At 35.3% G+C, this 72,089-nt stretch overlaps 2 protein-coding genes and 1 long non-coding RNA gene across 5 annotated transcripts; 1 reads left to right on the forward strand and 2 right to left on the reverse strand.

Moving 5' to 3' along the window:
* Positions 1-223: 223 nt before the first annotated feature.
* On the reverse strand, positions 224-5,027 carry LOC122038459. Its single transcript, XR_006127873.1, has 2 exons — positions 1,322-5,027; positions 224-959 (listed from the first exon to the last, which is right to left on the reverse strand). It is a non-coding gene; the product is annotated as an uncharacterized LOC122038459 (long non-coding RNA).
* Positions 5,028-16,577: 11,550 nt separating this feature from the next.
* LOC122038460 (F-box protein At4g35930-like) lies at positions 16,578-20,342 on the forward strand. Of its 3 annotated transcripts, none has more exons than XM_042598219.1 (6): positions 16,578-16,833; positions 16,970-17,063; positions 18,133-18,540; positions 18,649-18,723; positions 19,648-19,757; positions 19,834-20,342. In XM_042598219.1, the coding sequence occupies exons 3-6, from the start codon at positions 18,193-18,195 to the stop codon at positions 20,090-20,092; spliced, it is 792 nt and encodes a 263-aa protein (XP_042454153.1). In that variant the 5' UTR covers positions 16,578-16,833; positions 16,970-17,063; positions 18,133-18,192; the 3' UTR covers positions 20,093-20,342. The 3 variants fall into 3 exon arrangements, with proteins under 3 accessions (XP_042454153.1, XP_042454154.1, XP_042454155.1); XM_042598220.1 differs by having other exon boundaries at positions 16,970-17,008; XM_042598221.1 differs by having other exon boundaries at positions 16,578-16,828.
* An 8,302-nt stretch (positions 20,343-28,644) lies between these two features.
* LOC122038462 (la-related protein 1B-like) lies at positions 28,645-43,979 on the reverse strand. The gene is made up of 6 exons (XM_042598222.1): positions 43,430-43,979; positions 42,738-43,296; positions 42,495-42,645; positions 42,314-42,404; positions 29,743-29,814; positions 28,645-29,380 (listed from the first exon to the last, which is right to left on the reverse strand). The coding sequence occupies exons 1-6, from the start codon at positions 43,733-43,735 to the stop codon at positions 29,069-29,071; spliced, it is 1,491 nt and encodes a 496-aa protein (XP_042454156.1). The 5' UTR covers positions 43,736-43,979; the 3' UTR covers positions 28,645-29,068.
* Positions 43,980-72,089: the final 28,110 nt, after the last annotated feature.

The raw sequence follows: 72,089 nt of genomic DNA on the forward strand, positions 1-72,089 counted from the left end.
TCTATTTTATTTTGTTGATTCCATAAACTAAATGTAACAGGTGCAAGTTTGGTCCGGTGGTTCAAAAACGAAAACTATACTAACGAGAATGATTGAAGCACGGTAAACATGCACCTGATATCTGAGTGCACGAACTCAGGTCAATGCATCTAAAATTTGATTGAGTCGAGATATTTATTAAAACAGATCCATCACATACAACTGTTGTATACCACAATCGACAGCCATAAATAAAATAATAATAATAAAAGAAGAAGAAACATAATATGCAGCATGTTTCTACGTGATGAAAGAGTATAGACAGATACGAAATATTAAACTGAAAGTCTAGTTTGGAGCGACCGGTTCCATCCCCTCGGAACACAACTGAAACCAATTCAGGCCCTTAAAAAGTAAAAGATGAAAAGGTTTGAACCCAAAAAAAAAAAAAAATAGAACGAGGAAACTTAAGAATGTGCTAATGACCAAAGACCGCCAGCAGTGGCAACACCTGTTCACCAAAGAACCTCATAATTATAGCTTGTATTGCTCGTATCTTGTTTACTTTTGCTATTCAAATTCCTCGTTCTATGGAATTTTTCTTATTTTTCAGTCATAAAAGTCCTGGCATGGCAAACCATACTCATTGTTTGAACGAAGAGTGTACTTCAAAATGTGTCGTTCCTCAGTAGGCTTCGTCCAGATGCGATCTGATCTGAATCTGTGAGAGGAAGGACTTGTCCATTCTCATCCCAGTTATGATTTGCTGTCACTAGTATCTGATTATTCAAATTCCCCGATGCAGATCTGCTAAATAAAATCTCACTACGATTTGAGATCCTCATGCTGTTCTGGTAACGGGCTGCAAGATTATCAATGTTTGGCAATGCTGAAGATTGACTATCAGCATTACCAAACTGGGACTCACTTGGTGGCAAAATCCAATTCATCCAATCATGACGCTTCCTTATTTTGTCACCCTAAGATAAGCATGTATTAGAACAGATGAAAAATAGTAACTACGTAAGGTAATATGCTTGCAAACAAAAAACACCTCTAGGAGAATAATCTTCAGTTTCTTATCAAGTAGGATTTCTTTTTTTAAAGTAATCTAGGTATACATCTCTTACAATCAGACAAATACTTAAGGTGGCCAGCCCGGCTAAACGAAAGTTTTCCACCGGCAACCAAGTAGAAAATATATTGTTTGAGAAGGTAATGGCGTCATGATCAAAATTGAATATTTCATCATAAGCATCAAAAATGATTGAAAAGTATTCAGAGGTTTATATTGTTAACTTCTAGAAAGCATCATATAAGCTGAGGTTTCAGTAGAAGATACCTGCATTTCTACTACAGTCGACAATTGCAGTGTATCCAAAATGAATTCTACGCTGTTAGTTAATTTCTTGACCTGCAAGACGTGAGTTTTTTTCAGTGTAAGAAAATAATCAAGCAACAGAATGACAGGAGAGATATGCAACATAAGATCAAATTCCATGAGACTAAAACTTGGTGATCAATGACAGATTAATCCCATCATTGCGCATCAGTGTAAGAAAATAATCAAGCAACAGAATGACAGGAGAGATATGCAACATAAGATCAAATTCCATGAGACTAAAACTTGGTGATCAATGACAGATTAATCCCATCATTGCGCATCTTGGTACAAAAGCACAAGTAGTTTCAGACATAAAAGGTTGTTAGATAAAGCAACACAATAAACACAAACAAGAGAATAAGAGACAGTATTGGCTTAATTTCAGACAGTATATAATCTCATTTGTAACCTTAAGAAATTGTATATGCAACTTCTCACAAAGTGGCTACATGGCATATTTCAGTCTGTCAGAATAAAAATGTTAAAATATATCATTATTCTAAAAATATATATAGAAAAAGTAATGTATTTCTACCCCATGTAATTTTATTTAGTTTAATATAATTAACAAAATACAATAAATTTAAGTAAATTTTAAAATATATTTAAGTAAATGATATTAACAAAATATAATAAATTTAGGTTAAGCCTACTAAATGCAAAATTAGTATTAGAGAAGCAACCTTATCATGCCACAAATGTCATTTGTATCTGCATGCAATTGTTATTTGAAGGCATCAATAATTGTACGAAACCAGATACTCCATTAAATCATTTCTGTAATAATGTCATCTTATTTTTCACAAAATATTATATCTACTGATATGAGCTTTGTATCAGCAAAGGACCTGACCAATCAGTAACAAGGACTCAACAGGATGAACTAATCTGAAGAACTCGACCATGAAAGAGAATCAGAGTAACTATAATTTCAATGAGACACAATTGTAAGTTTTCCCTATAAAATGCCATGATGTACCACTACAAAGAGCCCAAAAGAACATTTACTTCTTTTCATTTAAAAAAGGGATGCCCTTGCATATCCATTCAAATAGTACTTGTATTTGCATGCAATTAAATAATTCACAAATGTCATTTGTATCTACATGCAATTGTTATTTGAAGGCATCAATAATTGTACGAAACCAGATACTCCATTAAATCATTTCTGTAATAATGTCATCTTATTTTTCACAAAATATTATATCTACTGATATGAGCTTTGTATCAGCAAAGGACCTGACCAATCAGTAACAAGGACTCAACAGGATGAACTAATCTGAAGAACTCAACCATGAAAGAGAATCAGAGTAACTATAATTTCAATGAGACACAATTGTAAGTTTTCCCTATAAAATGCCATGATGTACCACTACAAAGAGCCCAAAAGAACATTTACTTCTCTTCTTGCTATGCCCCTTCTCTATCTTCCCGTTGCTATTCCTAAATAAGTGGGTATGTGAGAGTGTTCTGTGGGTCACTGCACTGTCATCACCCATCTCAACTCATCGCCTGCAACTCTATTTCTCTCAGTGCTTGTCTATTGCCCATTGCCGTTAGATGCAATAAATCTGTCTATGACTTCCCCTTCCACTAGACCAACCAGACAACAGGAAATCCAGACGAAGATAAACTACCAGTTCTGTTTCCACATCATCTCTGGACCTGATTCAACATTCATGAATAAACATTGGTGGAATCAAAGAATAAACATTGGTGGAATCAAAGCTGACAACAACAACCAAGTCTTATCCCACTTGGTGGGGTTGGCTAATCAAAGCCGTCGAAAATTAAAAATTGTATTCACTCAAAACTTATCGAATAGAAAGGATTCTAACCTTCTATAGATTAGGATGACTTATTCTTCATAAAATAAACAACTTTCCTAATAAAAACTAATTATACTAATAAAGCTTGAAAAGTAGCTATGTTGTTATATCCCATAATTTACGAAATCATAATCATAATCCTATAATTTATGAAATAATTTCGGCCTAATTTTTAGAAACATATATGGTTATAAAATTATATTTCCCACAAAAGCCAACCATGAATGATGAAGTTCATGAAGAATGTCAAGGAAAAATATACCATAAAAGGGGTGAAATGCATCAGAATTGGAAGAATGTATCACCATGTGTACCACACAGATTAAGCATAGGACAACTAGAATGACCCCATGTGGATCAAAAGTCCTGGAAGGACAATGGTAAACTAAGATTGAGTGAGCAACCCAAGGTCAGGAAAACTTATCCTAGGGATTTCTCCCCTTATGAGCATTCCAATGGTAGGTGCACAATTCTGAGCTAGAAGGTTCGACTTTAATTATGGAGTAGAAGGCCCAGGCCATCAAGGTGTGACCACTTATTTAAACATCAAAGGATCCAAAAGGTTGAAAAGATAAATATTGCCTCCAACCACCTAGAAGCAGATGCACATGTATAATTTTTGAAATTTGAAAAAGATTTATTTGAACTATCACAGGCACAAGTTAAGAACCATTGCCACTGGCAACTATTTCAAACCAATGGATAGGGATAGGAATTCCAAAAATTGAACAAGCTCCAACAAGAGCTCACACTCAACAAATACCTATGCAAGTTTTAAAGCCTTATTGCTTACATTGAACCATTGATGGCAAACCAGGAGGTAGGCTTCTTTATCATTAGACTTTTACGTCACCAACAAGAGTAAATGAAGGCAAAACATTGCTAACGTGATCTGAGGAATTTGGCTGTCTAGTGTGCCTCTGAAATTAGAAATCATAGGCGCCCAGGGATCCACAACTATAATCACAGTCCAATCCACAACCTCACCACCTACACTTACCAACACTTACCAAATAGATAGAAGACATGTTAAGGGTCTGTGCTTCAGTTTCAGAAACTATTCTCAAATAGCTAGAAGAGCAAGTGCTTGTTAATTCTAGACGGAGTTGATGAAACCAAAAAAGTATAAGAACCTCTTGAACACTGGCTGATTGTCTGTCATCCATAAAGTCACACAAATTCCAACAATAGAAGTTCTGACCACCATCAAATTACACACTATCATTCATGGGGAGCAACTAAGGCTCAAGGCTCTATTGAAGTACCTACTAGTAAAAACCAAGGTCTAAGGCCTACTATTCCATTAACAAAATTTGATTATATACTAGGAACTGAATAGTTTAGCAGGTAGAATCTCATCCTATTAGATGTCAATACCATAAGACTGGAATTCACTAAACAAGACAAGTCAAATTGCAAGTAAGACGAAGTTAACAACCTTTAAAGAAATACAACATGAATAATCAAAGGAATGCAGCAACAAAAGAGCTTGAACACCTACTTGAGAGCTAGGAGGATTAACACTAAACAAAAGACTCATGGAAGGAATAGGCCAAGTGCTAGATGAGAAGCTAAACCACATGGTTGAGAATGAGCATAATTTTTATGAGGTGGCATATGAGCTTTGAATCAGTTGAGGACCCAACAAATTGGGAATTGGTAAGATGAGCAAATCCAAAAATAAAAACTCAATAATGGAACAAATCAGCAATCAGAATTTTGTTAAGATCGAATGGCAAAATTTCTCTATAAAATGTCACAATGATAGGAAAGAAATTAGACACTAATAAATGCACTCAATTCTCTCTTGTCTCTGTTATAGTCTTCCCCTACCTTATCTCGTCGCTTTGTACACACATACTACATTGCTCATCATTCATCACCCATAACTATCTCTTTAAATGTGTATCTATATGACTCCACTTCCCTCCAACCGGCCCAACGACATGGGAAATCTAATCCCACTAGTTGTCTGCCCACATCATATATAGTGATGTACCATACTGAATGCACAATGAACAAACCTTAGAATACTGTTGTCACACAGGAAAAAAAGGCTTCCGAACTTGATCTATCACCCTCATAAAAGAAATCGACTGAATTTGTTTCTCCAATATTTTTTTTTAGTTTATGATTGACTTCAATGAGAGTATATGCAGGTTTAGTAAGTCGAGGATATATTTTCTTTCGGAAATAAATGTTTTTTTCCTAGTTGAGCAACTTTTATCCAAAGAAAATGTCTTATTTGACCCAAATCTCTAATCTTAAATTCAATAGCCAAATGTTTTTTCAGTCTAGTCATTTCTTCTTGAATGTCACTTGTCGTCACTATATCGTCAGCATATACATCTTACCATTGAGATATTTGATATACATAGTATGATCTGCATTAATTTTCTTGTAGCCAAAAGTGATCATTGCTTTACTGAATCAGTCTAACCAACCCCTGAGGTCAAGGTGACAGTTTCAAACCATATACAGCCTTTTTTAAGTGACAGACCTTGCCTTTACTTTATTGACAAAAAAAACAAGTGGGATTTCCATATAAAGTTCCTCCTCTAACACACCATGTAGGAAGACATTTTTTACATCAAAGTGGTATAGGTCTCCTCTAAGATTAGCAGTACAAGATAAGAGAAATCTTATTCAATTCATCTTGACAACGAGTGCAAAAGTTCTTTGATAATTGATTCCATAGGTCTGAGCGAAATCCTTTGCTACCAACCTAGCCTTAAGCCTCTCAATAGAATCATTTGCCTTATGCTTGACTCTTTACCATATGCTTCACTCTGAATAACCACATCCTACTACTAGCTTTTTGCCCAAAGGTAGGTCAACAAGCTCCCAAAGTTCCATTTTTGACTGACTTTCATTTCATCTCTTTCACTATGGCATCTTTCCATCTAGGATCATTTATAGCTCCTTCACCTATGTGGATTAGAGATAGAATGCAAGGAAGATAAAAAAACACTCTACAAGGAGACAGTGAGTCATAAGAAACAAAGTTAGAGATAAAGAGAGAGATAAGATTCTTAACAAGTATCGGAAGATGAAGGTCAAGAATTATGGGAAGGTGTTTTAGCAGATAAATCATGAGTAAAAGGAAGGTGGCTTAGTTCCACTGGGGGATTGAGCCCGAGTTTAATGTTTGGCCACATGGATTCATGACATTATCATATCGTAGCAAATGAGGCCTATCCAATCTCCCAATTGCCACATTAGTTTGACCTTGATCTCTGTCTGAAATTTTATCATCACTTTCATACTCCGGTTGACCACCATATATAGGGAACTCAAGAATAGCTTGAGTCGCCTCTTCTCTTCCATGTGTTTATTCTTCCCAAAAAAATACAAGGAAAATATGCTTCAACCTCTCAAGAAATTCCATCCATACTCACATAAACATTCTAATGGGTGGGCGATAACATTTATATATATTTATAGTATTAGAATACCCAACAAAATCACATTTCAAAGCTCTAGGATCAAGTATTCCGCTAATATGTTTATGCACAAAACAAACACGCCCAAATATTTTTAGAGGGATAATTTAAAAGTTTGTGCCCTTCAATGGCTGACACAAGACGACTACGGTATGGATGATAACTAGGGTTTGGAAAGATGACTAGAGGCTACTTTGATATCGTATAAAAGTAGACATAAGTTTTTAAGGAAAAAAGGCACAATTCCCTATTCCAATTATCTCTTATTTATAATTAAGTTGAGATATAAGACAATTACAAAAATATCCTTACTAGACAACTAAATAGAAAATAATAGTTAAAACATATGTCCCTGTGTCAACACCATCCATCTCTAATCGTAATCTTAATTTGGTGGTATTCTATGAGAGTTGACCTTGAAGAACCGAATTTCTACCATCAAGTCAAGCATTTCGTTAAGCCTAGGTATGGGAAACTTATATTCATCTTGTTGATAATACAATTATCAACACATGTTTTTCAAAAGTTATCCTTTTTGAGGTTAGTAAAGCAAGGGCAACACAAGAAACCATGTTTTCCTTAATAAAATGTTTTTGTAAGTCCCTCAACTTGCTTATTCAATTTCACACACTTCAAGGCTTTATATGATAGTGTAGAAGGTTAAACAATATAAACCCTAGGATAAGATCTATGGCATGCTAGATCGTATGCATAGACGAGAGTTCATTGAGTAATTCTTCACAAGTTGTGTCCTACAACTCGTCTAAACTTCCATTGACCTAAAGGGAAGGCCCCTTGGTAAGAAAGGTCACCTCTGAGATCTTGGGTCACTAATGCTACTATCACTCCTGACTCCTTTCTTTCTTTAAATTGAGATTATGTGAGGTGTTTGAGGGTTGAACTTGTTTAGTCAGTGCTTTACACTGACTCAAGCTTGCTAGGCTTCGTCAGTGCAATATACTATTCTAGCCATTGTGCATAAGAAGTAGGCTTTCCTTTTTTGTAGTAGCATTGAGATCGCCATGGGCTAACCAATGATGACATGGGATATGCTCATGGGAAGGACATGACACCATATTTTGTCCTTCTATAGATATCTCGATAGAAACCAAATATCTTTGACTAACTAAAAGGAAAATCTAATCACATATACACATTATACAAGCATGAGTGTAGTGCAGGTGTGGCCTAAATTCTAAAAAAGCTCTATATGGAAACTACATTCATCTAACTCTTACTATCAATGACAATTTTTCATGCCTTCCTTCGGCACTTCGCATATGCATCGAAGATGCTAGTGTCTTTCCATTTATCATTTGATGCAAGCGTGGAAAGAATACAACGCACTACATTAAGTGTTATAATTTTTTATTCAGCTCTCTCAAGCTCGTGGTTCTTATAAAGGGGCGGGGTTTGACTTATGCATCACTACTCAAAGTTGGAAAGTATGTTACTTCATCCTCAGAGTTGTTATATCACGCGGCCTTTGGCATGATAATTGTAGCATCAAATATGTTACTTCATCCTCAGAGTTGTTATATCACGCGGCCCTTGGCATGATAATTGTAGCATCAAATGTTAGAGTTGAGGTTTTCTATTTTCCTAAGAGATTGCCATTCTCTTTATTGAAGACAATAATGATCTTGATGTGAATGATACCTAGGTAATTATTGAGCTACATGTGAGGTATAGTCCGCTCGAGACTCTTATCCTTTACCAATTTGTCGATTACGCTAGCAATATAATCCCTAACCTATTCTACGTTTTTCACGCTAGATCATAGTTTGTCTTTCAAAGCTCACACCTAGTGTCTATTTCTCTGATGGTGAGATTTCTCAGTGTAAAAGTTTGACAAGCAAATAGAATTATACAACTGAGATACATAATAAATTACAAAAAGAGGTGAGGAACTAGATAAAGGTGATGACAAGGCAGAGATCAATGTAATGTAAGGAAAACAAACAATGGGCAAAAATTATGTAATAATTAAATTAGAATACTAACTTTTAGAGATATATTAATATTGTTAGGTCAATGTGAGCTTTTCTGAAACAAAATGTGTTATGAAATCTATGCACAAGTTAAATCTCCATTACATGTCAAATGGATCCCTAGATGCAATCCAATAAAGGATCTTTTGCTACTATTGCAGCAAAATGACGACTTTTTTTATCTCTGCTATTTTTGTTTTGTTGTTGTAAGGAACCCCTATTTTTCAAAGGGCTATCATGAAACTTTAAATTTAAATATTTTCTAGACTAAAATGAAAATGTTTAACAAAGTGATGACCGACTTGCTTAACCAAATGGAAGCATATGGAATGATGCGGCAACATGTGGGACACGTTGAAGGTAAGTGGGCACAACAACTAATTGAATGGGGCAAGAGTAGCATCAAGAAGCCCAACAATATAAGACCTTTTGACTCAAAAGAGATGAGAAGGTGACATTGGTGGTTGTGGCCATACTAGAAGCAACAAAAAAGGCATTAGTTTGGAGCAGTATTAACTCAAGGGCGTTGATGACAGGGCAAATCTAGTGGTGGTGGGCTGGCAGGAGAGTTTGCAGCAGTAGATTGCATTTATCATAGGAACATAAGAGGTTGTCCTTTGTTGGCAAGAGAGGGGGTCATGGCATCCAAAGAAAGAATGGTGGTTGTAGTTGCTGACATGCTGAGAGCAATGGTGGTAATGGAACAAGCTGTAGGTAGCAGTAGTTAGGGTTCTGCCAATTATAAACGCACCAGTAGTGTGGGAAGCAGGAGGTATCGGGCTGACTAATCTGAGAAACAATGGGAAGCATCTTCACAATGAGTAAGAGGGAATGGACAGTAGAAGGAAAAGGGGAAAATTAGCAATCAACTTCTCTTCTTAGTCAGGAGAAAGATAAGGAGGTAGCAAATGGAGATGTTGGGGAAGGCGGAGGAGGGAAGCGAGTGGCAATGATGAGAAGGGAAGGAATAAATTGAAGCAAGTATACAATCGAGCCAAGCTAGATTTTGGCTTTGATATCACTTGATGTAGCATACACACAAAGCACTTCTTACATAGACAAAATGAACTGGAAAAATTATAATTGATTTAAAGATAATGACTACAAGGACTCTAGACCACTTTTATATGTCAACTCAACAAATGAGAAAGTAAAAAAAACACTAAATTCTACACTAAAAGAGAAAATGTGTTAATTTTTAAATTATCAAAGGATAACATCAAATTTAAAATTTATTTGCAAATGCACTAACTCGAATTTCCATTATTTGTAGATGTGTCAATCTTGGATTATTCTCAATTTATTTATCTAACTTTATGTCCTGTTCTACATTATTCATTTCCTTCTACACTACCAGACTCAATCTTACACTTACCATCATAGCATCCACATAACAAAACTAATGAGTTAATAAAAAAACAATAGGCAATTTTAATTATAAACACCATACACCAAGTTTATGATTCTACAAAGCATGAACACAGAAGGAAGCATTTGATATTTATGTATTTATTTATGAACACCATGGAACTGCAATCCATGTAAACAATTCTCTTCCCACCTTCTCATTCCTTTTTTCCTTCAATATATAATACCTTACGTAGCATACATGTTATATAATGTACACGGATCACCTAGTCTTGATCCACAAAATACCAACATGAGTTAGAAGTTACAGCAAAGGTAGGCTGCAACTGTTAAACTAATAAGCTATAAGATCTCGTGCAAATATTAAGCATCCACCCTCACAAAAAAGGTCACTTAGTCAAAGCACTGTCATACTGTTAGGGTTATAGAACGACTAGTACATGTTGAGTGTTGAACTGCAAGTAGCATAAAACTAAATTAATAAGCATCGGATGACATAAAGCATGATACTGATCAGACAAATTCATCGGACAAGATAGCTATCAAAAGTAAAAACAAACAAAAAGTAACACGTTCCCAATAATGCGGATGCACTTATAAATCCACAAGTGAGCAAACTGAAAGATGGCCTATCGCAGTTATTATAAAAAATACTAAAAATAATTTATTTAATACTTATAAATATTATAGTTTATAATATAGATTAGAAGCTAATATATCCAAAATATATTAGTAGCGGTAATTCAAATTTATAAAAGTACAACTTTTATTAAGAAAGCAGACGAAACATCCATGAGGATCCTCAAAATTATTTTATAACTTATTTTGATTTTAGTGAAACAAATAACAAGTTAGATTTTGATATTTTACGGTATTGGACATAGAAGATTCAAAATTTTCTCATCCTCTCCATCATAGCTAAAGAAATTCTAGCTTGTCTATTGTCAATCGTTGTTGTAGAATAGACGTTTAGTTTTAGAGGTAATATATTAGATAAAAGGCAATCTACTTTGCCGCCTTACTCTTTGAAAGCACAAGAATTATTTGATGATTGAATGAAAGTCGCAAAAAAAAGACAAAAAATGCAACTTTCAGATGAGAGATTGCAATATGGGGAGATTGGAGCTAGTAATTTTATAGCTTTGACAAGAATTGTAAGAGATGGACTTTATAAGTGAAATTAACAAATGACATGTGGAGCAAAGTACAATTGGTGCAATTTTTAAGGAATTGAGGACCTAGATGATGGAAAGTTGCAACACCGAAGATAGTGTGACAGTGACTTATAATTGTTGGGTTCATGATTTCAAGTTAGATATGCTTGATCGAAAGAGCTTTCAACAAGAGAACATGAGTTTTGGTATATTAGTCTAAGCATGAGCTTGATTTTGGATGGTGGTGAGGGATTAGAAGGTGTAAATAAAAAAAAAAATCAAAGATTGAACTAGAATGCGTAGTCAATTTCATGGTTAACTAGAATCCTTTGCTCAAGCTTAGACTTGATCTCTATCTAATTTGATTGTAATGTCAATTGAGTCAACTCATGTAACCTTTGGGCAAGATAAGCTTATTGTATCAGCTAGTTGAGTTAACTATTATAGGTACCGAACGAGTAAACATGGTTGAGTCAACTAAAGCTAAAAGTCATTGATGGATAAGCTTACGATTGTTGCCGTAATTGTGCCTCAAACAATTTGGTGCAACCTTTGGTTTTAATGCTTAGGTAAATGGTTTAAATTAGTTCTTTATCTTATGAGTTGATATATGTGTTTGATTGTGTAGGGATTTGCAAGAACACACATAGAGCTTGGAGAACTCATGACTTAGAGTGTCTTAGAGGTCCATAAAGATTAAAGGATGGTGTAGAACATTCGAAGGATCACATAATGAAAGGCACTAAGGTGGTGATTGAATCAACTCTAGAGCAATAACTTGGCACAACCAAATTGGAGCTCAGTGGTTCAAGGTTCAAAGATATCAAAGAAAAGTCATGAAGACAACCAATGAAGGCGGATTATATAGGAAAAGACATGAAGAATGACATGTGGAGGAACTAAGGCTCATGTACATCCAAGGGACCAATTAGCTCAAAGGTAGCTAAGGGGAAAAAAGTCATGAATGGTAAGATTTCATGAGCGAGATTGGTAATGGCCAACAGTAGTTGAACTGAAAATCCAAATTCCAAAGGTTCAAGGTTTAGGACCTGTCAACTAGTGTAACAATCAATTTCACAATCAACTATGGATAAGGAGGCCATAAACAAAATATTCTATTCGGGTGACTAGTTGAGTTAACAATTGATTAGCGGCACATTAGCCAACTGATGGCAAGGTTCCAATCAACCGATGCCAAGGATGGAAAATAGAAAAGAGTCGTTCGAGCTCAACAATAGTAGGATCAAGCAAAGTAATCAAGTAATGGTATAAACTAGCTGATTGATCGACAACAAAGGCTTCAGGGATGCTTCAAGGTTGGTGATATATAGTTGAAAAAACCATATTACAAGCCTTTGTGCTTTCTCATCTTGTAATCTTGTTCTTGTAAGAGGGTTTTCCACCTTTGGTAATTGACTAAGAAGGAGACAATTAGCAGCACTTTTTGAGAGTGATTTACGGACAAACCATGGACCGTGAAGTAGGAGTTTGGAGAACTATCTATATTAAGAAATATTTTAGTAATTGTTTAAGTTTGCTTTTGTTATGGTAATGTTTGTAACATTATGCTAGATCAATAGCAAGAGTTGTTGCAAATCGCAATTATAGGTTCCATGCTATTCACCGCCCCCACATCTAGCATATTCATCACCACAATCCTTACACCTATATTAAAGTGGGTTCACTCTTCTACAACTAACCACCACGAGAGCATCAAGGTGATGGATAGAGCGGTGTGCAAAGCTCCATCATATGATGAAGACTTCACTTCATGGAGAAGATGTTAGATTCATGATTTTGTTAGGAGGGATTGAATAGATGCTCACTTTCATTCATGTAAGACGCAGCAGAACAACAACTACAAAACCAACTCAAACACAAATACAACACAAACTATTATAATGTGCTTTGGTCATCTTCCCTTGGACCCCTACTCCATGACTATGATCCTTAGGATGGATTACTCCCACAAACCCTCCATACTTTCTCCTTTTCACATATCTTTTAGAGACAGAGAAACCAAATACAACCTCTATTGCTCCAATACAAGAGGAATACAAAAATATAAGTAACAACAAAATAATACAAGAAATGGAAGTTACAACAATGAAATATTTGCTTTGCTTACTTTCTTTTGCTTTGAATTACTCAAGGAGGCTCAAGAATGCAGTAGTACTCCAAAACACAAACATTAGCCAAAATCCCAAGCCTTCCTCCATTTATAAGTTTCCTATTAATGTTGTATTTCACTAAGTAGTCAACTATTGTGCACCATTGGTATCCTAAACCCTAAACCCTAAACCATTGGTCGATTGGACCACTATAACAATTGAGAATTAGAGTCTTGACAATAATAACGACTCTTTCTAGACTTCCACTTGTACCATTAGTTAACTTCTTACCATTACTGGTTAACTGCCAATGCACTAGTCAACTAATTCTAAATGGAAATATTCTATTTGTTGACATTTCAACCTAAGCCGATTGCTATCCTCGTTAGTTGACTTCTCCAATCCTTAAATATGACCAAATCATAATTTCTTAGTTTCAAGTTTATGAGTCAATTACTCTACTTTTCACTTGAGTAGAACTTTGATTTCATCACTCTAAGGTTGAATCTATGTGGTGCCAAGAGACCTCATGTCTATGGAACTTCCTAATCTATCTAGTACAAGTTAACCTCAACTTATCAAGACTTTTCTTTACCTAACATCTAATTAACCTCAACATATAGGACTTCTCTTGTCTAGAAACCTCCTTTCCTTTGAGGCTTCATCCATTACCTAGTGTTTAATTGACTTTGACCTATCAAGAGTTTCACTTGTCCATTCTCATGTCAATTTGACTTGTTAAGATTTTCAATGCTTGAAGTTCACTCCTACGGGACTTCATCACTATTAAGCATCTAATTGAGTTAGACTTATATGAACTTCTACTTAGAATTCACTCATCTGAAACTTTGTTACTTGTCAAGTATTTAGTCTACCTTGATCTACCTTGGACTACCATATTCCTAGAGTTCACTCTTCTAAGATTCAACCTTGCTTGACATCTAGTCCCTTGACCTACTGAGAATTCATTCACTGCTAGGCATTTAATCCTCTTTGACTTGTCTAAACTTCAACTTGCCAATACCTTATTAGACTTCTCTAATGGCAACTCCCTATTAGACTTTTTTATATCAAATATTTTATTGACCTCTACCCATTTGGATTTCATCTGTTGTCAAGTATCGGTTAAGAAACCTAACATAAATCTTGGTTTGTCAACGCTAGTTTAAGCTTGATTACAAAACTCTCATTTTGAGAGAACTTTTGAGCTATCAAGCCAAAATTCTCTTGATTGCGCTAAGTCAAGTTCGGCAAACTTCATATGTATTCTTTTGAGTCCTTGTAAAATTTATGCATACAATCGTAATATATTCAAACCTAATTTTCACTTTATGTCAATCACATTAGTCAAACATAAACACTTAAAGCACAATTATACTAACAATATTATCTCTAGTTTTAATGACACTTATTCTCGAAATAGTGGACAATAATCAAATATAAAAGAAAAGACAAAGCATTTGTTTTAAGAAGATAGTGGACAATTATTAAACATACAAAATGTAAAAAAAAAATGACACAAAAGGTATGAGGGAGAGTTTGAAATAGAACGATTTTTAAAGAAGAACCTTTAATACACAATTGGCAGAAGATCTATAGTTCTCTCAACGATAACTAAAGATGTTTATTTTGTCTACTTTCACTTTTACATTAACTCAATGTTGAATATCATATACTTGATTCATTTTGTAGTTCCCTCACCCCAGAGCGGTGGTGGCAAGCTTAAATTTGTACAAGAAAATGGATTGGAGCAAAGGTGATACTTAATTGAAGTTTGTGATTAATGTGGGCTATTTTAATATCCAAATTTTTCAATGTTTAAGTTTGCTAGAAAGTTAAATCCGCTATCTTAGCGGCCTCCTAGTGTCGGTCCTACGAATATGGAAGGAAGTACATGCAGGTACACATGTCATAGGTGCATGGTGGGGTAAACCCGAGATTGTCAGTTCCTGAGAATCGACCCCTAACCATTATGTCAGAAATGTTATGCGCCCACCGTCTGCACTACACCCTGAGGACAATGTTTAACTTTGCTAGAAGCTTGGGAACCAAGTGAACTATTAAAAAATCCTATCTGATGTTCTTAAATCTATCAACTTTAATAGTTTACCATGTATTTGATTATTAATTATTGATGGTGTTTGTTTCTTGTTTGGGCTCCTCCTCTTCAAAAGCTAGATTCGTCTGTCCATGATCTAAGATTCGGCGATCTGAGAGGCAAACAATGTTAGGTTTGGCTTGCTTTATCTATTGAATCAATTTAACGCTATCAAATAAAATAAATCGAAAAGCTTGCTAAAAGGAGAGAAGAAGAAAAAAACTTTGTGGAGAAGAGATGTCTCGTGCATGAGAAGAAAATTATATTTTGTCTTACCCTTGGTGATACTTATATAACTGATGAAAAGTATTATCACGTTAAATGTTGCGTGTTTTCACCCAACTAGTAAAGGTTGGTATGGAAATCAAATCCGACAATCGTTAGTTGTTTCTTCAAATATCAAATGTCACATATTTGTAGGAAATCTCAAGGACCAAATCTAGCGGCTACTATAAGTTTCTCCTCTCATAAGATGCCACATATTCATTAGAAGGCGATTAGAGAACCCGATCTAACCAATGAAATCTCCTTGACTTAGTGTTTGGAGATGTCAAACCTTAGTGCTTGGGGGTGATCGATCTTAGCTCTCAAAGATGCCAAACCTTAGTGCTCGAGACGTCAAACCTTAGTACTCGGGGATGCCAAACCTTAATGATCAAGAATTGAGCTTGGCCGATTGAGGTATTCAAGGACATTTGATTTCTCGATCGATCACTCTTCAGGGTACCATATTCTACATTGTTTATAATTTTTATTGTTTTAGATAATAAGTATGCTACTAATCAATCAATATGTTATTTAGTTGCTTAGCAGTAAAATTACAATTTGAAATAAAAAATGAAGATTACATTTCTCAAGTCCCTAGCCGCGTGGAGTTACGGATCTGCTGCAAGAACATTTCCACCGCTTCGCCACCAATATCCTTCTCCCGCTCCCATCCTCATCTCCATCCCATCCCATCCCATCCTAGCCTCATCTGGCCCTTACTTTTCAGTTTTAAAATCCATGTTGATAATATCCTAATACCGGATTCTCCCTCCACAACTTAGTTTTAACCAGCCCACCCTCCATTTTTTTTCCCGCTCTATAAAATGCCAAAAAAAGCAACGTTTTGGGTTCCGGGCGTCCGACCTGGCGCGGTGCTTAACGGCGTAACTTCCACGACATCGACTAAGCTGGTCCCCGTCAATGGGCTCTTGCCACGTCCAATTCCACCATCGGGGGCGTCGAGTCCGTTAGGGTTCTGTTTCTGATATCGCGTCGTTCCCAATCTCGCCATTCAATCCGCGCGGCTCGCTGTACACCAAAATATTGGCGCGTATCCTCGACGAATTCGAAAAAGGAAGGATAAAAAGTTATCGCTCTCGGATCTTTGTTTTGCCTCCTCCGTGGCAGCCGACTGCCTTTGGCTTGCTCCTGCCTTGCCGTGTTGGTTTGGATTTTAGGATCTCGGGATTTGATTTCTCTGAGAGTAAGGTTGTGTGGCATTTCGGCTGTGTTGCTTCTCTTTCTCCCAATTTTTTCTTTCGATTTCTTTGTTGATATTGATGTTGATATTTGTCAGCTTTAACAGGAGTCGCCAGCTCTTGATTTTTTTTTTTTTTGGTTTCAGGTGAAGGATGCTGGATTTGTGCTAAAGCTATTTCTTATTGTAAGCCATTTCGTTGATTTCTCTGTTCAAGATCGCATCTTAAGCAGTCGTTCTGGTATTACCTGTCTTGTTTTTTATTTTTTGATTCAAACGTTTCGTGGTTTAGAAAGTTTATTTGGTAGATCCAGATACAGGAGGGATTTTAATATGGAATACTTGTTTCCAAATAGGGGAATGGTTATTGGTTTTATTTAAATCTATTATATTTTCTGCATGAAAATTTTCGACGCAGTTTCATGCGTATTGGTTTGATCATAATATTCAGATCCCAGATGCGTAGTTGCATACGGTGTTATTATTTACAAAATAGTCAGTATTAACTAATATTCATGCAAAGATAATGATTGAAAGAGTTGTATACAATTTCTAATGCATACCAATAAAAACGGCATGCGTGATACTTTTGCCAATATTTGTTCTAGTATGAAATAGTTATTTCTTTTTTATTTATTGTATAGTTAAGTCAAAAAATATGTTCGTTAGTGATATATGGATTCAATAAAGATGAACCGGATTTGGCAGTGTTTTTCGTCTACTCTATACTTAGACTACATTAAGTTGAGTTGTATTAGTAACTTGCTTTATTTGTAAGTTAATTGTAGATTAATTCAATAGGTTATCTGTGATGTGGTGATTCACATCGTATAAGTACGAGGATGCAAATGCAGTTTCACAGAAATCTTTTAGAAACAATGATTTTAATAATTAGATTAATCTTTTGATAAAGGGACTAGTATTGAACTGTATTTTAAATAAATGCACCTGTTGATTGTAAGGAAGCAACCAGTGTTGAACAATTGGTTATGTAGGAAACTCAAGCCCACTGCCTTGTCTTCATTTTGGTGATGTAGTTTTTTTTTTTTTAATTATTATTATTATTATTATTATTATTTTGTTCAGTTATGCTGCTTGATTTTAGTTTTAGCCACTGTAGATTTGGTTTGCTGCTATGAAGAAACATGATATCATCCATTGGTTTTATGTTACTTTCCTACATATTCCAAATTCTTATGATGTTCTACTATATCATAAATTCATTATAGAACTCTTTGCTTATCATTCTTTGACCATTCTATCTGCTACTATGTGTTTTGTGTTTGTGTTTGAATACTATCCCCTTTCAGATCTTTAGGAATCACAGAAGTTAGTAGCAGGTGAAGCATTTACATTTTTAAGTTAGGTCTATGAGTTTGGAACCTATGACTTTCAAGCAAAAGCAGAAAGTGAAGAAAAACAAGTACCTAAAACCCGGCGCACTTGCACAAATGCGTCACAGAAGGATGTCAAACAAATTGTGCACTGTTATAGGAAAGAAAAGGATAATATTGGAGACTGAGATGGCAAAAATTAGTCTGCTGAATCAGGCTGATGTTACACAAGGTGATACATCAATGATCTCTCCTAACAGAGTTCCACCTCAGCCAATTGTAGATGAGGTTAAACGGCAGAAACTTCCAGCAACACCTAAAACACCACTAAGTGTTGAATTTGACAGCCAATCAAGACTTGAATCTCTTCCCATGGATATCCTGGTATGTCACCAGTGTGGGAGTTTTTCCTATCACCTGCTATACTTTGGTCCAAAGGTTTATGGTTTTTATTTCATAAATAATCACATTTTTCTTATTTTCTGTATAAAGATCAAAATTCTCTGCCACTTGCATCATGATCAGCTAAGAGCTGTTTTCCATGTTTCCCAGCGAATTCGAGCAGCTGTAAGTGTATTATTGTTTTTTGTATAACTGTTTAAATATGCTGTTGCAATAACAATTGATGTTAAGAATTCATTTTTTTCAACGAGTTTAATGGCATGGCAAGATTTAAATGTCTCATTTTGACGTAGGAGCTGTTTTAATTTTGGTAATAATGGTTCACTCATGTTTTGTGAAGTTGCATATCCTTGACCCTTGTTACAAGTAATATATGACATTTATTTATCTATTTTTGATCTGAAGTTGGCAAGGACCTCATGACTTTTTTTTTTTTTTTTTTGGAGAATTCAATTCTGAACCACAAGCCCTGATTTCTAGGTGATTACTGATTTCACCACAATATAGTTGTGTCATATTAATAAATAAGCATGCTTCTAACTTTGGAAGTAGGCACTTGCCATGTTCACATGTCTTTAGTGATCCCAAATTAGCAATAACATTTTGATCTTCAATGCACATGGGTTAATCATTACTTCAGTTTTTATTTTACATTTTAAAAAACAATTATGTAATAATTCTCATGCATATAGAAGTAAAAATAGCTATAAATTATTATCTAATAAAAACAATTATCTAGTAATAAAGGTTCTCTTACTAACACATAACCTGGTTATTATTTTCCTTTGTGTCTTGACTTTTGTGTTTATGCATATAACTTGTCTTTTTTGAATATGTACTTTAGATGCACATCTATATTGTGCTCTGAGTAGAAAATTCCCTTAAATTGACCAATATTAGCATGTGTCTTAGAAAAAGAATCTAGTAATGAGTTACCCGCCTTTGTTCAACATCAAAATTCTCAATATCTAAAGATTTACCTTCATTGTCTTATTGTTCTGATCTCAAAATTGGATCCAAGGTCATCAACCAAAATATTCTATTTCTATTCATTATTCTCTTTCACCTTTATTTTGCTCCATATAACAGGTTATCGCGGCCAGACATTATCATTTCAATTACACAACTCCAGACAGATCACGGCAGGAAATGCTTAACACCAAGACTCCAGTGCCAACTGAACATTGGCCTTTTGCAAAGTGCATATTCTTGATCACATATCTTGCGATATACTTTGACTTGCTTGCAATAATTTTCAACCCTGTACATTTTCAGCAAGGCAGAAGGAAAACGTATTTGGGGATCTATCCCACATACACCAAAGGCTCCAAAGCATGGTGGTCCTCGCTCTCGCCTTCACTTGCTTGACATAAAGCAGATTGCAGCTGTTCTATTCCCAGATTCTGCATTACCTCAACCAAACATGTTGCCACCAGGCTTGCCAAAGCCCGTTCTCAAGCCTGTATCTTCTACAAGGGTTCTGTTTTATGAAGATGAGCTCTGTCAGGCGGTAGCCCAGAATAAGCTTCGCTGAGCCACCAACTTCCAAGTTCTTGGCCATTCTGCATGATTCAATCCATTTGTTGCTGTCATGTACATGTCTTTTTGTCTTTCAAATGCAGTAGCTTGGTTTTTGTGGTCCTGTCTTTAAAGGTCAGAATCATGCAACCTGAACCTGGTTATAAGTCCTTTACATGTTCTATGTATAGTTTCCCCATATATAGGGTATGTTAGTTCAGATATAAATGTCTATTATAAAGTTCTATGTTGTTTTTCTTCCTATACTTTTCTAAGTTCTGGTTAGTTTTGAATTATTTTTTTTATAGTTGCCTCATTCTTGTAATTCCTCTAATGCCAAAAAATAACAATACATGCCTGTTGTAATTATTTTTAAGTAATGTAAATTAAGAAATATAATTACATCAAAGATAATAATTGAATAAATAAATTAATATTTACTCAATTTGGAAAAAAAAACATCTTTTCGTAATTATTTTATCTTTCAATAGATCAAAAGAAGAAACACGTTGATGTTTTAACTGGGCAAGTCTCCATTTTAGGATTGTTCAGAAGGTATTTGGCCTTTGGTCCAACATCAGTTAATTGGAGAAATCATCTCCTATCGTTACTTTGTGTTTAGGGGTTAAATCTTTGGGTCATGGTGTGATATTCAAATTGTCACTCAGGTACTCGTGATTTAAACTCCAGTTATGATATATTTGTAGAATTTTTTTTTCCAAATAAGGAACGTAGTTAAAGGATATTGGGCTTCTGGACTGACCGCCGTGTGTGCTTCCCAATTTACCTGATGACCGGTGGGAAATTTTCATGGGACCGGACCGATCACCTCAGAAATAGTTAATGAGATTAATTGGGATTATCAATTTTTATGTTTAGGGGTTAATAGTTAATTTATTTATGGTAGCAAGATGATTATACTTATTAAGGGAAGTAAATCATTGATCCTTATTATATTATAGTAAATATAATAAATTTATCCTCCTTTAATTGATCCCTATTATATTATAATAAATTTATCATCCTCATCCTCTAATTAAATGGTATACGTGAGAACAATGTTTAGTTTACTTTATGATGAGAAGTAAATTATAATCATTTATTTATAATCTATTTATAAATGTATATATTTAATTATTTATATTAATAATAATCTATAAAAATTATAAATGTATAATAATCATTATTAGATTCTAAAATTATTATTATAATTACATGTTTAATTAATAAAAATATTTTCTTATCTAAGATCTTTTTATTTTTATGTAATTAATATATTATAATAAAAAGTGATAATGATACGATTACTTTAGTGAAATAAATTATGATGTCAGATAATTCCAAACGAGAGGTGATACTACAAAATATTTTTAATTATAGTGATTTTAAAATATAAAATTGACTTTTTGTCCCATCACTATATGCTATATTTCTATTATATGTTTTAAGAAATAATTATTATAAGTAAATAGTTATTTATTTTTTAATTATTAGAAAATAATTATTATTAAAAAATAGTTATTTGTTTTTTAATTATTAGAGAATAATTATTTTTAGAAAATACTTATTATTTTTCTAATTTATGTGTTTTCCTATTTTGACTTGTAATGATATTTATATATACCATATGCTATCATTAATAATATGTGTAAATTCTATCATCATTATGGTATCAGAGCAAAACCTTAGTTTTATTCTCCTTTCTCTGCCACTATTGCTGTGGCCAAAGGAGGTGTCGTCATCCAAAGGCAACCCACCATCGGCCTTATCGCCGTAAAAAAAAAAAGTTCTTTCTGTCCGACCACTTCTGTGATCTCTATAATAATTTTATTTTCTTCTTTCAAAAGGTGCATTAATAGCGAGATTCAATTCATCCTCTTTTCTCTTTCTCTTCTTATTTTTTCTCATAGCAAGAGCAATATTATTATCTTTTTTCTTAAGTCTAAAGACATCAAATTTCATCATTCTCTTCCTCCTCTCCTTTGTTTGTTTGTTTTTTTTAAGCAACAACCGCATTATAGTGGTTTTTCCTTCATGAGTATTGTTTTAGCCATCTTTTGATAGGCCAAATAGCAAATTTTTTTTCTTCCAAGTTTTGTTCAATAGCATATTTTCTACATCTGCTCCAGCATATGCAACCACCAAAATGCAGCATTCTCTCTCTGCTGCTCTTATTCCAATGACAAGTCAGATTCCAGCCTTCAAACAACAACACCTCGTCTCCTTCTAATTGTTGTCTTCTTTCATCAAAGGCAAAGTTCAACAAATCATCGTTTCGTTGATCGCATTGGTAGATTTTGCTCTAAAAGAATACCCATCGGTCGTCTTCTACAATGGTTGCCACTAACGACATCACTCGCCGGCTATCTCTCACAAATACTCTTGATTCATCTTCCAAATAACGCACGGTTGCGTGCTCTTCGACTGAGACTGAATATTGCGCTATTGCCTCTGCGGCATCTGAGATATAATGGATTAAGTTACTTTTGACAGATCTGTTTCTTCCAGTTACCACGCATGCTGTGTTTTTCACTGATAATTTGGCCCTCCAAACTGCAAGTTACTCATATTTTTACTGAGGATTAGTTGGCTGATGCACTTACCAAGTCGCTTTCTAGACCTCGACTATTTGCTATTTGTAACAAGATTGATGTCACACCATCTTGAGAGGGTGTATTAGGAAATAATTATTATAAATAAATAGTTATTTATTTCCTAGTTATTAGAGAATAATTATTATTAGAAAATAGTTATTTATTTCTTAGTTATTAGAGAATAATTATTATTAGGAAATACTTATTGTTTTCCTAATTTATGTATTTTCCTATTTTCACTTGTAATGATATTTATATATACCATATGCTATCATTAATAATATGTATGAATTCTATCGTCAATAATACAATATCAACACACACTGAGATATGAAAAAGTTCAAGAATAATCTATGAGATACGACTCCTTTGTCATAATTATTTGATATGTTATTTATTTATTTATTTTTATTATTCGCTTTTCAAATTTGTCCATATTTGATATGTTATTTATTTATTTATTTTTATTATTCGCTTTTCAAATTTGTTAATTATGGACATAACTGGCTCGACTCATAGAAATTTTTGACTACCAAGATAAATCAAAAAGTAATCATAGATTCTCATCCAAACAATCAGCGTTCTTAGATTTATTATCCCACGAGAGGAAATCCCTACAATGTGCTATAGTTAGAATTCAAATCTTAAATGTTTATTTAACCACTTGGAGAATTTAACCGTTGCATTATAGCTCCGAGAGCATTAATATATTATTTATAGCATCAAAAGATGAACCCGTCATTTTAGTGTCCTTTTTAGGGTAGCTCCACACACTTTGAAAGATGATAAATCACGGAGGATATTTATCCTTTGTATAGAGAAGCTCAAACATCCATCTAAATATTTTCACACAAGTTAAAAATTGATCCTAAAATTATCTATTAGATCAAGTATCTATACAAATACTAATTACGTCAATACGGAAGAATTAGTTTATATGAGATAGATATATAGAGGGGCATAATTGATCATTGAACTTAACATTAATATTATAATCTTATAAGATGATTGATTTGCTGATTGTACCCTTAATTAAAAGGTTGCATATATTGCTAGCTTTTTTGAAGGTGAGTGACCTTGGTGACTTGGGTACATTGTCATTAGCTAAATGAGCCTACAAAGTCATATGCACATGACGGGAACTATATATATATATCCCTTAAAAGGTTGTATATATTGCTAGCTTTTTGAAGGTGAGTGAGTGACTTTGGTGACTTGGGTACATTCTATATTAGTTAATCAAAATAATTATATATATATATATAATTATTTTGATTAACTAATATAGAATTTAATTAAAAAAATTAAGGTTAATTTATTTTATTAAATTTAAAATATTAATTATAAAATTAACCATCATTCAATTTAATTACAAATATGGATCCTTTAGATCAAGTGTAATAGTTATTTTCATCATTTTAATATTTGATATAAAAAATTAAATTAATTTTTTATAAGGGAGAGTTCGTTATAGTAGCTTGCTGCTGGAGTCGTCTCTGCATTATACTATTGTATGAGTCTGACATATTCTTATTAAGTCTAATTTATGAGTCTAGGGTACTAATTTATGAGTCTAATTAAAAGTTCAACTTAATTAAGACTTTAATTTCAATTTGAAAATTATTTCAAAGAGTTATAAAATTTGAATAATTTTAAAAATTAATTAATTTTATAATTAATTATTTGTTGAAATAAATTAGGGATTACTTCCTAAATTTATTTAACCTCTATTTATAAGTTAAATATAAACCAAACATTTATATGGCAAGTTGGTTAAGAATTATCAATTCAAGTCTAGAGACAAAGAACTGCCTAAAATTTAATATGACAATCCTTATGCTCTGTTTACTCTCAAGTGTGGATGAGGAAGGAAAAGGAATTTATGATGAAAAATTATTCTCGAAGGAAGAGAAGAGAAAGAGTGAAGAAATCTCTTCCTATTTGCTTATCTTGATAGAAGAAGGTGGATACATGCAACGTAATTTTGTAAATAAAAAAAAATACATGCGTCATTTTTTAGATACATGGTATAATTTTATGAGTTAAAAAGGATACATGCGTCATTTTTTTGGTATATGGTATATTGACTTCAAAACTATCCGTTGATGGATTATATTTTTCTTCCATCTGAAAATTTTAATTAAGTAAATGATGAAAATTTTTCTTTAATTTTTATTTCTGCTCTCCCAACTAGATTGACCATTAGTCCTCTCTCTTATGTTAGCATTGGTGTTTCTTTTCGTTATCTTTCTCATTAGATGCGTGTAAAGATGAGATACATCTCAAAGTTGTATTGCAAAGTAGATGTTGGACAAATTTTGTGCTACTTCTACGAATGTATGATTGAAATTGTTTCATTTATTCCTTTCATTTTGATCGATTTAGCATCATACAAAAAACAATGATGCTTCGGTTGCACACCACACAAAAATGGGTCATTGACTATTATAGTGCAGTTCTGTCAGATCAATTGCTCCTTCCTCCTTTCATAGTCATAGTGTAGTATCAATCAACTAGATCTTAGTATCAATTGACTGACTACATGCCAATTAATTGCTTGGTCAACTCATTCACAAATGAAAATATTTTATTTGTTAACTACTCACCCTAAGTTGTCTCCTTAATTCATGACTAAGTACTCTAGTGGACTAGACTCAGTTCTAGTTGATTGGAATTCGATTTTGATTATCCTAATGATTGAGTCTTGCAACTAAGTTAAGATTCTACCCTTGCTTATGTGTGTAGTTCTCTCAAGTCCCATAGTTCAATGGAGCTTATCTTCTCAACTTGACTTAACCCTATATGTCGATCTCCCATCAGGTTGCTCATCCCTTTAATGCATTGAGTTTACCGCTCGTTCCATATGTCATCCTTCACGTTTCACCTATAGAGTATGCTTCTACAAGTTGTCATAAACATTGCCCTTGATGTTACTTGTCTTGCAGTCCCTAAAATATCCTATGAACCTTTATCCATTGAGCTGCCCACATGGTCACACCCAAGTCATGCTCTAGAGATACTCCAACATCACTTTAGTGTTTCCATCCTCCAGTCCCTCTGTTACATGGTGTAATCTTCTCCAATCTCCATGGACCTTCAAAAAAGATAGATCCGTTATCTTACTGACCCCCTAGTGTCGGCCTCACGGATATAGAGGAAGGTACATGTAAGTACACAGGCCATAGGCGTATGGTAGGATAAACTCCAGTCGTCAATTCCTGAGAATCGACCTTTGACCATTACGTCAGAGATGTCATGCGCCCACCGTTTGCGCTACGCCCTGGGAACATCTCCATGGACCTCCAAGCCATTGAGCGTGTTGCCTTAGCCACATCATAATCGTCATCACTCGACTTTGTTAAGTCATACGCTCTCTAAGCTCCATATGTGTTTCTATAAATTCATACACGCTTAAACATATCAAAACACAAGGAAAGTCATAATTTAAATTCTTTGCTCAAATATTAAAATTAAGATAGAGTCCGACCACTTGAGGCACAAACGTATCAACAAAGTCCATCGATTGAGTCAAATTGAAATTATTTAGCAATACTGAATCAATATGATTCAATATTTTTTTAATAGTTTCACTTCCCTAATTAACACTTGGACAAGATTCCAAAAATACTAAACTTCATTATTTATAAATTTCAGAACTTTTTTAAAGAGGAAAACTACTTCTAAGGGAGAGCTAGAATTATCTATCAAGGAAGAAAATCACATTGAAAGGGGGGCAACCATCTTGAAAGGGGGAAATACTTCCTTAAGGAAGAGAAATACTTCCTTAAGGGGAGACAATTATTTTAAGAAGTATGAATCAGATAACTCACCCTGATGGATGAATTACACTTGGCGAAAACATTTGGTCTCAAGATCTCAATTTTTTTTTATCTTCATCAATAGTTGGTATCAAGAAAATTCAAATTTTGAATTCAGTCTGATAAAAAATCATTTGGTATCTTAAGGGATGACTTTCATCAATATTTGGTCTTTCATTTTACACATGGTATAAAGATTCCAATATGGTTAAAGATTTAGGAGGAAAGTTGAAGTTTGAATTTTGTTTGTATTTCACCACTTGATCTATACCGTAACTTGATCTAATTGGTTTTATGAATGATTTTATTGTCAGTAGCATAAGCAATCATACAAGTGGTATAATTATGCATAAGTGTACAAGTGGAACATTAACCTAATTCATTACATTTGATATCAAGAAAATTCAAGTTTTGAATTTTGATATCCATGTGTACAAGTGGTATTTTCCTTTGTTGGTTGTGCCAAAGGAGGAGAAATATGAGGGTTTAGGTTAGAAACCATTCATTTTACTAAACATGACCTAGAAAGGAAGAGATTTATAAATGATCAAAAAGGTGAGAAAATGAAGAGATGCAATTTTTATAACTTTTAACCGCCCTAATTTAAATAGATTGACACACACTAGAAAGAGAGATTATTATTGTAATCATGCTCCAATTGGTCAAGTAATGTTAGAGATTGCAAATACTGCACTCAATATCTCAAGTAATCAAGTTTGACTAAGTGCTTTTGATGTTTAGGCCGAGCTTAAGTTAGACCTATATTTTGTTTTCTAATAAAGATTATAATGTAAGTGCAAGGTATTCACTTGTTATTGTAGGTGCAACGGAAGAAGTCCAAATAAGTCAAGAATGATCAAATACTTGACAACCAAAAAAGTCCAAGTAGGTTGAGTGGTGGTTAAGAGTGATCAGATACTTAATGAATATAATTGCTAGAAGTAAGGTTTTTTGGTAAATGACAAATCTCAAAGGTAGAAACTTTTAGTAGTTACTCCTAGTGAGTTGTGAGAGTTTAATGAACTTGTATTTTGAGATTTAGGTCGAACTTGACTTAGGTGATGACATGATCTTATTTAGTTTGTAGTCAATGATTCAATCAATCAGTTGATTTCAGTCCACTAATGTGTTAAGTCGACTAGGGAATTCAACTAAGGATGAACTACTTGTAAACAAAATATTTAATTCAAAGTGGAATCAAATGAGCAGTTGATTAGGGTGAATTTAATTGACTGTACAATCTTTTGAATCTCTAATAGGAAAATAGAAGATCATTGATCCGATAGAAGAAAGATGAAGTCGACTTACATGATACAGTAGCTCAGTCGATTGGTATCTAAGTGAGTCAATTGAAGTATCCATTGACAAGTAGAAGACTAATGCAATGACAGATTCAATTGACTAAAAAAAAGTAGGAATTGATTGGGATAATGCAAAGAAGTTTTTTTAGGTTTAAGTGAAGCCAATTTGGATGCTAAAAAATTGGGGACAAAAAGTGCTCTATCTCAGCATCTAAATCTATCTTATCTTGTTTTTTTTATTCTTTAATTTTATATTCAAATTGAAGGTCTTTATCTTTAAAGTTTAAACTTCGTACTTCAGTTCAATACTTGTTATTTAATATCTTCATTTTTTGTAAGAAGTAGTAATTATCTTTGTTTATTATTATTACTTTTATATTTTATCATGCAATTAACGCAATAAAGGCTCTTAATTTTAGTTTACAGCTATTCACCCACCCTTCCCATTTAGCCACTAAGTTTATTGACAACACGAAAACAAATAACCACTAGGTCAATATTACAAGAACTTTTTTGACAACAGGAAAATAAAATTATTACGATTTGTTGTTGTTGTTGTTGTTGATTTCATTCTTATGAACCAAAGAAAATAACATATACTATTTTACTATTCTATTCCTAGAAGAATCATTTCTATTTTATTTTGTTGATTCCATAAACTAAATGTAACAGGTGCAAGTTTGGTCCGGTGGTTCAAAAACGAAAACTATACTAACGAGAATGATTGAAGCACGGTAAACATGCACCTGATATCTGAGTGCACGAACTCAGGTCAATGCATCTAAAATTTGATTGAGTCGAGATATTTATTAAAACAGATCCATCACATACAACTGTTGTATACCACAATCGACAGCCATAAATAAAATAATAATAATAAAAGAAGAAGAAACATAATATGCAGCATGTTTCTACGTGATGAAAGAGTATAGACAGATACGAAATATTAAACTGAAAGTCTAGTTTGGAGCGACCGGTTCCATCCCCTCGGAACACAACTGAAACCAATTCAGGCCCTTAAAAAGTAAAAGATGAAAAGGTTTGAACCCAAAAAAAAAAAAAAATAGAACGAGGAAACTTAAGAATGTGCTAATGACCAAAGACCGCCAGCAGTGGCAACACCTGTTCACCAAAGAACCTCATAATTATAGCTTGTATTGCTCGTATCTTGTTTACTTTTGCTATTCAAATTCCTCGTTCTATGGAATTTTTCTTATTTTTCAGTCATAAAAGTCCTGGCATGGCAAACCATACTCATTGTTTGAACGAAGAGTGTACTTCAAAATGTGTCGTTCCTCAGTAGGCTTCGTCCAGATGCGATCTGATCTGAATCTGTGAGAGGAAGGACTTGTCCATTCTCATCCCAGTTATGATTTGCTGTCACTAGTATCTGATTATTCAAATTCCCCGATGCAGATCTGCTAAATAAAATCTCACTACGATTTGAGATCCTCATGCTGTTCTGGTAACGGGCTGCAAGATTATCAATGTTTGGCAATGCTGAAGATTGACTATCAGCATTACCAAACTGGGACTCACTTGGTGGCAAAATCCAATTCATCCAATCATGACGCTTCCTTATTTTGTCACCCTAAGATAAGCATGTATTAGAACAGATGAAAAATAGTAACTACGTAAGGTAATATGCTTGCAAACAAAAAACACCTCTAGGAGAATAATCTTCAGTTTCTTATCAAGTAGGATTTCTTTTTTTAAAGTAATCTAGGTATACATCTCTTACAATCAGACAAATACTTAAGGTGGCCAGCCCGGCTAAACGAAAGTTTTCCACCGGCAACCAAGTAGAAAATATATTGTTTGAGAAGGTAATGGCGTCATGATCAAAATTGAATATTTCATCATAAGCATCAAAAATGATTGAAAAGTATTCAGAGGTTTATATTGTTAACTTCTAGAAAGCATCATATAAGCTGAGGTTTCAGTAGAAGATACCTGCATTTCTACTACAGTCGACAATTGCAGTGTATCCAAAATGAATTCTACGCTGTTAGTTAATTTCTTGACCTGCAAGACGTGAGTTTTTTTCAGTGTAAGAAAATAATCAAGCAACAGAATGACAGGAGAGATATGCAACATAAGATCAAATTCCATGAGACTAAAACTTGGTGATCAATGACAGATTAATCCCATCATTGCGCATCAGTGTAAGAAAATAATCAAGCAACAGAATGACAGGAGAGATATGCAACATAAGATCAAATTCCATGAGACTAAAACTTGGTGATCAATGACAGATTAATCCCATCATTGCGCATCTTGGTACAAAAGCACAAGTAGTTTCAGACATAAAAGGTTGTTAGATAAAGCAACACAATAAACACAAACAAGAGAATAAGAGACAGTATTGGCTTAATTTCAGACAGTATATAATCTCATTTGTAACCTTAAGAAATTGTATATGCAACTTCTCACAAAGTGGCTACATGGCATATTTCAGTCTGTCAGAATAAAAATGTTAAAATATATCATTATTCTAAAAATATATATAGAAAAAGTAATGTATTTCTACCCCATGTAATTTTATTTAGTTTAATATAATTAACAAAATACAATAAATTTAAGTAAATTTTAAAATATATTTAAGTAAATGATATTAACAAAATATAATAAATTTAGGTTAAGCCTACTAAATGCAAAATTAGTATTAGAGAAGCAACCTTATCATGCCACAAATGTCATTTGTATCTGCATGCAATTGTTATTTGAAGGCATCAATAATTGTACGAAACCAGATACTCCATTAAATCATTTCTGTAATAATGTCATCTTATTTTTCACAAAATATTATATCTACTGATATGAGCTTTGTATCAGCAAAGGACCTGACCAATCAGTAACAAGGACTCAACAGGATGAACTAATCTGAAGAACTCGACCATGAAAGAGAATCAGAGTAACTATAATTTCAATGAGACACAATTGTAAGTTTTCCCTATAAAATGCCATGATGTACCACTACAAAGAGCCCAAAAGAACATTTACTTCTTTTCATTTAAAAAAGGGATGCCCTTGCATATCCATTCAAATAGTACTTGTATTTGCATGCAATTAAATAATTCACAAATGTCATTTGTATCTACATGCAATTGTTATTTGAAGGCATCAATAATTGTACGAAACCAGATACTCCATTAAATCATTTCTGTAATAATGTCATCTTATTTTTCACAAAATATTATATCTACTGATATGAGCTTTGTATCAGCAAAGGACCTGACCAATCAGTAACAAGGACTCAACAGGATGAACTAATCTGAAGAACTCAACCATGAAAGAGAATCAGAGTAACTATAATTTCAATGAGACACAATTGTAAGTTTTCCCTATAAAATGCCATGATGTACCACTACAAAGAGCCCAAAAGAACATTTACTTCTCTTCTTGCTATGCCCCTTCTCTATCTTCCCGTTGCTATTCCTAAATAAGTGGGTATGTGAGAGTGTTCTGTGGGTCACTGCACTGTCATCACCCATCTCAACTCATCGCCTGCAACTCTATTTCTCTCAGTGCTTGTCTATTGCCCATTGCCGTTAGATGCAATAAATCTGTCTATGACTTCCCCTTCCACTAGACCAACCAGACAACAGGAAATCCAGACGAAGATAAACTACCAGTTCTGTTTCCACATCATCTCTGGACCTGATTCAACATTCATGAATAAACATTGGTGGAATCAAAGAATAAACATTGGTGGAATCAAAGCTGACAACAACAACCAAGTCTTATCCCACTTGGTGGGGTCGGCTAATCAAAGCCATCGAAAATTAAAAATTGTATTCACTCAAAACTTATCGAATAGAAAGGATTCTAACCTTCTATAGATTAGGATGACTTATTCATCATAAAATAAACAACTTTTCTAATAAAAACTAATTATACTAATAAAGCTTGAAAAGTAGCTATGTTGTTATTTCCCATAATTTACGAAATCATAATCATAATCCTATAATTTATGAAATAATTTCGGCCTAATTTTTAGAAACATATATGGTTATAAAATTATATTTCCCACAAAAGCCAACCATGAATGATGAAGTTCATGAAGAATGTCAAGGAAAAATATACCATAAAAGGGGTGGAATGCAACAGAATTGGAAGAATGTATCACCATGTGTACCACACAGATTAAGCATAGGACAACTAGAATGACCCCATGTGGATCAAAAGTCCTGGAAGGACAATGGTAAACTAAGATTGAGTGAGCAACCCAAGGTCAGGAAAACTTATCCTAGGGATTTCTCCCCTTATGAGCATTCCAATGGTAGGTGCACAATTCTGAGCTAGAAGGTTCGACTTTAATTATGGAGTAGAAGGCCCAGGCCATCAAGGTGTGACCACTTATTTAAACATCAAAGGATCCAAAAGGTTGAAAAGATAAATATTGCCTCCAACCACCTAGAAGCAGATGCACATGTATAATTTTTGAAATTTGAAAAAGATTTATTTGAACTATCACAGGCACAAGTTAAGAACCATTGCCACTGGCAACTATTTCAAACCAATGGATAGGGATAGGAATTCCAAAAATTGAACAAGCTCCAACAAGAGCTCACACTCAACAAATACCTATGCAAGTTTTAAAGCCTTATTGCTTACATTGAACCATTGATGGCAAACCAGGAGGTAGGCTTCTTTATCATTAGACTTTTACGTCACCAACAAGAGTAAATGAAGGCAAAACATTGCTAATGTGATCTGAGGAATTTGGCTGTCTAGTGTGCCTCTGAAATTAGAAATCATAGGCGCCCAGGGATCCACAACTATAATCACAGTCCAATCCACAACCTCACCACCTACACTTACCAACACTTACCAAATAGATAGAAGACATGTTAAGGGTCTGTGCTTCAGTTTCATAAACTATTCTCAAATAGCTAGAAGAGCAAGTGCTTGTTAATTCTAGACAGAGTTGATGAAACCAAAAAAGTATAAGAACCTCTTGAACACTGGCTGATTGTCTGTCATCCATAAAGTCACACAAATTCCAACAATAGAAGTTCTGACCACCATCAAATTACACACTATCATTCATGGGGAGCAACTAAGGCTCAAGGCTCTATTGAAGTACCTACTAGTAAAAACCAAGGTCTAAGGCCTACTATTCCATTAACAAAATTTGATTATATACTAGGAACTGAATAGTTTAGCAGGTAGAATCTCATCCTATTAGATGTCAATACCATAAGACTGGAATTCACTAAACAAGACAAGTCAAATTGCAAGTAAGACGAAGTTAACAACCTTTAAAGAAATACAACATGAATAATCAAAGGAATGCAGCAACAAAAGAGCTTGAACACCTACTTGAGAGCTAGGAGGATTAACACTAAACAAAAGACTCATGGAAGGAATAGGCCAAGTGCTAGATGAGAAGCTAAACCACATGGTTGAGAATGAGCATAATTTTTATGAGGTGGCATATGAGCTTTGAATCAGTTGAGGACCCAACAAATTGGGAATTGGTAAGATGAGCAAATCCAAAAATAAAAACTCAATAATGGAACAAATCAGCAATCAGAATTTTGTTAAGATCGAATGGCAAAATTTCTCTATAAAATGTCACAATGATAGGAAAGAAATTAGACACTAATAAATGCACTCAATTCTCTCTTGTCTCTGTTATAGTCTTCCCCTACCTTATCTCTGCGTCAACTTTGTACACACACCATCACACCATTGCCACTCATCTAAACTAATCACCCATAACTATCTCTTTAAATGTGTATCTATAGCTCACTTCCCTCCAAACCGGCCCAACGACATGGGAAATCTAATCCCACTAGTTGTCTGCCCACATCATATATAGTGATGTACCATACTGAATGCACAATGAACAAACCTTAGAATACTGTTGTCACACAGGAAAAAAAGGCTTCCGAACTTGATCTATCACCCTCATAAAGATACGACTAGTTGTTTCTCCAATATTTTTTTTTAGTTTATGATTGACTTCAATGAGAGTATATGCAGGTTTAGTAAGTCGAGGATATATTTTCTTTCGGAAATAAATGTTTTTTTCCTAGTTGAGCAACTTTTATCCAAAGAAAATGTCTTATTTGACCCAAATCTCTAATCTTAAATTCAATAGCCAAATGTTTTTTCAGTCTAGTCATTTCTTCTTGAATGTCACTTGTCGTCACTATATCGTCAGCATATACATCTTACCATTGAGATATTTGATATACATAGTATGATCTGCATTAATTTTCTTGTAGCCAAAAGTGATCATTGCTTTACTGAATCAGTCTAACCAACCCCTGAGGTCAAGGTGACAGTTTCAAACCATATACAGCCTTTTTTAAGTGACAGACCTTGCCTTTACTTTATTGACAAAAAAAACAAGTGGGATTTCCATATAAAGTTCCTCCTCTAACACACCATGTAGGAAGACATTTTTTACATCAAAGTGGTATAGGTCTCCTCTAAGATTAGCAGTACAAGATAAGAGAAATCTTATTCAATTCATCTTGACAACGAGTGCAAAAGTTCTTTGATAATTGATTCCATAGGTCTGAGCGAAATCCTTTGCTACCAACCTAGCCTTAAGCCTCTCAATAGAATCATTTGCCTTATGCTTGACTCTTTACCATATGCTTCACTCTGAATAACCACATCCTACTACTAGCTTTTTGCCCAAAGGTAGGTCAACAAGCTCCCAAAGTTCCATTTTTGACTGACTTTCATTTCATCTCTTTCACTATGGCATCTTTCCATCTAGGATCATTTATAGCTCCTTGACCTATGTGGATTAGAGATAGAATGCAAGGAAGATAAAAAAAACACTCTACAAGGAGACAGTGAGTCATAAGAAACAAAGTTAGAGATAAAGAGAGAGATAAGATTCTTAACAAGTATCGGAAGATGAAGGTCAAGAATTATGGGAAGGTGTTTTAGCAGATAAATCATGAGTAAAAGGAAGGTGGCTTTGATTCCACTAGAGTTGAGCCCGAGTTTAATGTTTGGCCACATAGATTCATGATAAAATTATCATATCGTAGCAAATGAGGCCTATCCAATCTCCCAATTGCCACATTAGTTTGACCTTGATCTCTGTCTGAAATTTTATCATCACTTTCATACTCCGGTTGACCACCATATATAGGGAACTCAAGAATAGCTTGAGTCGCCTCTTCTCTTCTTCCATATGGTTATTCTTCCCAAAAAAATACAAGGAAAATATGCTTCAACCTCTCAAGAAATTCCATCCATACTCACATAAACGTTCTAATGGGTGGACGATAACATTTATATATATTTATAGTAGTAGAATACCCAACAAAATCACATTTCAAAGCTCTAGGATCAAGTATTCCGCTAATATGTTTATGCACAAAACAAACACGCCCAAATATTTTTAGAGGGATAATTTAAAAGTTTGTGCCCTTCAATGGCTGACACAAGACGACTACGGTATGGATGATAACTAGGGTTTGGAAAGATGACTAGAGGCTACTTTGATATCGTATAAAAGTAGACATAGGATTTTGGGAAAAAAAAGGCACAATTCCCTATTCCAATTATCTCTTATTTATAATTAAGTTGAGATATAAGACAATTACAAAAATATCCTTACTAGACAACTAAATAGAAAATAATAGTTAAAACATATGTCCCTGTGTCAACACCATCCATCTCTAATCGTAATCTTAATTTGGTGGTATTCTATGAGAGTTGACCTTGAAGAACCGAATTTCTACCATCAAGTCAAGCATTTCGTTAAGCCTAGGTATGGGAAACTTATATTCATCTTGTTGATAATACAATTATCAACACATGTTTTTCAAAAGTTATCCTTTTTGAGGTTAGTAAAGCAAGGGCAACACAAGAAACCATGTTTTCCTTAATAAAATGTTTTTGTAAGTCCCTCAACTTGCTTATTCAATTTCACACACTTCAAGGCTTTATATGATAGTGTAGAAGGTTAAACAATATAAACCCTAGGATAAGATCTATGGCATGCTAGATCGTATGCATAGACGAGAGTTCATTGAGTAATTCTTCACAAGTTGTGTCCTACAACTCGTCTAAACTTCCATTGACCTAAAGGGAAGGCCCCTTGGTAAGAAAGGTCACCTCTGAGATCTTGGGTCACTAATGCTACTATCACTCCTGACTCCTTTCTTTCTTTAAATTGAGATTATGTGAGGTGTTTGAGGGTTGAACTTGTTTAGTCAGTGCTTTACACTGACTCAAGCTTGCTAGGCTTCGTCAGTGCAATATACTATTCTAGCCATTGTGCATAAGAAGTAGGTATTTTCCTTTTTGTAGTAGCGATGAGATCATAAACCAGGCTAACCAATGATGACATAGGATATGCTCATGGGAAGGACATGACACCATATTTTGTCCTTCTATAGATATCTCAATAGAAACCAAATATCTTTGACTAACTAAAAGGAAAATCTAATCACGTATACACATTATATATGCACGAGTGTAGTGCAGGTGTGGCCTAAATTCTAAAAAAGGTCTATATGGAAACTACATTCATCTAACTCTTACTATCAATGACAATTTTTCATGCCTTCCTTCGGCACTTCGCATATGCATCGAAGATGCTAGTGTCTTTCCATTTATCATTTGATGCAAGCGTGGAAAGAATACAACGCACTACATTAAGTGTTATAATTTTTTATTCAGCTCTCTCAAGCTCGTGGTTCTTATAAAGGGGCGGGGTTTGACTTATGCATCACTACTCAAAGTTGGAAAGTATGTTACTTCATCCTCAGAGTTGTTATATCACGCGGCCTTTGGCATGATAATTGTAGCATCAAATATGTTACTTCATCCTCAGAGTTGTTATATCACGCGGCCCTTGGCATGATAATTGTAGCATCAAATGTTAGAGTTGAGGTTTTCTATTTTCCTAAGAGATTGCCATTCTCTTTATTGAAGACAATAATGATCTTGATGTGAATGATACCTAGGTAATTATTGAGCTACATGTGAGGTATAGTCCGCTCGAGACTCTTATCCTTTACCAATTTGTCGATTACGCTAGCAATATAATCCCTAACCTATTCTACGTTTTTCACGCTAGATCATAGTTTGTCTTTCAAAGCTCACACCTAGTGTCTATTTCTCTGATGGTGAGATTTCTCAGTGTAAAAGTTTGACAAGCAAATAGAATTATACAACTGAGATACATAATAAATTACAAAAAGAGGTGAGGAACTAGATAAAGGTGATGACAAGGCAGAGATCAATGTAATGTAAGGAAAACAAACAATGGGCAAAAATTATGTAATAATTAAATTAGAATACTAACTTTTAGAGATATATTAATATTGTTAGGTCAATGTGAGCTTTTCTGAAACAAAATGTGTTATGAAATCTATGCACAAGTTAAATCTCCATTACATGTCAAATGGATCCCTAGATGCAATCCAATAAAGGATCTTTTGCTACTATTGCAGCAAAATGACGACTTTTTTTATCTCTGCTATTTTTGTTTTGTTGTTGTAAGGAACCCCTATTTTTCAAAGGGCTATCATGAAACTTTAAATTTAAATATTTTCTAGACTAAAATGAAAATGTTTAACAAAGTGATGACCGACTTGCTTAACCAAATGGAAGCATATGGAATGATGCGGCAACATGTGGGACACGTTGAAGGTAAGTGGGCACAACAACTAATTGAATGGGGCAAGAGTAGCATCAAGAAGCCCAACAATATAAGACCTTTTGACTCAAAAGAGATGAGAAGGTGACATTGGTGGTTGTGGCCATACTAGAAGCAACAAAAAAGGCATTAGTTTGGAGCAGTATTAACTCAAGGGCGTTGATGACAGGGCAAATCTAGTGGTGGTGGGCTGGCAGGAGAGTTTGCAGCAGTAGATTGCATTTATCATAGGAACATAAGAGGTTGTCCTTTGTTGGCAAGAGAGGGGGTCATGGCATCCAAAGAAAGAATGGTGGTTGTAGTTGCTGACATGCTGAGAGCAATGGTGGTAATGGAACAAGCTGTAGGTAGCAGTAGTTAGGGTTCTGCCAATTATAAACGCACCAGTAGTGTGGGAAGCAGGAGGTATCGGGCTGACTAATCTGAGAAACAATGGGAAGCATCTTCACAATGAGTAAGAGGGAATGGACAGTAGAAGGAAAAGGGGAAAATTAGCAATCAACTTCTCTTCTTAGTCAGGAGAAAGATAAGGAGGTAGCAAATGGAGATGTTGGGGAAGGCGGAGGAGGGAAGCGAGTGGCAATGATGAGAAGGGAAGGAATAAATTGAAGCAAGTATACAATCGAGCCAAGCTAGATTTTGGCTTTGATATCACTTGATGTAGCATACACACAAAGCACTTCTTACATAGACAAAATGAACTGGAAAAATTATAATTGATTTAAAGATAATGACTACAAGGACTCTAGACCACTTTTATATGTCAACTCAACAAATGAGAAAGTAAAAAAAACACTAAATTCTACACTAAAAGAGAAAATGTGTTAATTTTTAAATTATCAAAGGATAACATCAAATTTAAAATTTATTTGCAAATGCACTAACTCGAATTTCCATTATTTGTAGATGTGTCAATCTTGGATTATTCTCAATTTATTTATCTAACTTTATGTCCTGTTCTACATTATTCATTTCCTTCTACACTACCAGACTCAATCTTACACTTACCATCATAGCATCCACATAACAAAACTAATGAGTTAATAAAAAAACAATAGGCAATTTTAATTATAAACACCATACACCAAGTTTATGATTCTACAAAGCATGAACACAGAAGGAAGCATTTGATATTTATGTATTTATTTATGAACACCATGGAACTGCAATCCATGTAAACAATTCTCTTCCCACCTTCTCATTCCTTTTTTCCTTCAATATATGATACCTTACGTAGCATACATGTTATATAATGTACACGGATCACCTAGTCTTGATCCACAAAATACCAACATGAGTTAGAAGTTACAGCAAAGGTAGGCTGCAACTGTTAAACTAATAAGCTATAAGATCTCGTGCAAATATTAAGCATCCACCCTCACAAAAAAGGTCACTTAGTCAAAGCACTGTCATACTGTTAGGGTTATAGAACGACTAGTACATGTTGAGTGTTGAACTGCAAGTAGCATAAAACTAAATTAATAAGCATCGGATGACATAAAGCATGATACTGATCAGACAAATTCATCGGACTAGAGATAAGCTATCAAAAAGTAAAAAACAAAACAAAAAAGTAACTTACTCAAATTACTTTAGGGTTATATAAAAACTAGTACATGTATAATGTCGAATTGCAAGTAGCTTAAGACTAAATTAATACAGCATGAGAGAACATAAAACAAAATACTGATCTGACAACAAGTTCAGCAGATCAGAGATAAGTCATTATGAAGTTAAAAAAAAAATGAATGTTTTTTCAAGCATTAGAACATATATGAGATAACTAAGGGGCATTCTCACCCATTCATTGCAAAAGAATTTTTTATAGCAACAAAATACATGAAGGGTAGTAACAGACAACAGGACATAGTATATAATTCTGTAAATTAGTCATTATTACATTCATTAATCCTAATGTGATATTCCTCAAAGATAAGATATCTAGTCATCTGATCAGTAATAACAAAGAAAATCAGCCAAAAAACATTTTGGGAAGTCTCTACAGATTACCTTGAAAGTATAATCTTTGCAGAATAATACATTAATTCAAACAACAAAGACATTCTTTTGGAATCACAAAATTCTTGAGTTACCACTATAAAGGAATGAGCCACTAGGTTCATCCTAGGCCCCAAAGGCTTACTTCATTGTCCATGATAAGTAAAATCCTCCCTGAGTCACTTATGTGACCTCATATTAGGCAATGGAAACCACATGACATCAAGAAGCAGCACTGAGACAAATGATCTTACACGGAGAACCAAAACTCACAAACATAACTTGAAGTTTCATTAATTAACAAGAGGGGGAACAATTCTCATGCTAAAGTTTAACCTATTCCTAAAACAATTTAATCAAACTTGAACCTATTCCCCAAATAGCTTATTCCACAAAATAAGTCTCACTATTGGAACATCCGAGCCTTGTAAGAGTAGACCGATCATGGTTTTGATGGTTATGACAAAGAGTTTAAGTTAGGTTCATTTTTGTATTTGATGTCTGTGAAGGCATGCAGAACTTAGGCAAAACATATACGCATTTGATGTCTTGATAGCTCAAGGTGTGTGAAGTTCGGAGAAGGATGGTATAGAACATCAGAGGACGAGAATCATCTAGGCATTATTGAGCCAAGGAAGTGAACTAAGTAAGCGATGGTTAAGGATGATATATGGAGTGAGCCAAGGGCTCAATACATCCGAGGAATGAATAACTTGACAGGAGAAGACTTCAAAGCATGGTAAGACTCCATGGAAGTTGTGAGTTGAGTGACTTACACACATGGGGTGAGAGTAGCATTTAACTTAAGGAAGACTCGGTCATTAAATTGGTGATAGCTAATACACCAGCTGATTAATGGAGTAATTCAGTCAACTAGCGATCAACTCCAACACGAACACATTGGTTGTAATACGCTAGTCTTTGGATACTAGTCAAGTTGTCAGTCGACTAATTCCTACGACCGGTCGACAAGTGAAGCTTGGATGAAGCAATTGTGGAAGAAAATAATTGTAATCCACTAGAATAGATCAGATCGGTCACTAATATATTGAGTGAACTGATGATGGCATATAGCAGTCATTGATGAGCGGCAACACAAAAAGAATGTGTCAAAGAGTCATTTCGAGGAAGAGGCTATTTAATGGGTTCTAATCTTTGCAAAAACAATACATTAATTCAAAAAGAAAAGTTAGCTGACTCTTTCAGAATCATAAAATTCTTGAGTTACCACTAGAGGTATGAGCCACTAAGTCCACCCTAGGCCCCATTGGTTTACTTCATTGTATATGATAAGTATAAACCTCCCCTAAGTTGCTTATGTGACCTCATCTTAGGCAATGGATGTCGTATGACATCCTGAAGCAGCACCAAGATAAATGATCTTACATGGAGAACAAAAACTCACAAACAAAACTCAAAGTTTCAGTAATCGGACAAACCTAAGATAAAAGGGGGAGCAAGTCTACTTAAAACATGGTAAAGTTCAACCTATTCCTAAACAACTTAATCAAACTCAAACCTATTCTCTAAATAACTTATTCCAAAAAATAAAAGTCAAAATTACCTAACCTTTTGTGATTTTGTCAGAAAAAATTACTACATCTTTTAAAACCCATAAAATCTGAAAGTTCCTAATCTAAAACTCCCAGTTTAAATTTTCTAATTTAACAGCATCACCTCTGGTTTTAACCACATGCAAGCTAACTAATCCCTGATATGTTACTATACAAGATTTGTTCAAGTTAACATTTACTAGATCATACTAACTTAGCCAAAGAAACAAACAAGAAGCAAGTTCTATGTATTTCTTAGGTCAATATGTAAATATGGACAATGACAGGTATTGCTTAGATTCATACACAAAATATGTAAACTAAATTAATGATTACTTAGCATAATTATCCTAATTACTAAGTGATAGATATAATTTTTTTCACATTGATTGCTCGTGTTGATCCATATAATGTATTAAATGGTAGATGAAAACTATGCACCAGCATGAGTCTATATGCGATGTGTTATACAATGGTTCAACCCTATACTGCCTGAAAATTATTAAGGCTTTGGTTTACCGCATAAAAAGGGGAAAAAAATAGAATGTAATTCAACCCTATTATATAACCATATATGGCTCATTATTTTCCAACACAGAAAAGGCAAGATAAACGGAGCAATGTTTTTGCACCTTCTAATCTATGTTTGTTCATCGGACTTTCCTATGGCTCTAGCCTTGTCAAAGTATATCAAATTTACTAACCATTAGCAACTCAAGCAAAAAACTATTACCTCTATGTTTATATCACATGCATTACAAAAGTTCAACCATTAATTGATCCACAGTAACAATTAATCATATATATTATTCAAAAAAGGAATATCATTATTCTCGCTTTACAAGCAAAGGATAATTTTCTGCTATTTTTTGTTGCTAAATTTTGTCCCTTAACAAATAAAACCACCACCCAAATATGCAGATCATATGATTCCAAAAAACCTCATGCTAAACAATATAGATACTTGTGGTTTCATTAGATCACAACTTTAAATAGCATTCCAAACAAAGACCACTTTGACCCATCAAAATTCAAATAACCAGTAACTAAGGAGCTAATACAGCAGTCTATTATATAGCATACGTATGACAGTCATGAAGAAGAGAACATTTAAACCTCCAGAAATTCAGGAGCTACTGTGGCGATGACAGCAGGGTTCTGTCAGTCATGCAGAGAACTAATAGTTCTTCAATGATTAACAAGGAAAGTCAAAATTGCAGATGGCAGCGTATGTAAAAAGGATAAAACATAACAGAGACCCAACTCAAAAATATACTCCGCGTGCAAATGAACTATTGATAGAAAACATGACAATTATAAGTTAACTGACTCTATTAAAACCAGCGATTAAGGATATTGGGACCCATCCTTGTTGATCCATGTTCTGCCTCAAAAAAACATCTCTACACAAGTTTTCTGCACTGGAGGATGGAAAAAGGGAATAGCATTGAAACCAAACATGTTTTGGATTATGTCAAAAACAGTAATCAACTTGTGAAACAAATGTTGACCTGAAATAATAATCTATCTGCTTCAACAAATTAGCACGTTGTGGATCAATAGCTGGAATAAACATATGAGGAGGTAGTGCTGGATGAGTAACGAATGGCAGAGCTCCATGAGGTGGCTGGGTGGCAATGTAAAAGACAGGAGAAGGTCCATCTGAATGCAGGCGGAATCAGCGCTGTTATATGTGGATAATACTAGACTTGCAAAGGACATGGATCATATCCGAGATAACCTGATAAACTTACCAGGGAAGACAATTGGAGTGCCGTAAGGACCATCCTGAGGAGGGCTGAGGAATGGAGGTGCAACAGTTGTAGCTGGCCTTAGGTATGGTTGAGCATTCCGTGGTTGCATGCGGACTTCTCTTCCACCTGGATTCCTACGATACCCATCCTGGCCACCGCGCTCCCCATCACGGTGGTTGCCATAGTTATGGTACGAACTAGCACCGCCACCATTGTTCCACCTCCGGTGGCCTCCATAGCTTCTATGGTCGCCACCATCATAGGTCTGTGATCCCGACCTGCCCGTAGTATAACTACGGTGCCAATTCGTGGGCTTTTTGACAATTTGGTCTTGAGGTGAGACTTGCTGTGATGCAAGCTTCTCAGAATTCGCCGTAGGTGACGAAGAAGAAGGTGGTAGTGAAGACGGTACGATTCCACCACCAGCAGCTGCACCACCGCTACTATTGCCGCTGCCGTTGCCACGTTTAAATGACTTCTGACGAGAAGGCATCGAATGGTTCCGGGATAGAGACGGATTCGAGTTCGGTTTTGGCGAAGAAGTGGAAATCGCAGGGCTCTAAGAAGAATTCAGAATCACAAAATAGAAAAAAATAAACAACAAGCATAGCTGTTCGAACAGATTCCATCAGAAACATGAGATTTTGAACCAAAAAAAAAAAAAAGAAGAAGAAGAAGAAGCAAAATCCAACCGTGGGCGAAGAGGGTGGAGCAATAGAAAGGGATTTTAGGGCATCTGACGAGGACGACTTGGGGGAAGCCTTGGCGGACTCAGAGAGAGCAGGCCAGGATGCAGCCCCTCCGATGACGTCGGCACCCGCCTCCGTCGACCCATTGGAGGGCCGCTTCCAGGCGTGCTTCTTACCTCGGGCGGCATCCGAAGACTCAGGAGACACGTCCTCCGGCGGAGTCTTCTGAGGGGATCGATTGGAGGGCTCCGGTAAGGAGATCGCGGCGGCCTGCGGCAGTGACGAGGGAGACGACGGCACCTCGTCCATGAGGAGGAGTCAGTGATGAGGGCTTCGGATGCGGCAGCTTCGCCGGCGATCGGATGTGTAGAAGATAAATCGGGGCGTTTTCTTCGGCCACAAGACTACGCCCGAGGGTCAAAAAAAGGCAAAACTTCCTCGAGCCATCGGGAGAGGAAGGAGGGATTGAGGGCGTCCAGCGTCTCGCTTCTTCCAAAGCGCAGCTCTGGCTGGATCAGCCGTCCCCGTTTTATTGCTTAAGCAAAGGGCAAACTTCCATACAAGATCCTCGCAATTTTTAAATTTGTCTTTTATTTTTTTTACAAAATAATTAACTAAAATAAAATAAAATAAAATATTATCCGGAACTTGCTTCTTCCGCCTCCTCGCATTGCAATAGGCATGTACATGAACATGGGCGGTTACCACTTACCACCTAAGCCCACGGAAATAAAAACTACGAAAAAGATTAAATTATTTATCTTTCTTATTTATCAGATGCATAGATGGATTTATAAATTCATATACAGGTAGTTTTTTCATCCGTCTAAAGCGACCATAAAGCAATACCCTCCTTTCCAATAGTAGTAGTATATCCGAATTTATTTAACTTGTGATCGGCCCTCGTGCGGCCGTGGACAACAACCCTATGGAATCACGATCAATGGTCACGGACGGCAATCCCACATGACTACGAACAGCGACCGTAGATGACGACCTCCTGCGATCGCGATCAACAGCCCTACACGAGATCGTCTCGCGATGTGGTGTGGTGGATCATGGATGAATCTTCTTAAGGGTGCATTTAGTAAAGATAATCTTAATTATTTATCCAAAATTATTAATGAAAATTTTATTTGATTATCGATGATTCTTAAATAATATTTTATGTCTAACATGTTAACAAAAAGACATGCAATCTGAAATGAGAAAATTTTTTCTTGATTTCAAGGTTAATGAATTTTTTTTATCTAAAATATTTTTGGATAAAAGAAAATATATATAAAAAAAATATAAAGGAAAAATGAAAAATAATAAAATAATAAAAAATTATTTTTTAAAAAAATAAAATATGGAAAACATAAAAAATAAAAATGGAAAAAATTAAAAAAAACGAAAAATTTAAAAAAAATAAAAAATAGGAAAAACTTTAAAAACTTTTTAAAAAGTTAAAAAAATAAAAAAATAAATTTAAAAAATTAAAAAAATAGATAAAAAATGTCAAAAAATAAAAAATACATAAAAATAAAAAAATATGAAAAAGAATAAATTAAAAAACATAAAGTTTAAATAATAATAATAATAATATTATTATTATTATTATTAATTTTGTAATTAAGGGTAATATAATAAAATATTAAATTAGATTATTCATTAAAACATTTAAATAAATAATTTTTTATTATATTACATAAGTTGAATCAAATAATATTTAATTATATTTTACTCTTATTATTTTAATTATATGATTATTTAATAATTACATAATCAAAATTATATATGATAATTTAAATCACAGCCTAAGATTGTCCTCAATTCTAACTCAATGAGAAGAATTTTTTTATTACCTATTAAAAAAAAAATCAAATTCTCCTCAATAGTCAAAACCCCACCCCTCTCCTTTTTTTATTCGTTCGGGGGCCGAGTGTGACGATCGAGTCCGGTGACCGAGTGCATTGGCCCGGCAGGAGGTCGTCTCGCGTGGCCGAGTGCGACAACCCGCTGTATTTTCTATTTTTTTTAATTTTCCCTAGAACTTTTTGTTTCTACTTTAAGTTCTTTCCTTCTTCGTCCCATCTTCCGGAGCAAACAGGGACAAAAGCGGCGCCTAGGGCTCGTGCCCAATTCCTTGCGGGAAAGAAAATGTATTCCGACAGAGACAATAAAGAAGGATTCTCTGTTTTATGATTCCAAAGGAGCGAGAACCATTTAAATTCATAAAATTGATTCATCATAAAATAAAGTCGATAGTCTGTAATAGAAATAGAATCGTTGGGTCAAAGTCATGTACATTATTATTGCGTTTGCGTCTCTTCAATTTTCTCTGCTTCTTTCTTTTTCTCTAGTCATTTTCAATTGAGAAATAGTTGAAAAATAATGCCCGAAGAAATTATTTCCTGCCCACCTTTCCTTCTGTTCCCTCCGTGGAATTTTCTATTAGAATTAGTAATGAAGATCGACTAGAGATGAAGCTCTTTATCGAGACTATTCAACCAATGCAAGAAGAAGAAGATGGTTCAACTGGGAGGATAAATACTACAAGGAAAATGAGTTTTTCTTTATCCCGACTTATGGATTGAAATATCATACTATTATACACATATAAAAGTTTTAAAATAATTTTAGATCTTGGGCTTGCTTTAAGTCATCCATGCCATGGAGATGAAGAACACTAAACTAATGCATTAAAAGACATTGTCGAACATGTCAAATGATGTAATACCTATTAGAAGTAATGCTAATGAACTCTATCCATGATAATCGCGTCCCGCCTGCATGGAGTTCTATTCTTGCCCACTGAATACAAAACACTCGATGGTTTTATGACGTAGGAGGATCCGTAAATTATTATTATTATTTTTTATTTAAAGTATTTTTAGTATTTTCTATCTTTATATATATTTTTTTTATATTTTGAATTCGTCTAGAGATTTTAATATTGTGAACTTTTTTTCTTTTTGATAGAATTTCTTTCTTTCTTTATTTATAAGTTAGGAATTGGGTCTATATATTGGGATTTATTTTCTTTCTTTGACTTTAGATATAGAGTTTAAATAATCATATGTTTAACTGTATGAGAAATTAATCCTCAAATATTAAATAATTTTTTTTAAGAAAAATCTAGAGGGCATGTAGGATTGATGTAGTCAAGAGAAGGGGGATGAATATCGACCACTCGTTTCTTTTTGTGTTTCGTCATTTGTTCATCTTTCTATCAGAGTAGTACATAGTAGAAATATACAATAACAAAGCAAAAAGACTCGCGAATTGACTTTGTTTCCAACCCCCAGGGTCAGATGTTTAAGGCCTAATCAATGGAAGCATCCGTCCACTAGCTATCTCCTTTCCAAAATTTTTCGAAGCCGGAGAAATTCATCTTACAATTTGTACGCAAACACAAATAGAAATTAAATACAAGTGTGTAGTAATGTAAATATAAGCAAACCAAACAAGTCGTCGTTAGTTAGTCCAGAAGCTCCTGAGTGTCACACACTCCTCCTAGTGCTTCCCCGATCGCACAAGAAGAACCTTGTCGCTTTTCTTCGAGCATGGAGCGTATGAGTAGTAGTAGAAACATTATCTTGAACATAGAGTCATCTCCTTTTATAGAGTTAATCAGATCCTTATCTAAATCAATTTTTATTTGGATGAAGTCATATCTAGATGAAGCCATATCTCTATCCACATCATCTAACTTATCCTTATCCTCATCCAAATCATAAAGATGAATCAGATCTTTTGTACATCATCTTCTATGTCAACATTTCTAACAAATTAATAATCTGGACTGAACTTAGTCGGTCTACTAAACCGCTGGTTTGGTCTATTGAACTGGTTTGGGTTCAGTTCAACCCGAGTCCAGTCTGGTTTTTTGTTGAGTAAAAGAATACCCACATATCTCCACAAATGACATGATATTGTCCACTTTGGGCGTAGGCCCTCATGGCTTTGCTCTTGGGCTCTCCCCAAAAGACTTCATGCCAATAGAGATATCATGCATCCTTTTAACCCCATGACCTGCGAGCATCCGGTCACCCCGACCTACTTACCTCCCCGGGAGCATTTGGTCACCCTGACATGCTCTGTGAAATACTGAAAGTAGGCGAATATTAATAAGGGAATTTTCTGAAATTTTTGGATATTTTTCGGAAATTTTTCGGGACTCGTATGGACGAGTTAACGGGGATAAAATTTAGGTCCTAGGAAAGCCTGTTGGGGCTACCCTATTTAAACGAGGAAAAGTTTATTATCTTTTCCTTTATTTATATCTTTTCTTTTCCTTTTTATTTTTATTTATCTCGTTTTCTCACTCGCCGATTTCCCTCCTTCTCTTCCCTGTGCCCGACGCCTCCTCCTCGCGCTGATCTTGCCCTAACCGCCGTCTCCTCTTGGGGCGACGGTTCCTTGTCTCGCAATTTAAGCCGTGCCGAGGGTTCTAAGCATTTTCTTCTCCTTCTTCCCGAGCTCTGCCACTTCGCTGAGAGACGTCGTTGATCGCCATCCTCCCGGTCCTTCCTCCCTTTTCTTCTTGTTCTTCGATCGCCGGCCGCTGTCGCCTGTGCCCTAGCACCGCCGGGTGCCGCTCCTCAGCCCTAGCACAAGCCACCACCGGCCGGGCTGCGTACCTCTCCCTCCCGAGTCACTCCGGCCACAGGAGTAAGAGCCGGCCTCTCCATGCCGAGCTCTAAGTTTTCAGCGCCGACCACCGCCGGCCATATCTTCTCTTATTCCTTTACTGTGTCGTGCCCTAGTTTTGGGTTTGCATCTGCCGCCGCACTTTTGCACAATGCTGCCGTCACTTGACCTAGCCAGTCATCAGTAAGCTTGCTGCCATCGTCAACGAAGCCTTGGTCACCTACTCAAGGTGTTGTTCCACCGCCGGCTAAATTTGGTTTTTCTGATCAGTTGAGCGTCAACAGAAGCTTGGGATTTAGGTATGAAATGTTGGGCTTCAATTTGATTCATCTTGCAATCTTGAGATGTTGATGCAGTGTATTAGCATAACATGTGTTGTTTGGGCAGTAACTTTGTGATCCCCAGCAGCGGCTCTGATCTTGTTTCAGCAGCCAACATCTTTGATTTTGGATCAACAGTGATACATACGAATTGAGGTAAGGAGTAGGGATTTGATGCATGATGTAGAGGATTGTTAGATTGGTAAATACATTGAATTAGGTTGGAATTTGATTATTATGATGATGGATATGAAATAGGTTTATGGGTTGATATTGGAATTAAGGATGAACTTATTATTTAATTGGATTAGAATTTAGTTTGGCTAATTGTTGTATGATAGAATTAGTTAAACTAGACATTATGTTGGATACAGGACTTTGACGCGAGACAAGTATCTCGATGTCGGATTTGGACATTCCTATTGGAGGCGGGTACTTTTGACTTATGTCATTTGATATACATAGTAGTGAATTTAACAAGTTGCATTAATTATGTCCTTTATTTGTTTCGGTTAGTCACTACCTAATATCTGATACATGATTGATTGATTGCTTGATTTGCATCCCATGTATACTTTATTTGTTTATACATGCTTATAGGGGGTAGTGATATACCATGCTTCACCATGTTCAGGACCTAGGTTTTTATACCTTCTGTGTACCTTTGATTCGATATGATTCGTTGACCTAGGGTGCACTTTTCTATATATATGGATTAGGTCAGGATGTTTTTTTATGGTTATTGCCATGCACCATTTGCATGATTGCATGTTGTGCGATAGTCCGCTCCATTATTGTTGAGCACATCGCCAGTTACATGGATCTGCACACACCACCACTCATGGGTTAGTGGTCGATTCAGGCAGAGTGTGTTGCAGCAGGGACTCTGTTAGGCACCGTTGGTCCGCTCATGGGTAGTGTGACACAACGTGTTATCCGGCAGGGATTCCTCCCCGTCATCGTGTACCTGGAGTTGAGAGCATTGCGCTCCCCCATTTATGATTTGGGGTAGGAGGATAGGTGTACTCCGACAGTATCCCGTCCACTCGGTCACTCATCAGGAGTAGTGACGACAGAGTGCACGGTTGTCACAGCCCTACCCACTCGGCCTCACTATTGTGTGAGATGATCGACTGGCGTCAGGGGTGACCAGGACGCATCATTGGCATCATATGCATGATGCATTTATTGCTTGTGTTTGTGTTTGCTACATTTATATGCTGCATATTGTTTGGATACCTATGTTTGACATGCATACAGGATTTCCCTATCCCTCGGACTATTTGACCTTATACTCAGGTCCTGGTTAGTACAGTTTCTCTCCTGTTTACTTCAGATGCATTTTTATCTTTCTTATCAGGAGACTGTACGCATGATTAGTGCTAGGTGTTATTTCCCTACTTTGTATATCAGTTGTACCTGCTGAGTGTTGGACTCACCCCGCCTCCATTGTTGTTATATTTCAGGATGATGCTGTCAGGAAAGAGTTCCAGTTGCTAGTCCCCTGCAGACCACCAACTGTAGTTGTCTTTTGGTTTTGTTTTGTTTCTTATTTGACTATGTTTGGACTTAGTCTTGTGTTGGTTTTACTTATGGATTTTGTATGGATTCTTATCGTTGATGGTTTTAGTATGATTTGGTTTTATTCTACTACATGCCTGCCTGGACGACAGAAGAGCTGAGTTCGTCGGATTTGAGCATTACGAGTATAGTGGAGTAGGGTGGATTTGAGTCAGAGTACTATTGTTTTTGTTTACTATTATTAATTGCATGGTTGTGACAGCCAGAGGCTGATTAAATTATATTAACTGCGTGGTGTTTGCTTTTATTTATTGTTATGATTCCAGCCGCCTGTGGCTGAGGTATATGTGTTATGTAGAAGTTTCAGATTGTCCGTCGTACAGGAGAGATGCTGTCGAAATTTCTTCGGACAGGGACTCCTTCGGGGCGTGACATGCTCCAGACCTCCCTACAAGTATCCAGTCATCCTGACCTTCTCCGGGCCTTCCCGTGAGTATCTGATCACCTTGACCTGCTTCAGGGTCTTTCCCACAAGCATCCGGTCATCCTGACCTACTCCAGGTCTCCCTGGGAGCATCCGGTCAACTTGACTTACCTCGGGTCTACCCTTAACTTCGCTCAAGGTCACCTCACATTGCATCTGGTCTGGACCATGACTCTGATATCATTTGTTGTGTAAAAGGATGTTCACATATCTCCACAATGACATAATATTGTCCACTTTGGGCGTATGCCCTCATGGCTTTGCTCTTGGGCTCTCCCCAAAAGGTCTCATGCCAATGGGGATATCATGCATCCTTTTAATCTCATGCTCTTTACCAAATCTTTCCAATGTGAGACTTTGATTGAACCCCAGCACGGTTTACCCATTTGCATTTGTCTGTTCTCTGTTTTCCTTCTAGCTCCAGGTTCCTACAAAAAAAGTATACAACAAACAAGCAACCTAAGCCTTAATCTTGTAAGTTAACCTAACTTACTATACTTACATTTTGCTTGAAAGCCCCTCCTCCAAGTCTATTACCTAAGGTGACCCTTTAGGATCAAATCACACTCTTATAAGTTTACCTGACCTACTAGGCTTATCTTTGCTTGAAGGTCCTTCCTCCAAGTCTACCACCTAAGGGGGCAATCCCTCAGGAGCAAGCCACTCCTGTAAATCTACTCTACCTATTAGGCTTCATGTTTAGGCTACATCTAAGATTTTACCACCTAAGGCTTACTTCTTAAGATCTCTACTGTCTAGCTTCACTCACTAGGACTTCCACCGTCTGGTTTCACTCATCAGGACTTTTACTACCTAGCTTCACTCACTAGAGCTTTTACCTTCTAGTTTCACTCACTAAGACTTTCATCTCCTATCTTAACTCACCAGGGTTTAGCTTCACGCACTAAGACTTTCACTTCCTAGCTTCACTCACAAGGGTCTAACTTCACTCACTAGGAGTTTTTTCTTACCTAACCTTTAGTTAGAACTTCCTCTACTACTCAGCTGGTCTTGACTAGACTTTTCCTTACTAATTATCTAGTCAACTTTAGCTTGACTAGACTTCACTCACTTTCAAACATCAAGTCATATTTGAATCAATCCTTGGTCAATTTGACCATACCCTATTATATTGTCAAACATTGAAACTAGAGGCTGATTGTTATTATCTAATACTCCCTGCACCAACAATCTCCCCCTTTTTGATATTTAACAATAATCTTAAGTTAGGTTTAGGTCTTAGGGTTTTGTGCCAATTATATTAGCTTATCTAACTTAAAGTTCATTCTCCCCCTTTGACACATATCAAAAATAACTTTCCTAAGGGTTCCTTAGATTGTGCACCAACAATAAGTTTTGAAAATGTTTTCACAAATATTTCCAAAACATGCTAAGTATTTTCAAAAAACTTTAAAAATTTTCAAACTTTTTCAAAGCTAATTTTCAAAATAATTTTCAAGATTTTTGAAAGGAGTTTTCACAGACTTACAAAACAAAAATTTTGAAATAATTTTGAAAAATATATTTGATCTTTTAATCAAAACTCCCCCTCTACCTAATATATCATTAGGAATCCTTATTAACTATAAGGAAAACTATCTATGTGTTTTAGGGGTTGATCTAAATCAAAAGAACAGTTAAAGTATATTTTTCAAAATAGTTGTCAAAGCATGAATTTTCAAAGTAAGTTTTCAAAAATATTTGTCAAGATTTTACAAGGATTTTTCAACAATTTCAAAAAAAAAATTATAAACAATTTTCAAAGCCTTTTCAAGAGTTTTCAAATATTTTCATGAATTTTCAAAACAATTTTTTTTAAAAAAATATTTTTCAAAACATTTACAATATTTTTCAAAGGCTAAAGATTTTTTTAAAAAAATTCTTCATTTCAAAATCATTTTCAACTGTTTTCAAAATGTTTCAACACTACCTCCCCTTAACATGATACACCCTGATTATCCTTATTTACCACAAGAAAATCTACCTAAATGTCTAAGGATCTAGATGTTGATGTATGAATTCTAACTCTAAGTGTTGGTTAATAATCAATATTTTCAAAGTATATAATTTTTGAAAAATTTGTATGTATTGTTAGAGTGTATACTAAAAACCTAACTTTTTGTAAACATTTATTTTTGAAATAAAGAATCACATTGGTCAAATGTCTACATTTATATGCTAAGTGTAGTTATTCAATTAATTTATATTATAGATAATATGGTGTGTGGTGTTACACACAGAAGATCATGTTATCAATTCCTTATAAATTATAAATAGTAGCTCACGACTAAGATGGAAAGGAGCAAACCATTAGAATAGTCGTAGTGTAATTTGGTATTAGTTTATCTTAACTATAAAATTACACTAGTACACTTTGAGTGTATTGAGCAGGACCATTTAAGGTAAGTTCTTTTTATACTGACTGCATAAAAGAACAAGACCTTTGTTATTATGGAAGTGTGTGCTCTTAATACTCATATAATAACAAGCACATATATCTAGTATTTATTTCTTTGACTTATCAAAGGATGCGATTTAGTTCGATAAATCAATATGTCCGATAAGTTGGGAAATGATATTAGTTATAGTGTGTGTTGTTGATTATAGAAGGAAACTGTGTCCTAGTAATCTAGGTTGATGATGTCCCCAAGAGGAGCTTATAAGGATTGTCATGTAAATCCTGCAGGTGGACTTAGTCCGACATGATGATAAGGTTGAGTGATACTACTCTTGGAGCTAGATATTAATTAAGTGAGTTGTCAGTAACTCATTTAATTAGTGGGTATTCTCTATCTTAAACACACGGAGACTAACACACTCATGATAAGAAGGAGCCCAAAATGTAATTTGGGATTGATGCGGTAGTTCAATAATAATTTTTTAGTAGTATGAATTATTATTGATGAAATTAAGTTGAGTGTTCGGGGCGAACATGGGACGCTTAATTTCATCGGGAGACCAAAACCAATTCCTCCTCTCGGTCCCTATCATAGCCTCTTATTTATAAAGTATTATACCCACCCATACCCATCTTCTTACCCACCTTAAGGTGGCCGACCAAGCCTACCTTGGAGTCCAAGTTAGGGTCGACCAAACCAAGGTGAGTTGGTTTCATTAGGCGGTCGACCCTAGGTTGAACCCAAGCTCGGTGTGGCCGGCCACAATAAATTAAAAGGTTTTTATTTTTTAAAATCTTTCTTATGTGGAAGCCATGATTTTAAAAGAGAGTTTAAAATTTAAATCTTTCCTTTTATAGTTTTCTACAAAAGATTAAGTAAAAGGTTTGATATCTTTCCTTATTTGTAGTTAAAAGGAAGATTTTAGTTTTTGATAAAACTTTCCTTTTTTTTGTAACCATCCTCATGATTTAAAAGAGAGTTTTAAAATTAAATCTTTCTTTTTATAGTTTCTATAAAAGATTAAGAAAAGATTTGATATCTTTCCTTATTTGTAGATTGAAAGGAAGATTTTAATTTTAGAGAAAACTTTTCTTTTTGTAAATCATCCACATGTTTTAATAGAGAGATTTTAATTTATAAAAGTTTCCTTTTATGACCAACTATGAAGGGAATTTTCAAAAGAGAAATTTTTATTTAAAAATTTCTAGAAACAAATTAGAAAGTTTTAATTTTGTGTTTAAAACTTTCCTTGTTTGGAGGGATTAAGGTGGCCGGCTATATATAGTTTGAAAGGAAAATTTTATTAAACTTTCCTTTCATTGGCAAAGAGAATAAGGAAGTTTTAATAAAACTTTCCTTATTTGTCAAGACCAAGGAATATAAAAGAGATGGTAGAGGTGTCTCACCTCATAACAATATCTCTTATATTATTTCTCTCTTCCTTGGTTGGTGGCCGACCCCTCTCTTTCTCTCCCTCTCCTATTCTTCTTCCTTGGTCGACGACATCTTCATCTCAAGGAGCTTAGTTGGTGGCCAGATCTTGCTAAAGGAAGAAGGAGAGATAGGAGGTCTTGTTTCTTAGCATCCCTTGGAGCTTGGTGGTGGTCGAACCTCATCTTCTCTTGGAGTTCTTGTGGTGGCCGAAACTTGCTTGGAGAATAAGGAAGCTTGGGTGGTTCTTATCTTGGTAGATCGTCGCCCACACGACGTCCAAGATAAGAAGAGGAATACGATAGAAGATCAAGAGGTTGTTGCTTACAAAGAAAGGTATAACTAGTAATTCTATTCCGCATCATACTAGTTTTCTTTGTATAGATTTTGAAATACCAAACACAAGAGGCATATGATTCTAGGTTTCGAATTTGTGATTCAAGTTTGTGTTCTTTTGTTTTTTTTTTCGATCTTGTGATTTGATTGTTCCTTTTGGTTAAACCTAGGGTTACTATAAGGAAATTAAATATTAAATTTCGTTGAAAGGCTTTGTCTAGGAAGTGGTGGATGCTCCCATACCCAAGAAGGCCTAGTATCTCGCCATATTTAACCTGGAAGCCGATCTCTGAAATTAATATTTAATTGAATTTGTAACATGGGTGGATTTGGATCAATAATGTTAAATATCGTTTGCGATCCAAGTCTAAATCTCTAAGAACAAATAAGTTAAATTTGGAATCAATAATGTTAAGTTCCATTTGTGATTCCTAATTTAATTTCTAAAGAACACAATAGGTTGTTAGGAATGGTTCAGGACTTGTACAAAATTTTTGTACAAGGGAACCGGTACGATATTCCGAGTATCAACCAACAATTGGTATCAGAGATAGGGTCTGCCTCTGTGTGTTTGGTTTTCAGTTTAATTATGCACATGTCATACATAATTTAGACAGAATAATAGTAGAATATGCTAACTCTGTGGTTACAGGCTCCAACTATTATGGCTTATAGATATTGTGTGTGATTTGACCCTTGGACATGTCAAGGGTATTTTTGTGTGTACATGATTGTATGTATTAAATACAACAGGAGCTATATTAGTTTTAGGATTTTATATTTTTGTTTCAATCTAGATTACATGTATATTCCTTTGTGGAATATAGGATCAATATATGTAAAATTTTATTTTTGTCGCGGATCTATCCTTGCAAGGTATGGTACTTTTTGAGGACCAGAGACGCAGCGAAAAAAGAAGCAAGACAGATGCGACGATTAAACCCGATTGTGGTGGCTAAAGATGACAGCAGCTAGGGTTAGCAACACACGGAGGGCAGTGATGGAAAAAGTCATAATAGTTGAAAAATTAATTTCCATATTTATTGTTTTTATTTACTGTGATGTGTGTGTGCATGTGATGTGTGCTTGCATAGTTAAAATTCCTCACCTTAAATAAGTAAGTGGGAGAGGGATTAGTAAATAAATTCCACTGTCTCTATTATTTGTTTGTAAGTGATGCAACAAACTTGCGTGTTAGCTCTGAGTGCCTTCCTCCACAACAGATGAGTTTATTTGTGGATCACTAGATCAAACTTTCTTTATGAATGATTACTGGTCTGTAGGTGATGCATTCAAATTTGCGTGTTGGCTCTAAGTGCGTCTTCCTCCACAACGGATGAGTTTGTTTTGCGGATCACTATATCAAACTTCCTTTATAATTACTGGTTTGTAGGTGATGCATTTAAACTTGTGTGTTGGCTCTGAGTGCCTTCCTCCATAACGGATGAGTTTAATTGCGGATCACTAGATCAAACTTCCTTTATGAGTAATTATAGGAAATTATTTAGGTTTGTGTGATCTTCTCTAGGTGAAGGAGCACAATCATATAAGTAATCAAGTAATGGTATACACTTAGACACATCTAATAGTATCATCTCCAACGGAGTTACTGCTATTATTTGTGTGACCAAAGAAATACCAACTATTAATTTTATTTGTCATAAAGTTAGGATGACAAGATAATAAAATTAATGGGTAAGACTCTCCTTTTACAAATGTTAAATTTGTATACGTCCACACTAATGTGGCATACAAAATTCACGGTATTTTGAGGTATTGATAAATTTAAATAATATTGTTTGAGGAATCAATATTATTCTAAATTTAGAGTCTTGACCAAAAGTTTATTTTGTGATTCTTAGGATGACTTTCAACCCACTGGCTATTATACTGAAAGAGAACAAATTTACTAGTCCCAACTACATAGATTGGAAAAGAAACCTGGACATTGTCCTAATTGTTGAAGGCTATTAGTTTGTACTGTTAGAGGTTTCTCTAATGTGCCTAATAACGATTCTAGTGAAGAGGAGATTGAGTATCATAGGAAATGTGCCAAGGCAGATGAGATGACGTGGAGTTACATTTGACTTTTATATTAAATGTGTTGCAACATCAGCATCAGACCATGCCTATTGACCAAGACATGATGTACAATCTCAAGGAACTCTTCGGACACTAGAATCGGGCTAACAGGCAAGACTGTATGATCTCTAGGTACTGAACTAAAAGCATGAATGAAGAAGTCGAAAAACAAGTGTTTCATTTGCAAGCAGTCTGAACATTTGTAGGCAGATTGTTCTCGTAGGAAGAGAACAATATAGGTATATCTTATTCTCTAGTAGTTGGAATATGATTAGTGGTGTTATCTACCGGTACCTGACGTGTAGATATGATAACCACTGATCACGTCTATAAATCATTGCAGGGGTTCCAAGAAACCCGACAACTACACGAAGGAGAAATCACTGTTTACATGGGCAATGCTACAGAAGTAGCAACTGTTGTAGTGGGAGATGTTTATAGGAATAAAATATTGATTTTAAGAAATTATCTTTACGTACCAAGTTTTAGAAAGAACTTGATTTCAGTTTATAAAAAATACAAGGATGGATATTTTGTCTATATATGATAACAAAGGTATTATCAAGATAAATAGGGAAATTATCTGTTCTGGTACATTGATTGGTAATTTATAATCCAATAACTCCCTCGATGCAATAAATGGAAATTAAATAACACATCTTCTAATTCTAATAAGAGAAAGGAACCTTCGGAAATGAACCAAACATATCTTTGGCATCTAAGGCTTGGTCATATTAACTTAAGTAGGATTCAAAGGCTAATAGCCGATGGACTCTTGAGTTCATTAGTGTTGGAAAACTTTCCAACTTGCGAATCTTGCTTGAAAGGTAAAATGACCAAGAGACCTTTTAAGGCCAAGGGGTATAGAGCCAAAGATGCGTTAGAATTGGTTCTTCTGATTTATGTGGTCCTATGTCTATCCAGACAAGAGGTGATTTTGAATATTTTGTCTATTCGAGATATAGGTACATTTACTTGATGCGCCACAAGTCTAAGTGTTTTGATAAGTTCAAAGAGTACAAGACTGATGTGGAGAAACGTCAAGGTAAAAGTATCAAGACTCTACGGTGAGATCGTAGTGGCAAGTACCTCTTAGGAGAGTTTAGGAGTCACTTATTAGAAGTTGGTATTCAATCCCAACTGACTGCACTTGATACACCCCAACAGAATGGTGTGGCAGAACGAAGGTATAGGACTCTTATGGAAATAGTTAGATAAATGATGAGTTATTCAGAATTACCAAATTCGTTTTGGGGATATGCTCTGGAAACAACAAGTGTACATTCTGAATATGGTACCTTCTAAGTCAGTACCCTCTACTCCCATAGAATTATGGAATGTGCGTAAGCCTAGTCATAGTGGGAGGGTTGTAAGGCAACTTGAGAGATTCATATTTTTGGAAGAGTCATCGGACTTGGTCCCAGGTGAACATGATATGCACTTAGAATCTTCTTTCTCCCCTATTTCCCTTTCTTATGTTTTTTTGTCCTAAAAAAAAAAATCTCTTTTCTAACTTCCTCTTTTCCACCGTATAATAATTTTATTTTCTTCTTTCAAAAGGTCCGTTAATAGCGAGGTTCAGTTCCTTCTCTTTTCTCTTCTTGTTTTTTCTCATAGTAAGAGCAATATTATTATCTTTTTTAAGTTTAAAGACATCAAATTTCATCCTTCTCTTCCTCCTCTCTTTTGTTTGTTTGTTTTTTTTAAGCAGCAACCACATTATAGCGGTCTTTCCTTCATGAGTATTGTTTTAGCCATCATCTGATAGGCCAAATAGCAAGTTTTTTTTTTCCAAGTTTTGTTCAATAGCAGATTTTCTATATCTGCTCCAGCATATGCAACTACTAAAATGCAGCCTTCTCTCTCTGCTACTCTTATTCCGATGACAAGTCAGATTTCAGCCTTCAAACAACAACACCTTGGCTCTTTCTAGTTGTTGTCTTCTTTCATCAAAGGCAAAGTTTTACAAATCGTCATTTCGTTGATCGCACTAGTAGATTTTGCTCTAAAAGAATACCCATCGACCGCTTTCTATAATGGTTGCCGCTGACGACATCACTCGCCTACTATCTCTCACAAATACTCCTGATTCATCTTCTAAACAACGCACGGTTGCGTGTTCTTCGATTGAGACTGAATATCGTGTCATTGCCTCTGCGACATCTGAGATCCAATGGATTAGGTCACTTATGATAAATCTGCTTCTTTCGATTACCACGTCTGCTGTGCTTTTCACTGATAATTTGGGCCTCCGAACTGCGAGTTACTCATATTTCTGCTGAGGATCAGTTGGCTAATGCACTTACCAAGTCGCTTTCTCGACCTCGACTGTTTGCTATTTGTAATAAGATTGGTGTCATTTCTGGAATACTATTTTGAGGGTGTGTATTAGGAAATAATTACTATAAGTAAATAGTTATTTATTTACTAGTTATTAGGAAATAATTATTATTAGAAAATAGTTATTTGTTTTCTAATTATTAGATAATAATTATTATTAGGAAATACTTATTGTTTTCATAATTTATGTTTTTTTTTTTTTTTCTATTTTCACTTGTAATTTGATTTATATGAGTTGTGATATGCTGCGCGACGATGCAGTGCGCGACTGTGCGCGTCGCACAGCATATCAACATTCTTTTTTTTATTTAATTATTATTTTTTAAGATTTTAAATTTAAAAAATTCAACATTTCCTTATATAAAATATTAATACATAAATATATCCCCTAAACACATTACAATACTCCGTAAATACTTAAATTTATTTCATTTTTAATTTTTCTTTTAACTAAACATTATAACCCAATTGGGAAACTTGAGCCCTAGAGGAAAAATCTTAAAAAGAAAATTAGCTTAAAAATTATAACCCAATCGGGAAACTTGAATACTAGAAATAAAATCTTTAAAAAATATTTTAATTATTTTTTTAATTCAAAATTTTAAAAAATTAAAAAAACAAAGAAATTTTGAATTAAAAAAAAAACAATATTTCTTTATATAAATCCCTAATACATTAAGATATCTCCTTAATATATTACAATACTTTGTAAATACTTAAATTTATTTCATTTTTAATTTTTCTTTTAACTAAATACTATAATCCAATTAGAAAGCTTGAACTCTAGAGGTAAAATCTTAAAAAAAAATTAACTGAAAAATTATAACTCAATTAGGAAGCCTGAACCCTACAAATAAAATCTTAAAAATATATATTTTAATTATTTTTTAATTCAAAATTTAAAAAATAAAAAAACAAAAGAAATATGATATACTGCACGACGTGCATAATCGCGCACTGTAGCGTCGCGAAGTATATGCTATCATTAATAATATGTGTGAATTCTATCGTCAATATGAACAATTAATAAAAAAACTAGCATGAATGACATGAGATTTAAGAAAAATTAATTAAGCATATGCATGTTCGTAATTATGCATGAGCCAATACGTCAGATAAATTTTTAATTGATTTCTATTAATGTATTAAATTCTTGATTTGATACATTTCGTGTGAACCCAAACATTTTGATTTTTATTAATTTTATTAATTAGTTTCATAATTATAATAATTTAATTTCAGATATTTGGAATTTAGATTTGACTTATTAAAATTTGTAAATTTATTTTCTTGAATTAAGGTAATTAATTTTAAATTTTTTTGTTTAAATTTAAAGTGTTTGTAGTTAATTTATTAATTCATTGTTTCATAATTAAACGGTATATAATTTTGTATTTTGGATTAAGTTTAGATTTAACTTGTTATAATTTGTAGATTTATTTTCTTGATTCTTGTTACTTAATTTTAGATTTTTAGAATTATTCATTGTTTCGTAGTAAAAGGGCATTTTATTATAACTAATTTTAAGATTTAGTTTTGAGTTTTTATTATCTAAATCTAAATTAATATTATTAAAAAAAATTAAATGATCTTCTGTATTTTTTAAATTAATTTTTGATTTTTTCAGATTTATTTTTGAATTTGCCAGATTTGGATTCTTGAAATTAGATTTTATCTTATTTGGAATTTTATCTTTTGACTTTATAAAATTTATATAACTACTGTTTGAGTTTTTAAAATTGTTATTAAGATCAAAATTTATTTTGTTAAAATTTGAAATTTTATCGTCTAATTTTTATTTTTAGTATTTAAATTTTTATGATTAGAATTTATCAATTTATTTTTAAGGTTATCTTGATTAATTAATTTATTATCTTCTTTCGAGCTATTTAAATTAATTAAGGTAGAATTATTCAAATTAGAATTATCTTCATCATTTAAATTATTAATTGAATTAAATTTATCCAAATTAGATTTATCTTTGTCAAATAAAAAAACATCTTATAATTAATCTTATTTAGATTTACATTAACTTTATCATTTTATTAATTAATTATTTTTAAATTTTAAAGATTTATATTAGAATTTACGTTAATATTTAAATTAATCATATTATTATTTATTTCTAAAATTTTAAGATGTCTATTTAAATTTTTATTAATTAGGATATTATTTAAATTTGGATTTATTAAATTAACCGTATTTGAATTTTTAAAATTATTTACTTTTTTAGAATTAATTAAATTTGAATTTTTATTAATATTTGAATTAATTAACTTTGAATTTTTATTAAGTTTCATTAATTTTGAATTATTATTTATTAAATGTAAATTATTAAATATTTTTATAGAATTTTTAGAAATATTATAATGCACATTATCTAATTTATTGTAAGAAAATACTAACTTATCATGAATAGGGGTATTTTTATAGTTACACTTAACATGAATCACAATCGCTTTTTCTCTCTCTTTTTTTGGGGGGGGGGGGGGGGGCATCAATTCTTATAATATCTAGATCTCTGACACTTGAAATACGTGATATGCACTTTACTTCTCCGAGCTCTTGGCATTGGTTTCTCCTTTGCCACCGGTGATGTCATTCAAATCTTACAAGCAGGGCACTTATTTTTATAATGTTCCCTCTCTCTACACTTGAAGTATGTAATATGTAATTTAAAATTTGACATTAAATAAAATTACCTTTTTACCCTTCTTCCCCTCAATCTGTGGTCCACTTGCTCCGTCGATAGTTAGTCTAATTAAAGTCTCCTACTCTGATACCAATTGTAGGATCAATGCTATCGAAAAAGGGGGTGAATATCGATCACTCGTTTCTTTTTATGTTTCATCGTTTGTTCGTCTTTCTATCAAAGTTAGTGCAAAGCGGAAATATAAAATAACAAAGCAAAAAAACTTGCAGATTTACTTAGTTCTCAACCCCACATGTTAGTACGTCCAAGGCCTAATCACTGGAAGTTCACTAGTAGCCTTCTTTCTGAAATTTTTCAGAGACAGAAAAATTCGTCTTACAGTTTATACACAATCACAAATGGAAATTAAATATAAGTGTATAGTAATGTAAATACAAGCAAACCAAAAGGTTGTCGTCGATCGGTCCGGAAGCTCCTGAGTGTCGATCAGTCCGGAAGCTTCTGAGTGCCACACACTTCTCCTAGCGCTTCCCTAGTCTCACAAGCAGAGCCTTGTCGTTTTTCTTCAAGCACGGAGAGTATGAGTAGTAGTAGAAAAGTTATCTTGAACGTAGAGCTTTCGTCTCCTTTTATAGAGTTAGATCATATCCTTATCTTGATCAACTTTTATTCGGATGAAGTCATATCTAAATGAAGTCATATCTTAATCCACATCATTTGGCTTATCCTTATCCTCATTCAAATTGTAAAGATGAACCAGATCTTTTGTCACATCATCTTCTATGTCAATATTTCTAACAACTTAGCAATCTAGATCGAATTTAGTCAATTTACCGAACCGTTGGTTCGGTCTACTGAACTGGTTTCGATCTGCTTCAACTTGAGTCAAGTCTAGTTCACTCATTTGCGTTTGTCTACTCAATGTTTTACTTCCAGTTCCAAGTTCTTGCAAAACAACAATACAACAACAAACAAGCAACTTAAGTCTTAACCCTGTAAGTCTACCTAACCTACTAGACTTACTTTTTGCTTGAAAATCCCTTCTCTAAGTCTAACACCTAAGGGTCAATCCCTTAGGATCAAACCACGCCCCTATAAGTCTACCTAACCTACTAATCTTACCTTTTGCTTGAAGGTCCCTCCTCTAAGTCTACCACCTAAGGGTCAATCTTTTAGGATCAAGTCACACTCTTATAATTCTACTCGGTCTGCTAGGTTCATGCTTGAACTGCATCCAAAACTTTACCACTTAAAGCTTATTCTTTAGGATCTTCACTATCTAACTTCACTCACTAGGACTTCCACCAACTACCTTCACTCACTAGGACTTTTACCACTTAGCTTCGCTCACTAGGGCCTAGCTTCACTCACTAGGACTTTCACCTTCTAGCTTCACTCATTAGGACTTTCACCTCCTGGCTTCACTTACTAGAGCTTAGCTTCACCCACTAGGACTTTCACTTCCTGTTTCACTCACCGGGGTCTAACTTTACTCACTAGGACTTTTTCTTGCCTAACCTTCAGTTATGACTTCCTCTACTACTCGGCTGATCCTGGCTAGGCTTCTCCTTACTAGTCATCTAGTCAACTTTGACCTGACTAGACTTCACTCACATCCAAACATCAAGTCTTGTTTGGTGCAACTCTTGGTAAATTTGACCATACCTTGTTATATTATCAAATATCGAAACATTAGAAGTTGATTGCTATTATTTGGTGCTTTCTACACCAACACAATGGTTATCTCTCCTTGCCTTCTCCTCCAACTCCTCTTCTTTTAGCCCGTAGGATAATTGCTATCCTTTCCGATGTTAGTTGGTGTCAGAACTGGAAGATTATAATTTGAAGAGTTGAGCGTTAGATCTAATGGAAGATTGTCATGGTGGTGCTCATGGTCATGCTAGGCAAGTTTCGACTGAGGAAGTCTTGCACCGTGGTCATAGCACCCAAGATGCGATTAAAGATTTATAGAGGTAAGTTGTAGATTTAACCTAGAGGCAAGTTGCTAATTTAACCCGATGTGATTTAAAGAAGCAAGTCATAGATTTATCCCAGCGCCTAGCGAAAATGATACAAATTCGTGAAGATCGTGAGGCACATGGTTGAGAGGATCTACATGAAGACCTCAGACTTCGAGATAATCTACCCAAATTTTATGGTACGTCATAAACAGATAATTTTATTGATTAGATCGACAAAGTGGAGTAGATCTTCAACTATAAGCAAGTTCTGGATTGTATGAAGGTGAAGCTAGTTGTCTTCAAGCTTAGAGGTCTAACATCGGTATGGTGGGAGCACTTGGGACACTTACAGGATCGATAAGGCAAGACCAAGATCAGGGATTAGGAGAAGATGAAATGTCACTTTATTCCCTTAGATTACACTCAAACTTGATTCCATGGAAGATTAGGTTTCGCCATGGAGAATGATACTTCGACGCCCAAGATAACCTTGATGGATTTGAAGATGATTTAGAAGAAGAAGTTGACGAAGTACTTTATGATGATGGCTTGGAGACTTTAATCATTCGTGAGAGTTTGTGTTGGAACTCTATGATAGTTTTGATGTGCTCAACCAAGTTAAGTTAGGTTCTGCTATGTTTTGATCCTTGTGTCTAAGTGTGCAGGAGCTTAGGAACACAAGGAGTCGAGCGGAAGACACAACTAACGAGAAGGATAGCACCGGAAGGGAGTCAATAGGCTCGGTGCATCCAAGGGAAGAGGTGTTGCAGAAGAATATACCGATGGATGAGAAGGATGTGTGCGACGTTCCGAGGGACGAGAAGCTGGAGCGGAAGCTTGCTAGAGGAGAAGATCGAAAATTGGGATCGAGTGAGCCCTATTTCAGTTGGTGGACATCACCCAGGCGATCAGAGTAGTAGGAGAGCAAAAGAAGGCTGAAGATGCTGTTGGAGTTACCTTCAAAGGGAATTGAAGGCTCCTCCGAGGCGCCTCGCTATGGAAGGTGCCTTCCATGACTGGAAGGCGCCTTCGATGAACAGTATGAAGGCGTCTTCCAGCCGTATGGCAGGCAACTTCGACCAAGCTGATGTTACCATTGCCAAGGGATAAAGCTTTATCCCTTGGCACCTCATTGGAGGCACCTTCCACCTTATTGAAGGCGTCTTCCAGCTCTGGATAAATTTTCCCAGGGGTTATAAAGGACCCTTGGAACTAGGAAATTGGTAACAACTCTTGTAATCATTTCCTAGCAAATGTTTGAGCTTTTCAACAAGTATAAGAGGCTTCTCCACCTTCAACGAAGGAGATTTTCTTTTAGTGATTTCATTGGTCTTTGATTAACAACTACCTAGGTTGTAACCAAGTAAATCTAGTGACTCGTCTTTAAGTTGTTATTTTCATTTATTATTGTAGTTGTTGTTAATTACAATTAAAAGAATGGGAAAAGTTTTTATTTATTTTTCAGGTAATTCACCCCTCTTGTTGGCCCCGCTGCACCAACAGTTTGTTGATTAAGGAAGATGTGGGAGACTAGATCAAGGGGCTAATGATTCAGTATATGAGGATTATAGAGTAGACGAAGTGCTTGATGATGATCTTTTATTCCTCCTAGATTCATGTTTTGTCTAGCAAGTTAATTCTAAACCTTTTATCAAATTATATTAAGTTACTAATTGTAAACCACTTAGAGGGCAAGATTGAAGAGATTAGCAAGCCAGTGTATGACGATGATGAAGTTAACAAGGATATAGGATTTGTAAAAAGAAATCAACAAGCATTGCTGGTGAAAATATGAGGCACGGTTCTGTTCATTTAACTAGTATAAAAGCCTTTGAATTCTTCAAAGACAATGATCTCCAAGCAATCAATCTAGACCCTTGACATTCAAGTTGTATAAAGAAAAGTAAGAGTGATATTTTGGATGAATGCACTTGTGGTCAAAAGTAGCTCAATACATTCTGAAGTAGCTCAAGTTGAAGTTGAAGCTCAACCCTCAGGTTGTTTGAGTGTAGAATATCAAGAGGTCAAATTCGAAAGTGCTGTTGGAAATTTAGTTATCATCCGATGGACAACATCACAAGTTCGTAACTGATGCGGTGGTAAAAGGAACCCACCAAGGATGAGTCAAAGGTGTGAAAAGTAGCCGACATGGAGGTTAAAGTTAAGGAGGTCAAAGGCATGGAATCTCTGGGCCACCAAAGTTGGCCGAGTAGGTGGCAACGGGCCTATCGGGCATGGCCACCCACTCGACAAAAGGAGGGCCTAGGAACAGGGTGACACCCAGAGGTTCGTCCGACCAGATCGCTCGCCCGGCCGGGTGATAAGCAACACCCCAATAGCCGGAGAACTAAAGAGGAAAGGACGGATGTTCACAACTGTAATGACCCTATAAGGGCTAGTCTGACCGGACCGCCTATTCGGCCGTACTAGGAAACCTACCGAGCCATGCGACCATGGAGAAGGACAACCTCGAGTGACCGGGTGGGGAATCCCGATTGAGCGGCTCCCCCACTCGGCCAAGCAGTGGGACCCTTGCTTCCTTCTAGGAGTTAGTGTCGCTGACAATAGGGCATGGTTAGCTAACAAATCGTACGGTGGAAGCTTCCACTGTCATGTCAGGGATTTACACACCCTGTTAAGAAATGATGTCAGAGACACTTTTCTAACTTATCTTTTCATAGAAAAAATGAGAAAATGTGCATGCACTTTGGGAAGCGTGCACGTACATTACAGGGCCACTATATAAAGGGAGTCCATGCACCGAAAGAGATATGTGTTATTTGTCATTATGCTCTTATTATTGCTACAGTTTTTGTTGTTCTTCACTATTGCCAGTGATTAACTTGAGCATCAAAGGATCAACGCCAAGGATCCCTTCTCTGGCCCGACACTGATGTTCTTGGTTTTACAGAGTGGAGCGGAGTCTTCACACGTTCAACCGCAAAGTCACATCCCCAATCAGCTACCTTCACCACTTTCGGGCAGGATCAGTAACATTGATACTCTTGAAACACAGAGCACTCCCCATACCAACCACATCGAGTTCCACCTCCATTAAAGTCTCGTCATAATCTAACATGTTCATCATCCCAATGGCAACGAACTCCACGTGAATCCAAATGTTCTTCATCGGCACAAAGCTATAAAGCTGGAAGGAGGAAGACTAGAGGTGTGACCATTGCTGGTAGAGACAACCCACATGGCCACGTGCTTCAAGAGCATGTTGGAGATGGACCAATGGCGCAAGATGACCAACCAGGAGGGTTTCCTTTAGTAATGCACCTCCGAGTTGCAAGACCAACTCTGTCGCCAAGAGTGTAAGAACAGGGAGCTCAAAGTGAGTCTCCGCGGCGTTGTTGCATTCCTCGCTCCTCCTCCACCTAGCCCTAAGGTTTCCTTTATTGTTTCCAAAGTCGGATATCGATCACCCTTCCATGAGATGGATCAAAGAGACAGCAAGGGTGGTGGGTTCCTACGAAACGAGGCAATCTTCGCCATTCAAGATGAGGAGCAGTTCTATGGTGAAGATGAAGTGAGGAGGGCAGGGTAAGAGAAGCAAAGTGATCCCCAGCCACCACCATCGCTGATGCCTCCGACTGTGCAGTAACAGCCGATGATAGAGACTTCAGAAAAGGTCTAGATCTCGAGTATCATAGGAGAGCCAAAGATCGAGAGTGATATTGTTAGATCTGGAGGTTTCCAAGAACAAGGTTCTGATGGGAGGGAGGTGTTGGAGCTGTGCTTCTCACTGTCGCTTATGGAATAGATGGAGCAATGCCTCTATTTGTTGCTAGATTCTAGGATGCCATTCTACTTCTCATCTGCTGTGAGTTTTGGGTCCTCAACGGCTATGAAAGGGGGGGAAGAAGTATGGGCTAGAGAAGTCAAAACTCGATCTATCGCAGAAGACGAGGGAGTCGAATTCACCATTTGAAATTGGTGGTGGAGGAGGAGATACAAGGAACATGAATTTTCATGTGGTAAAAAGATGATTCGCTCGCGCCCCCACCAATCCATGATGGGGGAGATGATGATGATGATAATGATTGCTGTAATCATTTTGATGATGAGGATGAGAAGAGATGGTTAAAACAAAAGCAAGAAAGAGTTGTGTTTTTGACGACGAACAAGTTGTTGGCTAAAAAGTAGGAACAAGGTTGGGGATGTTCAGAATGTTCTTGATACGAGGGGACCATAAGTTAAGATTTTAACAAGTCTGTATAATGTGAACATGGAGACTGATATGAAAGCGATTGGCGTGCCCATGCCCGAGTTACAATACAGTGTTAGACTAATTGTCAATTCAAACAGTTTTGATGAGGAGGTGAAAGTTCAATCATTACTAGTAGATTTTACTAATTTAGTGCCTGAGGATCTTCTTCCGGAGTTATCATTTGACAGTACTCTAAATTTGAGGACGAGTTCTTTCAACTCGAGGCGACTGATGCATGAGGATTTGTAGATTTTTATTATTATTATTATTTTTTTGTAATTTTCACTTTTTACTATTTAAGGTATTTTTTGGTAATTTCTATTTTTTATATTTTAAGTTTGTTTAGTGATTTTAGTATTGTGAGTCTTTTTTTTCTTTTTAATAGAATTCCTTTCCTTTCAAGTTAGGTATTAGGTCTATGTATTGAGATTTATTTCATTTCTTTGGTCTTATGTTTAGAGTCTATATAAATATGTATTTAGCTGTATGAAAAATTAATTCTCGAATATTAAATAAAGTTTCTTTTTATTTTAAAAAAAATCTAGAGGACAACGGTTATCTCTTTTTATCTTCTCCTCAAACATCCTTTCTCGTTAACCAGTAGAATAATTGTTATCATGTTTGACATCACAATCTTCTTGGACTTTCTATTAGTAAGCATCTACATTTCCTAACTGGTTAAGACTTCATACCACTAAGAATCCAGTCCATAGCTTTACAAGATTTTCTTTCCTAGCATTTGATCTCCTTGATCTATTGGGACTTTGTGTTACCAAGTACCAAATCCTCATTAGCCTACTTAGATTTCCACCCATTGCACTTGCAATGATTTTTCAAGTTCTTTTTCACCAACATACTTAATATACATGTGAGATAACAAGTAGTTCCTATTTTAAGCATGGCTCAAAAATCAAAATCATATGCAATACCACATGTTAAGAGGATGATTGCACCAACAATCATAAAAATTTTCTTAGACTTCATGAGGTTTTAGGAACTTTTCTTAGAGATCTTTGGTTGAGTTGTAGATATAGATCCGATTGAGCTCATGTCACTACAATAAATTTAACTTTCCATAGCGCGTAATTATGCTATCCACAATACGTATTGCTTGCTACACAGTTGCATGCTGTTGACAACACAGTAAATGCCTTACTATTAAAAAAGATGGACTAGAATCAATATCAAACTTAAATCATGTACCTAATATCAATACCATTTACTAGCAATCGATTATTATTAAAAAATATGTACACATCAATATCCCAAATCATGTACATAATACCATTTACTGCTAACACATTAAAAAGATGGAACTCTATCTTACTATTTACCATGAACTTGTCTCATTGCTTTTTGTTCCATCGTTGTTTATTAATTTATATTGCATCCTCATTTTTGAGCACTTCAAAATCATATTTTATACAAACTCTAATTTTAAAATACCTTTATTTTTTCACCTTGTGAACTCGCCCTTAAATTTAGGTGAATGGATATTTGATCCGGTCATTTCTTGATCCCCTAATCTAGTTGCTAAGTAGACAGTTAGTCCTTCTGAGTAATCAGGCTTTGATACCCATTATTGATGCAGCGGAAGTTATTCGGATCGCTAGAAGAGAGGGGTAAATAGCGACCTGCAAATTTAAAAACAAATCTATTTCTATTGCTAATAGCTTAGCAAGGACACACACCAAATAGAAAATAACGAAAACATAAAAAGAGGAGACCGAATTTACTTGGTTTGCAACCAGAAGATTGCTAATCCAAGACTATAAAAAACTTCACTAAGATCACCTTCTTCGAACATAAGTCATAGATGGAGAAACCCCTTAAAGCAGTTGAGTACAAGACTAATGAAAGAACTGAAAAGCAATGAATTGAATGAGTGTGTTGTGTGTTTTGTTCTTTGAGCTTCAATCCTATTTATAGTATTCATCTCATTCTAACCATTGTGCTGATGCGACATCTTTAATCGACTGTATCCTCTCTGGTCGCCTAGACGATGTTGATGTGTCCTTAGGCTTTATTTGCTTTGGCAATGACTCTGGATAAGTCAACCCTCTCAGATCGACCGTATCCTCTCCAATCGCCTGGAGACTTACTGATGTGGCTATTTTGACAATAGTCCTAGATGACTACTTAGTTGGATCCCGATCACTTGTAGTTCTTTTGGTCACCTATAAATGGTCAACCTTAGACTTAACCATTTGCTGACTTCTCTAGTTGCCCGTCTTCTTGCTCGGTTGCCTGAATATATATATATATATATATATATATATCTAGACTTTATGTCAATCTCCTTGCACAATCTTCCTCCTGACTTCTTGTCCCTCAGATGCATTGAGAGTGCACCCTTCTTACTCTATCAGAGTACTCTTCCATAGCTTCTTGTCCCTCGGATGTACTGATCCCGTTGGATCCTTTCCCATGACATCTTTCTCACTCACTTGCATCTTCTACAAAGATTTGTTATCTCCGATGCTCCTTAGCCATCGAATACCTATATGTTCTCCTAAGTCCCTATACACTTAGTTATACAGATTCAAACATAAATAGGTCATAACTTAAACTTATTTGGCAACATATCAAAACACCAATAGAGGTTCTAACAAAGAATTTAGGAAAGAGGGTTGAACAAGTTAAAGAACAAGATGAGCTCTATTATCTTAAAATGCTGAGTTACTTCTCAACTTAGAATTATTACAAGTGTTGGCAAATATTGTTGGGACCTTGATGCCCAGCTAGAGGGCGGTAAGTAGCCAATCATCCACTTCGATCGCTTCCTATAACTTGTTAGTACACAGCGGAAATACAAACAATACTAATAAGAAGAAAGTTAATCTACAAGACAATGAATAAGAAGAAAACACACAAATCTAACACGTTTATGTAACGTGGTTCGGAGATAACTTACTTCTACTCCACGGCTTATCTGTAAGGTGAACGATCCCAATCCGTCGATGGATGACTCTCCAGAAAATCTCTGCTAGCTCAAACCTCCTTCTTGGTGGAGAAACCTCACCACAACCTTAATCCAAAAACCTTTAGATCACAAGAAGAGCTTGGAATACTTAAAAGACTTCTAATAGATTTTAACCAAGTCTATTTCGTCAACCTAAACCAAGCTCCAAAATCTTGATTATATAGGTCACGGGTTGGAAAATTTTACCTACCAGTCGACTGGTAAGTATACCAGTTGACTGACCTCTGTGGAATTCGACCATTACATACCAACGGTTCGATACCAATCGACTGCTATACTAACTGTTACAATACCGGTTTGGCTGCTGCAGTCCCAATTGACTGCTACAGTACTAGTTGACTAGTTTTCACAACCGTTGGGCACAGAAATATTTTGTGCCTTGGCCCGGTCGACTGTGTTGGATCGATTATGCTCATGAGAGGGGGAGGGGTGAATCACGTGGTTTTCAAAAATTCTCTTTTTGTCATTTTAAAATTAGAGTACGAATGTAGTGGAAAAGAAAAATATGAAAAGCCGACACGAGAAGAACACAAGTGGTTTACTTGGTTCGGAGCCTTCGGTGACTCCTACTCTGAGATCTAGGTCCCGCGGATTTATCGATGGGTAATTCACTATAAACCTCTTCCGATACCTCCGGAAGAGGGAATCAAAGTACAAAGGAAAGTTAGAACAAGTGCAACACCCTGCACTTGTCCTTTTACAGTATTTAATTACATAAAAAAATTACCGACACTTTTGGAGATCGAAGTGGGAGAGCTCGTGTCGATGTCGGTCTGCCGACCATGATCGGAAATCTTTAAAGCAGTCGTCGGGCGCAACAACTTTGCAGTAGAGTCGTAGCAAGAGCCCGGAGCAATCGGAACCTCAAAAGAACGCATAGTACCTAGTATAGCCGTTGTTGTACAATGCCTTCTCATGACTACCTTATAAAACGCATGGAAGGCGCCTTTCATAGCCATGGAAGGCACCTCTAATGAGGAAAGTTTGATCCTAAACTACCTGACACTTATCCGTTGCGATGCCAAAATTTTATCCTGTGGAAGGCACCTTCTATGAACAGTACGAAGATGTCTTTTGAAGGCGCCTTCGATCAGTATTCATTCGAAGGTAATTTTCTTCCCTGCAAAACAATGTTAGTCCAGAAATACCCTGCAAAATAAGTATTATGACAGTTTAATAATTATACAGAGTAGTAATTAGTTTTTGTCCTTCCAGGGCCATGAATTAGTCAAGGTCTCAGCTTAGGGATCCCAAATGGACCTGAACTGGACCGACGCCTAATATCCTTTCAACCGGGACGCGTCC

This window comes from Zingiber officinale, chromosome 1A (assembly GCF_018446385.1).
Source record: "Zingiber officinale cultivar Zhangliang chromosome 1A, Zo_v1.1, whole genome shotgun sequence".
Classification (NCBI taxonomy): Eukaryota; Viridiplantae; Streptophyta; class Magnoliopsida; order Zingiberales; family Zingiberaceae; genus Zingiber; species Zingiber officinale.

Bases quoted from the DNA above. Each gene is read 5' to 3' on its own strand.
- LOC122038460 (XM_042598219.1), top strand. From the start codon at position 18,193: ATGAGTTTGGAACCTATGACTTTCAAGCAAAAGCAGAAAGTGAAGAAA. The intron at 18,724-19,647 runs GTAAGTGTATTA...TCCATATAACAG, and splicing joins CCCAGCGAATTCGAGCAGCT to GTTATCGCGGCCAGACATTA. The intron at 19,758-19,833 runs GTGCATATTCTT...GTACATTTTCAG, and splicing joins GAACATTGGCCTTTTGCAAA to CAAGGCAGAAGGAAAACGTA.
- LOC122038462 (XM_042598222.1), bottom strand. From the start codon at position 43,735: ATGGACGAGGTGCCGTCGTCTCCCTCGTCACTGCCGCAGGCCGCCGCG. The intron at 42,405-42,494 runs GTCAACATTTGT...TCCATCCTCCAG, and splicing joins CAGATAGATTATTATTTCAG to TGCAGAAAACTTGTGTAGAG. The intron at 29,381-29,742 runs GTATCTTCTACT...TGCTTATCTTAG, and splicing joins CGACTGTAGTAGAAATGCAG to GGTGACAAAATAAGGAAGCG.